General features: G+C 42.7%; 2 protein-coding genes across 3 annotated transcripts; one reads left to right on the top strand and one right to left on the bottom strand.

Annotated features, from left to right (window-relative positions):
• Window positions 1–34,731: 34,731 nt before the first annotated feature.
• fam83fb (family with sequence similarity 83 member Fb) lies at window positions 34,732–54,843 on the top strand. 2 transcript variants are annotated; one of them, XM_084465510.1, is made up of 7 exons: window positions 34,732–34,905; window positions 35,007–35,513; window positions 38,597–38,764; window positions 50,759–50,880; window positions 51,242–51,963; window positions 52,490–52,567; window positions 53,532–54,843. In XM_084465510.1, exons 2-7 carry the CDS (start codon window positions 35,040–35,042, stop codon window positions 53,573–53,575), a joined length of 1,608 nt encoding a protein of 535 aa, XP_084321636.1. In that variant the 5' UTR covers window positions 34,732–34,905; window positions 35,007–35,039; the 3' UTR covers window positions 53,576–54,843. The 2 variants fall into 2 exon arrangements, with proteins under 2 accessions (XP_084321636.1, XP_084321637.1); XM_084465511.1 differs by lacking the exon at window positions 52,490–52,567 and having other exon boundaries at window positions 34,736–34,905.
• Window positions 54,844–63,430: 8,587 nt separating this feature from the next.
• Window positions 63,431–68,968, bottom strand: LOC311341175 (uncharacterized protein). Its single transcript, XM_084466061.1, has 13 exons — window positions 68,873–68,968; window positions 68,589–68,693; window positions 68,452–68,499; window positions 68,265–68,339; window positions 67,181–67,232; window positions 66,999–67,049; window positions 66,798–66,842; window positions 66,654–66,718; window positions 66,359–66,431; window positions 66,024–66,177; window positions 64,164–64,217; window positions 63,869–63,986; window positions 63,431–63,759 (listed from the first exon to the last, which is right to left on the bottom strand). Exons 4-12 carry the CDS (start codon window positions 68,330–68,332, stop codon window positions 63,961–63,963), a joined length of 588 nt encoding a protein of 195 aa, XP_084322187.1. The 5' UTR covers window positions 68,333–68,339; window positions 68,452–68,499; window positions 68,589–68,693; window positions 68,873–68,968; the 3' UTR covers window positions 63,431–63,759; window positions 63,869–63,960.
• Window positions 68,969–72,089: the final 3,121 nt, after the last annotated feature.

Consider the following 72,089-nt stretch of genomic DNA (forward strand, 5'->3'; position numbering starts at 1 on the left):
TCAACATATCGTTGACCATCTGCTAGTGAGCGAGTCGAATGACGACACTGGCTTATAAACCACATTGCCTTCTGCCTCCCTATGCGTGGGTTAAAGATGCCTTGATCAAATATTAAATTAAGGGGATATGAAGGGAGATAAAAGAGAAGATCCATGAATAGAAATAGTCCTAGTCCATAACCATCTGACACTGCGTCAAACCCTACGGATCTGCATTAGTCAGCCTGCATTATATACAATAGTCAGCCATATAGCCAATAATAGGTTCTGTATTCAAAAATACAGTCAGTTCTGAATGAAACAAAACTTAATTCTGCGTCTTGTCAGTCTTGAATTCAACAGTCAGTCAGTTACACAAAGTCATACAGTCAAACACAGTTCTTCATATAGACAAACAGTCTGTGATCCTGCATCAATGGTATATAGCACTACATTAATCCAACCCTGAGTGTCGATAATATATTACTAATACAACTATCCCAATCAATACGAACAGAACTCTACTCAACCTGAAAACACTTGTGATCAATGAAGCCCAATGAAAGGTCATAACGGAGGCCTTTAGCAGCCGCACAACGCAGCTGTGGGTTCACATTATTCACATTACATCACTTAAAATGGAAACGTTTGATTGCTTTTACAGGCCATTGCAATCTATCACAGATTGTTTCAGAGCTGTGTGATCATTATATGGTAATCATTCAAATATAATCCTTTAATGCACACCACCACGGGCGTTCATCATTCTATACAGTCCTGTATGGTATCATGTTTCCCTTTATAAGGGATTGATGATATGCTGATGGTCGATCGCTCTGCAAAAAACATGTTTAAGCTGACAGACTGCTAGGCAGACAGATGGACAGACAGAGATATAACACATCAATGTTTTTTTTTCGAGAGGCCAATCTCATCATGACTACAGCTGATTGACAAACTCTAACACAGCAGGAGGTCAGGGTGTGTGTGTGTGTGTGTGTGTGTGTGTGTGTGGGTGTGTGTGTGTGGGGGGGGGGAGACCCCTTTAGGAGTGTCACCTGTTCATGCTGTATTTGGCCAGTCAGAGGACAAGGAGGTGAAGAGGTCAACCTGCTCCATCTGTCCTGTGACACACTCCTTTCATGCACTCTCCTGTCCTCCCTCACTCCATCCTCTCTCTCACACCCCCTCCCCTCCCCTGTCCCATCCACAGACCTCCAATCCCTCATCCTCCCCCATTCTCACCTCTCCAACCTCTCCCATCTCCCTCTGGTCTTGTGTCTTTGTATGTCATCCACGCTCTACCCAGACTGTATCTCCTCACACCTCTCTGTATCTCTAACGCTCCTCCCTCTCCCCTCTGTTTTCTCCCCTCCCCCTTTCCTCTCTATCACCTCTCTCTCTCTCGCTTCTCTCCCTCTCTCCCCACCCTCGCTCCCTTTCTCTGACAGCCAGTGCCAGGAATGCTTTGTGTATGCGCACATGCGTGTGTGATTGTCTTTGTGTGTGGGCATATGTGTGTACGTGAGCATGCATGTGTGCGTGTGTGTTTTCCAGACACCTTGCACTCAGGGATTCTGTTTCAATACACCACACGCTGCCTCTCTCTGTGCTACAGTGACAGCAGTCTGGCTAATTAGAAAAACAGCAAAATCAAGTCCAACGCTGAATGGATTTTCCCTTTTGTCTATCCTCTCCCTGACGCTTGGTGCCAGAGGGAGGCTAGTCCTCGTCGCTCTGGCTTATAATCCGTTATGCTTTTCACTTAGTAGATTCTGGTGCGTGATGTTTAAAAATAAACACTATACTCTGGTTAACAAAGCTAACCCTGAACCTGACTGAAGTTTAACCCCTACATAATGGACATGATAGTGTAGACATAGTAGGGTGTACGACTTCCAGCCGGAAGGCTCTGGGCTGGTCTCCCAGTGTCTGCAGTCTACCTTTAGGGACCAGACCCTAGCTCATCCTTAATAAAGTGTCAGTATGTTGTTCACTGCAAGTCGCTTTGGAGTAAAATGTCAGCAATCTTTTTTACTAACTGACAAAATTGTACTTGTTATCACTTTTCTTGATAGAATAGCCAATGTAACCAAAACCTAAATTGATGGACATGTTTTTTTATGTGGTTGATTGGTACTGCCACATGTGCAAATATACTGATGCCAATCTCTTAATTAAATATAACTTCAATTAATTGTAACAAATTTATGTTCAAAGTTGGAGTTGAACATTGAGTTCAGTCGCATTATCGCGAGTTAATTCGGTCTGTTCATAATTTTCTTATCTTGCACAAACCTAAACGCTAAAACGCTTTACTCTGAAACAAACATTGATCATACAATGGCTTTTAAGAGTTGGTGAAAACTTAACAGATCCATGATGATTTCCAAATGGAGGAGAGGGTGGTTCACTTCTAAACATTGAAATGGTCTCCTCCCTATATATAAATATGTGTGTTAGCTGAAGACGACGAGAGGGTAATCAGCTGATGTGGTAAACCTGTGCAGGTATGACTTGTTGGCTTCATAAGGTCGACCACATCAGTCAATGGATCCCAGTTCTCCCAGAATTACAGACTTCAGGGTACATTTCAATGCTGCTCATTTCGAGTTAATAAAAATGTATTACTTAATTAATCCAATAAAATAATGCGTGGGCTCCATTGCTGTGGCTGTATGTGATGTAGGCCTACCGGGGGGGAGAGGCAACAGGGGAAAATAAAACGCAGTGAAGTCCAATTACCTGACTCAAAATCAAAAAGGACTGAGGCAAACATTGAAATCGAGTGTGACCGTACTATTATCACAGTGTGTGTATGTGCTTAAATCTGTGTGGTGTGTGTGTGTGTGTGTGTGTGTGTGTGTGTGTTTAAATGTGTGAATTTGCGTCTATCTTTGTCTGTGGCTGTGTGTGTGTATGCATGCGTATGTGCATGTATATGAGTATGCTCGTGTGTGTGTTTGCCTGTGTGTAAATATGTGTGTTTGCAGAGCAGAGGACAGTGAAAGAGGTCTGATGTCACCAACCGGAGTTCCTCATGAGTCTTTGTATTGTCTAATGAGCGCGATGCTAAATACAGAGTGGGTGATGAGGGTGTTAGAAGGAGCTGTGCTACCACCCTGAGCTGGGCAATGGAAAATTGTACAAACTCTGCCAAAGATAACTAGATAGACTCTACAGGTGGATGAGGGACGAGACGAGTTGGTGGTTTGAGTACCAATACAGGTACGGGGGAGAGGGGAAAGAGAGAGGGGGAGAAAGAGAGAGGAACAAGGAAAAAGAGAAAGAAAAGTCCAATGAAAAGGATAGAGATACATAAATATTTTGTTGTTGTTGATTTTGGCGGCTACATTTTTGGCAAACACAGTTTATTTTCTATTATTGCCCAACAAGTACTCAGTTATAAATATAAATAGGTGCTGTAAAGATATTATAGATTAATATTAACCTATGGCCAGACATAATATTGTGGTCTGGGTGAAATGTGTTTAAAAAAATGGGTAAACACACACTGCAAAGTCATTGTAAAATTGTGAAATTGTGTGTGTGTGTTTTGGTTATACATCACTGCCGCTTGTGTGCTAGTGTGTGTGTGTGTGTGTGTGTGTGTGTGTGTGTGTGTGTGTGTGTGTGTGTGTGTGTGTGTGTGTGTGTTGTTTGTGTGTGTGTTTTAGACTAAAATAAGAATAGTTATGTGGGAGTGTGGAAAAAGGATCAAAATTAGAGCTTTCTAAATGGATTATCTCACTGACAGTGAATGAGCTATGATTTGATACTGTATCTCCACTTCTATTCATTCTACTGCCGGCCTCACTTTGTAAGTACTGTGGAAATACTACTGACGTGCACCTGTAGAAGGACACATAGACACATACACAAGTACAAATAGAGAGCACCTTGAAAGCAGCATCAGAACATTAAACATAGAACGTGATTTGGTGGCCCTGCAGTCGAAGGAGAAGGAGAATGAGGGAGGAGCTGAAGGTGAGGGAGGAGTAGAATGGGAAGTAGGGCGGACGAGAAGATGGAGGCATAGGGATATAGGGAAGGGAGGAGGTGGAGGGAGGGCAGAGAAGGAGGAGTCGAGGGAGGAAGCAGAGAGAAACAGAAGGAGGATGAGGAGGGAAGGACGAGGGAGGAGTAGGTGTCGCAGGAATGAGGAGGTGGAGGAGGAATTCTATGGGCGTGTTACTACAGGCAGGAGTAGGAAGGCCCCCATCTGAGCGTCCTCTCTGCTCAACCAGGCGCTAACACATACTTATTCCCCAACAGTGTTTAGACAGAGAGAGAGCGGAAGATAATACAACGAGAGGAAGTGAAAAAGGAAGTGTGGGGAAAGTTGTCGAGAGAGCGAGAGAGAGAGAGATTACAAAAATCTATGTCATTTTAATTGTCTCCATCCCGCTATTGCTCTAGCCATCAAGATAAACACCACCACAAGACCAGCAGGGGGGCTGGGGAGGACACACACACATCATGGGGAGGAGGCTAAAGACAGAGGAATAAAATGGCATCAGAAGAAGAGTGTTTCAAAGGGAGGAACGTGAGTGTGCTTAGGAAGAGATGCTGTACTGTTTACCCCCCAAGGGACGTCTCCACTTCATCTCTCTGCTCTCATCCTTCTGTCACTCTCTACCAATTAGCATGGAGAACACACACCAAATGTTCACACACACACACACACACACACACACACACACACACACACACACACACACACACACACACACACACACACACACACACACACACACACGTATGCCAGGTACTTTCTTTCTCCATATACAGTTTTTGTTCTTCTATCTTTCAAATACACTCTCTAATCTCTAATGTTGTGCATAAGTTCCTAACTCAGAATCAAAAGCAAGCCCTAATTTGACAAGAGCCAAGGTCTTTACTCTGTGTGTGTGCGTGTGCGTGTGCGCGTTCGTACATGCGTGCGTGCGTGCGTGCGTGTGTGTCTTCTTGGCCAGTGGACATTTAGCCAGGGGATATTTAGGTATTCACAGATTCAGCAGATTCCTATTGTATTTCTAGGGATTCGCTATTATCATATCGGATTAGTTTTCCTATAGCTCAGACTCAGTCCCTGTCGACATAACAGTGATTTATAACACTTTTTTGCTTCCTAACTGATTGAAATGACCCGGAAGCATCGAAATTGGCAGCCATGATAAGAGCTATTTGAATTCCCTAAATGCCAAGAAAAGGTGCTTCAATGCTTCCTTTCTTATCTCCTTTAGCGTAAGGTACACTGACATTTGTCCATTAAATATATACTCTTATTGATCCGTTGAGTGGTCCTTGTGGGTCACTGACCTTGAACTTCCTGGCATGGATAGAGTGTGTGTCTCTGTGACAGCTTGGCTGTCATAGAGACATTATTGCATAATTTGAATGCAAATTATGCAGACTTCGTCTGCAGGATGACCTCTGGAATCATACAGGCCCCAATATTTAGGGTGGCAAAGAGGTTGTTTAGGATTGATTTAAAAAACGAATTCATGGAGTGGTTTTTGATATGTATACCTGTCAGAGGTGTAACCCTAACCCTAAGGTGCTGTGTTAAATTCCATCTAACATTTCCTATGTTTTGCATTGATTTACACTTGAAATTTCAGATACATTGCGCTTATTCACTCAATTACACATGAGTTGTAGCAATGAGAAAACAACTTAGCAGGCTTTATGACCTTTGTGCGTGTGCATTCATAAGGTATTATTTAAAAACATGTATTTCTGCTCATGCTACAAACTACAAACTACAAACTCATCCAGATGGAACAGACTCCACCAAGGGGGTTCTTAACTCTCACCCGTGTGTGTGTGTGTGTGTGTGTGTGTGTGTGTGTGTGTTTAAGTTTGGGTGGAAACTTTGAAACCTTATTGAGCCATGTGAGCCTTGAAGTGATTGAGGTCCTTTTTTTTTTTGGAAGCTAGTTGACAGAAAGAGTGCCAAGCTCTCACAGAGACACACACTATATCCATGCCAGGAAGTTCAAGGTCAGGTGTGAAGGAGTACTCTGGACTAGACCAACTGCTTGGTCTTATCGCATCATCTGGTGTGTCTGCTGACAACACACTACAGCATGTACATCTGCTATTCAGTAAAGAAGTGGCTTAATAAGGTCATTAATAAGCATGTAGAGGGGGGCATCTTGCCCAAGTTTGCCCAATTGTTTTTTTAAGATAGAACCTGTAGCAATGTCCATTGCTACACGCTACCTAGGTGCCTGCCACACTCCACCGAGGTGGCTTTACTGGGCTCTTCCAACACTAGCTTTGCTACTTTTTTTTTTTTTCTAGTAAAAGATATGTCACCTTTTTGGGCCATCACGTTTGCACCCCTGTAAATGTCATGTCCCTGCAAGTCACCTTGGATAAAGGCCTCGGCCAAATGTAGCAAAATTTTATTTCACTATAGCTCAGCCCTACAACCCCCACTCTTCTCCATCCTCCTGTCTATTCTCACCTTAGCATGTGGCTGTCAAGTCTGTGCATCATGTCATTTTATCAACTTTCACTTTTGTTTACAAGTGCAATGTCAGTCAATAAGGACAAGTTCATAAATTGGTTGACATAAATGATGGTGCCAGAATTTAAACCAAATAAAACTGCCCCTGAGGTGAACATATGTTAATTTCTTAAGTTAGTATCGATCTTAAATACACACACACACACACACACACACACACACACACACACACACACACACACACACACACACACACACACACACACACACACACACACACACACACACACACACACACACACACACACACAGCCATTAGTAAGCTAATCCTGCGCAAGGTAAGAGAATATTGATCTCCTCACAAACACAAAGCAACCTACGGGTCAACGAGCAATCCCTAGACAAACATGATCACGTTTCCAACAAGCTAGTGTTTACATACAGGTAGGTATACACACACACACACACACACACACACACACACAGATACACACTAGCTTCACGTCCTTCCAGACTAGGAGCCAACTCGCACCACCCACACCTCTACCACCATCAGCACCACCTCCACCAACATCTCCCCTTGCCCCCGATCAGGTTTGTGTGTGTTCATTCAACAAACACACACAAGGAGTAAAAGGAGTGAAACACAGACGAGGGTGGAGAGGATGACCTTGAGATAATCCGGTAGGTTCTCCAGCATCTCTCTCTACTTCTACATCTCTACACCTCTCTCTCTCAATCAGCTACAGATAGCTATGCATCATGTGTGTTCAATTTTGTATGGAAATCAATGGTTTGTCTTTGAGAACCCCCATTGGTGCTTGATGTTGTTTTGAGAAAATAGTGAAATTAAATACATTATAAATTCAGCCGTAAAATCCATAGTATCCAAATACATGTTCTTCACACACAAACACACACATAACCCTCAGGGTTGTCTGTCTGGTAAAGTGGCTTCTGCCACTTAAAGGTTTTACAACATAAAATGGCACAGGAAGCACATCAGTACTCTTGGTTCATCATTTATTCAGGCAGTTCCTAGTGATGAAATCTTTGAGATGCCCCAAGTGGAAGAGAGTTCAGACTCGACTTTGTCAATACATTCTGCTGCCACCCCAGGAGCCGTTTTGTGAGCACACACACAATGTGCTCACAAAATGTGTTTGAGACTTCTAGAAGATAGTGAGTGTGAGGGGAAAAGGGGAACTCTCTCCCTTGGCTTTTTACAAATGTGACAGTACTACTTCATATGTGTTGTGAAATAAATTGTTGTCTGCAACATCCAACATCAGCTGCATTCGCAAAATGATGTGGTTAAACTTTTGTGTGAATCTTTCAAGGAAATGGAGTTCACACTGCAGACCACCTTTTTCCCCCGGCACATTTGAAGCGGTCCTCCCTTATGTTATTTTAAAAAATGGAGCATGTCGGACGGTTCCTCTTTAATGGATTGGGTTGGATATTTCCAACTTGTGTTCCCAGGTTAGGTCACAAGGCTTTGAGCATTTTTGTTCAGGTGATCAGTAGGCACTCTCTGCTAACTACTCAGGTGTGAATGTATGTTATTATATGAACCTCAAGCAAATAACAGAGCATGTAATCAGACACACTCACCATTCCTGAATAAATAAGGCTTACATTTATGGTACACAAATTCTTGTTCAGTCAAGAATTTGATTAAAGATGCAAGATACTAGTAATATGTTGTTCAATTACGACAACCTTGTCCTTTGGCTCAATTGGCATATGACAGTTGGCAAGCCAGTCAGTCGGTCAGCCAAACAGGCAAGGCAGTCAGACAGCCAATAAGCTAAACTAAGCTAAGCTAGCAAGCCAGCAAACCAACCAGCCATGTTTTGCTTTGGAAGGTTTTACCTGATCACATATATTCTAAGTGGCTATTTAGGTATTTCTCTAAAATTGTGATCAAGGAGGCTGATAACCGATGAATTTGCAGTAGAATTGTAGCGTAAAGAATTTGAACCACAAATCTGTTGACAAACCTTTATGCACACATAGTTTTTTTGTGGCTCCATCAAGAGATAGAGAGAGAGAGTGCGCAGTGATGCTTTATTTATTACAGCAAAACAGCTTTAGTATTTTGGAAAGCCTTTAGTTGGATTCAATTACAAAAATGTTATATACTAGAAACATGCAGGAACGTGTCAGTTAAAACAAGGCTACTTCATTACTAATGATTATTATAGCTTAATATGATGTATGTTACCGTTGCAATTATTTTAGTTACATAATGGATATCATTTGTCTACTTTTTCTGACAGCATTGTCATCATAGAAATAGATAATACGATTTTGCTGTTTTTGCAACTTCAGCATATATGGGATGTTGACTGCATCTTCACAATAGCTGCTGCTTTACCTTCGACCTTACCTCCACTCACTAACCAGAGCTGTTCCAGTCTGCACATGCGTTCCTCTGGGTGCCTTTATGATGTATTGAAAGTATACAAGTAGGAACGTATGTGTGGAGAGGAACTCCCGGAGGAGTTGTTTGAATAAAATAAAAACAAGGTACAACCCAGGGGTTTTTAGTCTGTTCGATCTATACAATTCAGGAAAATATCATGTTAGATGGTGTCAGAATCCCGTCACAGATGACGTCGGAGGTCCTGAAGAATGAAGTCAGTCAGTGAAAGCTCAGCAGCACAGTAGCCTTTGCTGTATGTTTAACTTGTGATGTGTGACCGATCAGATATTGCTGTGGGTGGGACATTGCGTGTGTGACTTCAGAGTTGTGACTTCAGACAGGGAGGGGTGGCTGCATCAGAGCCAAAGCAGCAAAATAAATGACTTATAAATTGATCTGCAATTGAATAAAAAATAATAAAGATTCCGATAACTGTAAAAATGCTGAATTTTGGATACGATAATTTGCCATAACGATTCAGGAATGAGTTTCTTTTATGGAACTTCAGATCAGATGATTTTAACTTTCCTATTATACAAGTATGTTGGACACCACCATCTGATTACTGGGTATCCATAACCACAGATGATGAAAGTGTTGGCAAGTTAAAATGTCCCATCACTTTATCTTTGAACAGCTTTGAGTGAAACCTTCCCTGATAGCGATAAAATAAAAAACCCTACGAATTCAAATAACAATTGTAGCTTTTGTCATTCATTCTGTGTTGTGTATCTTTGTGCTCTATTAAAAGTAGAGATTTCTCCACTTAGAGGACAGTTTGTGCTATTTTTAAATAACTAAACGTACACACGAATAAAGAGGAAATGGAAATGGTTTTACTGCTGGATTCGACCAGTTACCCCTAGATTACCCCTATTCTCGCCTCCCTCCACTGGCTACCAATAACTGCCAGATCGGATTTTAAAGGTGCTACCGCTAACCTATAAAGCCTTGCATGGATCAGCACCATCCTACCTGAAGGACCTTATCATTCTTTATAGTCGCTCTCTGTCCCTCCAGTCTTCGGGAGCTGGCCTTCTTTCTCTACCAAAGGTTAAAAAGAAATCAGCAGGATGGAGAGCGTTCGCCTATCAAGCGCCCTATCTATGGAATAGTCTGCCACCTGTAATCAGGGAAGCTGACTCTGTCGAGCTATTCAAAGCAAAGCTGAAAACGTACCTCTACAGCCTTTTGTTTGGAACATAGGGGTGCCAAAACAAGGCTGATGTCGGGAATGATACCAAATGTGTGGTTGATGTGTGTCAGTGTCTGTCTGATCATGATAATGTTTCTGTTTCTGATTGTATCGATGCGTGTTTGCTCTTGATTGTTTGTGCTGCTACTAAATCAGCAGCAGTCTACATTTCCAGAATGCACTTTTCCCCTCTAATTCATTATTCTGTCTGTTGTAGCATGTTGCTGTGACTGTGACTGGATGCCTGGACTCTCCTTATAATTAATCGGCCAGCATCCCATCAACGATTTAAAATGTTTTGCCTGTATATATTTATGTATATGTCAATTATGGCACCCATTGCACTCCTGTGCTGTGTTCCAATATCCATAATATCCACACTCACCATGCTTAGTTTGAGTAGGTAGGGCGTTCCAATTCAGATTGGGCGAAAAGAAGTATACCTAAAGGACCCGGATGGTGTAGTCAAAACGGTCAAACCGCAAAGTGTGGATCGATGCACACTTTTCGTACTCAACGGCAGCCATCTTAGCTACGTAGTGGAAAAGGCGGCGCCGGGCTGAGCCAACGGCACATTTTCCACATAGCCTGCATTCATTTAGTTATTTTGTAGCTTTTATAGCTTTTTATAGCTACTATGCATAAAGAGTTCACCGTTCACAGCGGGATGTTTTTTGCAGGGGAGGAGCCACAGCGGTATGGGGTCAGTTCAGTCTCATTAATAATGAATGCACAGAGAAGGATTCACAAATGTATTTTGTGATTTATATATAAATGACTCTTCTCATAAATACATTTCAATGCACACACAAATGGATATCGGTATGTATAAATGTAAAATAAATCCATAAACAAAAATAAGTTTCACAAACACATTTCTGATCCACACACAAATGTGTCTTGTTTTAAATAAATGTAATATAAATCCATAAATATTTTAATTAAAAAAGTATTTGCAATTTTCATCAAAAATGCAGTTGGATGTTGTTACATTTATATACAAACTGTTAAACTTGAATTTACAAGACGCTTTTCATTTGTGAACTTGTTTGCATTTGTGTGTCAACTGAGGGGTGTTCCAAGAACGGAGGTTTAACAAACACAGAGTTAACGCTGAACTCTAGGTTGTCCGATCCTGTGCCGACTAACCCAGAGCTGTCGGTTCCACAGCACCGGTTATGAATTAGTTCAATCAACACGGGGTTGGTTAACACAGGGTTGTGCGCGTTCACGGCAAACCTATAAAGACGTGATGTATGGATCATGGAAATCCTGATCAAAATGGCGAAACGGGCCGCATATTTTACCGATCAAGGTACTAATTATTATTTTTCCTCCCTCAGCAACTAAAGAATAAAAATGATGGAAGAAAAGTGTTTTTTTTATTTTTTTTTATTTAAATGATTTCTGCAAATGTGGTCTCGCATCCTTTGTCAGCCCTTACAAACATTTGCGAATGTGTTCCTCCTCGAGGAACGGGTGAAGTGGGGAGGCATCTCTTTGCGCAGAGTGGCTATATTGTGGAGGACGGCGCATGCAACAATTACATCGCATGCCCGTTCCGGACAAACTCTTAGTCCACGTAGGCATTGGAATCTGGACTTCAATATCCAGAATGTATTTTCAATCTTAACGCGGGTTCTGCTGTGTGCCAGGTTAAATGTTGTCTGTGGTCCAGGAGCGGGATTAGGGTACGGGGTGATGAGCGTCGGGAGGCATTGATACCCTCGATCTCCTAGGAGATCCCCATCGAATTGCCCTGCGATCAAATACAAACTTTGAGCTATCTTGCACAAGCACAACAATTATATGAGGTCTATGATATGTTCATAATGCAACGCACCCTGTTGAAATGTATTGCTCACATTGGATGTGTGCCATCAATGCACCCAATTACATTAGGAAATCCTGAAATATAACACCCAGATGAAAAGTCAACAAGGATAATTTCGGAGCCATTTGGGAACACTTAAAGTAGATAATGCTGACCTGCAAGTTGGTGAAACTCCATGAAGTTACGCAACAACCGCTTCAGCGCAAGACAGACGCACGGAGCGGCAGACGGTAGCTTTGCCTATGTGCTCAGCATCTCCTACACTGTACAAAAAGCTACCCGTCGCAAAAAAACGGAAAGCTATGCATTGTTTGTAGTGAACTGAGGGCAGATCCACGATTGGTAACATTTGCAATGTAGGGTTGGAGAAGGCTATTTAAATATATCAAAGAATCACGTGAAAAACTATATCTCTCCAGCAAAAAGTCATCCGGAAAAGACAATATGTCGAGCCGTGGTCTAATTAATCTCTGTGAATTGCACAAATTATTTGCGCTCCGATATCAATAGGCGAACACGTAAAAGCTGCGATAAACGTGGGTTTAAATAGCCTACTCTGAGCAAAACCGGGTTATCTTCCAAACTTAACCTGCGCAAAACCTGCTCCGACCAGGTTTGATTGAGAGCATATGTTTCTATAGCAACTTACATAGGCCTACCGTGTTCATTTTGGAACGGAAAACCTAGGGTTGCCGCTAACCCTGGGTTAACTTAGCTGGGTAAGTGATAAAACCGGCCCCTCTGGACAGCGTTTTTCCACCTCGATGATCAACGATTCATCATCCATATTTCAGCTGTTGACTACTGACTGAACTCGTAACGTTAATGTATCAATCGGCGGGAGGAGCCGCATACGACAACAATCCCTTTCTCCTCCTGTCGCTGTTCAGAGTCGAAGCCAAAGTTCCTTTCCCCCAATTCTTTCTTCCCCATGGCCGAGATAATCCCCACTACGAGTCTTCACTTGTTATGGAAGTACCAGAGAGTCGGAGACTCGACGCAGTCTTTATTCATAATATCAGAGAATACCCCCGTCAGTTCGGCCGGCTGGATTGGCTGGATTGTCTGAAAACGAGGGAGGCATCTGATTGACTACAGGGAGTTCCTTGTTGAAAAAAGTGCATTCATGAATCCAGCCACGTTAGCCTAGTCCTAACTAGACATTCGTACTCATTTCATTCATACCGATGGTCTAGAACTGCTATAGAGACAAACGATTTCTCACTTGAAGGCGGGTGCTGTTTAAAACCTATTGGCTCTGCCCAGTCCCACTCCAGATCTGCCTTAACCAATCGCTAACGTTTGGTCGTGACGTATTTCATGCTTAGCAAACTCATTCACCACTAACGGAGCCAGCTGGAAAATTTAACTTTTCCCGAATCCCGTGGGAAGAAGTGCCACAACATCTTGACCACCAACAAAAAGAAAAACCGGCTTTAATTTATCTATATTCGGATATATAGAGTTTCCACAACAGACCGAATAGCTTTCTCCATGGTCTTCCTGCTGCTTCCTGGTATTCGTTTGACTACAACTGAAACTCGCGCACGACCTGTACGTCACTGTTCTCAGGCCGCGCCTCCTGTTCGCTGATTGGAGGGACAAACTTGAGGGAAAAGAAATTGTTCGAACATACAGCACTCCCAGACCTAATACTGAAGTGAAATGAAAATTGAGCTGAAGTACGGAGACGGACGGAACCAGGCTACAGCCACGTCAGGAGAGCTGACCAGTTGACACACAAATGCAAACAAGTTCACAAATGAAAAGCGTCTTGTAAATTCAAGTTTAACAGTTTGTATATAAATGTAACAACATCCAAATACATTTTTGATGAAAATTGCAAATATATTTTTAATTAATATATTTATGGATTTATATTAAATTTATTTAAAACAAGACATATTTGTGTGCGGATCAGAAATGTGTTTGTGAAACTTATTTTTGTTTATGGATTTATTTTACATTTATAGGCCTACATACCGATATCCATTTGTGTGTGCATTGAAATGTATTTGTGAGAAGAGAGTCATTTATATATAAATCACAAAATACATTTGTGAATCCTTCTCTGTGCATTCATTATTAATGAGACTAAACTGACCACATACGGCGGCAGTCGCGATCGTAATTTTCGGGTAGTGCACCATGGAGTAGCCTATTCGATTTGGAACGACACTGACATCTGAAAATCGATAGATAGTGTACTATGTGCAAGTGTACTCATGGAAGTATGGATATTGGAACACAGCACGGATCATCCCTGGAAGGAGTGATCCCCCACTGTGCTTTCCTCCTCAAGATTTCTTCGATCCTAATTAAGGGAGTTTTTTCTTGCCCTCTTTGGGACTAGGGTCATGGGGGTGTGATAAATATATGCCCTGTTAAGCCCTTTGAGACTGTACCAGTGATTAAGGGCTATATACAAATGCAATTGAAGTAGTATGGTCAGGGACAGCTCTGGACTTGGGGGCCTGTCAGGTGCAAGTAATAAAATAAAGGTGTCTAATTTTTCTAAGCAGCAGACCACAATAGAGGCTGATTGAAGTGGCCAGCAAAAAAGGTCCCGAAAAGTCCAGACATTCACACCCAATGACGCATGTGTACGCAAGCATGCATGTGCGCGGCAAAACGTCTACAAACGGACGTCTCTACAATGTGCAAAGACAGACACACACGCAAACGCACACGCGCACGCGCGCACACACACACACACACACACACACACACACACACACACACACACACACACACACACACACACACACACACACACACACACACACAAAAATACCTGGTCCTAGATCTATATCGTTTTCCTTTAAACCGTTCGAATACGCAGTCTTATAGGGCTTATTTTTATGTTTAGGCCTGGTAATTGTTTTCGGAGATGGATCGAGAGGCAGGTATGTTACACGTGCCCGCCCCCGGACCTGGTGACCACAAGCAGAATCACTCCTTTTTATAGCCTATCTCCAAACTGGCAGCAGCTACCGCACCAGCTTCTATGCGCACCTTGTTCATAAATTAATGTAGCCTATTCAAAATAATTTGAAAAAATAAATAATACTTTCCAATCGCATTAAGAAATTTAGTGTAGCATACAAGAACGTGAACATGAACTGAACATTAGGCTATGAGTGATTTAACCACTTATAAATATAGCCTACCATCTTATACCTGGCAATTGACCGTATAAGAGCGCAGCAACAAGACAATACGCCACAAAGTATTTTTTTTTGTCCAAACTTAAAGGCGTAGGTCCTACACTATTGGACGAGGTGTTTCATAACTTGCACCAGGCAATTCCAATAGTCCCTTATATCCAACAAAACAAAGAGTGTGAAATAATGTGTATTTACCTTTTCTGTCATCAAAGAACAGTGGGTCTGAATGGTTCGCCAGAAGAAGAGCAGCTAGTTATCCAAGCGAGACCTGTGGGAAACCTTCCTCTACTCCGACGCCTCGTATGTTTCCTTTAAAGATTGGCTCCTGAGCGGCTTCTTCTCCTCGAACCCGAACATATCCAGAGAGGGGAGACCTGCCGCGTCAGAGCAGCCGAGGTGTGCGGGTCGGGAGCGAGCGGAGAGCAGCCATAACATATCTCACCGAAATAGGATAATAGCGTGTCACGCGGCCGCGGAGACCGAATGATAATTGAACACCTGTGCGCTTCAAACACGCCGCCGAATCAAAGCGCTCGCGGTGCCCATCTGACGGTAGCCCTGGCAACTCCCGGGCTGGTGGTGTGCGCGCGAGTCATGGCGAAGGAATCCACGTGTGTCGTCTTTTATCTGTCGCCAGTCTTTTACTCTTGTTTTATTTCGTCGGAGAAAAAAAAAACTAGGAAAACTGTGATAAATCCAGGTGGACGGGAGGGATCAGCTCCAGAGGAGGATTTTTCCTCTCTCACCGGTTGATCGGCTGCGCCAGGTGAGAGGAGGTGAGAGGCTCTGGGTTCCCCGATCGATATGGAGGATGGGAGAATGTCAAGATCCTTTTGGAGGCTTTACTAATAATCAATCATCAGTGGGGAGACGGTGCTGGCCCCTCGCAGGTCTCATTGACCGGTCCAAATGTTCCCCCGGTGGATGAAGCTCCTGCTCGGTGCAGCCTGATCCAACCCCTGTGTCTATTGAAATTCGCCATTCACGTCAATTGAACCTTCAGACGTGAGATGAGAGCGTTTTTTGGTAATGCTTTTTAAAGTATTTATAATCATTGCTAAAACCCTCGCTCACCTCGGTAATTAATTAAACTCGAGTCCCGAGTTTAATTAGAAAAAAAACTAAATCGAAGACATCCCATCGGAGTCGCGCCTCTCACAGCCTATCAGCTTGTCGACAACTCGGTTATTAAAACATCGGTGTGTGTGTGTGTGTGTGTGTGTGTGTGTGTGTGTGTGTGTGTGTGTGTGTGTGTGTGTGTGTGTGTGTGTGTGTGTGTGTGTGTGTGTGTGTGTGCGGTGTCTTCCCAGCTTGAGTATCACGGTAACAATAAACTTTCCATTTGCACGAAGCGAAATTGTAAAGTGAACCGCTGGGACCTTTTCCAGGGAGCCACCACCACCACCAGCACCACCTCCACCACCACGCATCACCGCGTTATCAGGCAAGTCGTGCGCCTCCCAGTTGGCAGGCAAGCCGCCGGTCACCAGTGCAGACCGGGGGGACTTCTACTGAGATCCCCGTGGAGGAAATAATCATCTGGAGCTATCATCACTTGGATGGCTTTCCCTTGCGCTTTGTTGGCAGCCGCTAGTGTTTTCACCCCCCGAAAGCCGTCGAACCGTGCATAGGAAGGAGAAATGTGATTTAAAACGGAATGGGATAGAAGCTATTTTTTGTAACATGATGAAGCTAATCTTTCTCTCCTTGAATGATACAGGTGGGAAGATAAACCGAAAACCAGACATGCTGGAGGAAGGTGGGTTGAGACGAAGATAAAGGAAATCCAAAAGGAAACGATAGAATAAGCCAAATAGGCTACAAAAGGACAATTATTAAATACAGGCCTATTTCTGAGGGGACCTAACGCAGAAAGAGGGGACCTTTTTGTTAACTCTAGTTATCTCTAAAAGTATGCCTACTGCAGTGTTTTTTTAATGCATTAATTTATTGCACATTTGTTATGTGGTCGATGTTAAGATCGCTTTGTTAACACATTTTGGTTAACATTTGTCGAGTAAAGCTCATTTAATATAATTGAGTTATCTAGGAAAATGGATGAGAGCTCTTGTCTAGTACATCGATCAGCAGCACAAACACAGACAGCGGAAGGTAAGCTGCTAAGGTACCGCGGAGAGGGACCGGCCATCTACGGTGGTTTAACCTCCCACCTTTTTCCCAACAGAGAAACAAATCAATCATGTTTTGATTAAAAACTAAAAAGAAATATGAAAAAATAAACGCATTTCACTGCCCTTTTTATAAGTGAGCTCTGTTCAACTAAGCATTACAACCTTTTAAATAAATAATAAATAAATAAGTCATTTATGGTGAGTTATTTCAAATATAAACTTCACGTCTATGACTACAAATGATGCTGTAATGACGTTGACTAGTCGGCACAATCTCCACCAATGGAATTGTGCTAAGGTGACACCGTTGTAGCAATGGTGCAAAAGAGTACAGTCACAATGCAAAAGTTTAAACCGTTATCGTGGGAAAACTGATTTATTTAACAGCAGAAATATACAAATATAATAAAGATAGAGATGATTAGACTATTCATTCCTGTGGAGAGATTCAGTTGTAACAGCAGCGCACATTCCAAAACACAATAGCAACATGAAAAGGTCATGATACAAATATTAATAATGACTGCGTTTACATGCTGGAGCATAATCGTGTAATGAACGTATTGAATAAAGATTGGATTCATGTAAACAGGTTTATTCAATCTGCTTTGCCAAAAGGATCGTCTCAGGACCGGATTTGCGAAGTCGATAGGATAGCTGGGCTTGAGCCGGTCATAGGCGGCTATCTACCTGCATGTGTACACGATCGTATCGTATTGCCGGGAGTTGGCGTCCTGCGCATGCTCGAGAATTTCGGCCGGGGATTTCACCAGGAAGTTCTATCGCCGCCGCCGCAGCAAAAAGCTCAATTTGTTCCCTCATATGCATTTGTATTAGGGGTGCACGATAATTATCGGGCCGATAACAGAAATGATTACGTCATTCCTATAAGATATCATGACGAATTGCCCCGATAACATAGCCTATATAATTTCAGTGCCCCGCTCCCACTAACGCTAAATGAAAGCTCTTATCATAACCCTAAAAGTACACATCATACAAACTGCACGCAGATATAGAAAATGTTTTTTATTATTATTGTGTTACACCTTTCCTGCTGTCGGCTCCCAGACCGTAGTCGAGGAGCACAGCGTCGATGTTCTCTCGGGGGTAGCACCCTTCACTTTGACCAGCAGTGGGTCTGCTTATACGTTGGAATATGGTCGGAATGAACCGGCTCTCCTTGCTCGTCCACTCACTCACACATGCACTGCCATTCCCGCACACACACATAAGCTACTCTCGTAACACTTATTATTGACAACAGTTAGCTGAACATTATAGGGTCCCGGCCTTCCACTCCGTTTTCTCAGTTAAACACAGATATGAACTACATTTGTCCCAGTGTTTGTTAGATGTGTGTTCGCAACGCCTTTCTTATTCGTCGTTTCTTCTATTTGTCTGTAACTCATGCTCCAATCTTTCGAATCGATTGATGCGGATGTTGTGGATGCAACAGAATATATGATGCATCGCTGCAGCAACATTTAAGATGATCGCGATGAGTTCTGCCCATTCTGCCTCCGTTGCTGTCTGCGGTCAGACCAAAACACACCTGAGTGACAGGGGCCGCCAGATAGTTTGTTGTTGCTTTTACGTTGCCGTGAACTGGAAGTGGCTCTAGTACCACTTGATGAAAGGGCTACAGCGCCAGAAATGGGAATCGAGAACCGGTTCCTACTCAGAACCGGTTCCAACTAACCAATTCCATCGGAATTGTACGCCTCCAACGTTATCGATTCTTCTTAACGATCCCGGCGCGACGTTTTCTGGTTTTCTCGTCGAGTGCCATGTGTTCAAAAGCCTGCGTACAAGTCAAGTGCGCTAATCAAGCAAATAATATATCCTGATTCGAAAATGGATAACGCACGGAGCAGCCAGCCTGAGCGGTAAACTGCGACTCCAAGTCATCCCTGGGGCCTCGTAGATATTCAAATATATTCGAATACATTGCTTGATATCCGTTCAAACTTGATTTTTTTCAAAAGTGACAGCCCTATATAGTAGTAGTATAGTCATCTTTATTAATAAGGCAGAGCGAGCTGCATACAAATATCTTCCGGTTTCATGCTGATGATGACACCGATAGCTCTCAGGCAGCTGTAGGAGAATTTATAAGGAATTGGATCGATAGGCAGAATCGACAATGGCATTGATATTGATAAAAACATCAATTCCCACCCCTAGTAAGCGGAGTCAGTCAGGTCTCCGACCATTATTGCAATCTGATCCGATGTATGCATAATCAAGTGGCAACATCGTTATATGGCTTAATCCATGGTAAGTCGATCTGGTCCGACCATGTAACCGCAGTCAATAAGACAGAATAGGATAAAGTAACAATAATTCAAAGAGCCAATTCACACTGCTCAGGGAACACGCACACTCACACACAGCTCTGGAAAAGGGGGTTCATAGCCACCGATGCCTGGGGGGCTGCTCCGGTGTTGTGTTGAACCCACACCTGTCACATTCATCGCCTGGCAATTCACGGTTTGTGTGTGTGTGTGTGTGCGCGTTTGAATGGATATGACATGCTGTTGACATGGAAACTCCCAGGATGTTGGATGCAGTCTTTAGGTCGAAGCCACTATACCCATGTTAAGTTAAGTTAAGTTAAGTTACCCTTTATTGTCCCTTTTTGGGGGAAATTCTTTCTCTGCTTTTGACCCATCCGGGAGCCGGTGAACACCCGGAGCAGTGGGCAGCCGCAGTGCAGCGCCGGGGAGCAGGTGGGGGTTTCCAGGTGCCTTGCTCAAGGGCACCTCATCCGTGGATAAGGACGTAGGAGAGTGTTGCACAACCACTCCCCCCTTCCATATTATTGCTTACCAGTCGGGATTCGAACCACCCTCCGGTTACCGGTCCAACTCTTTAACCAGTAGGCCACGGATGCCCACCATGTGACCTGCAACAACCTTATTTGACAGTCCATTTTGTTTCTTAAGCTCATTGTGTACAATAATATCTCAAATAGCTTTCCATGTTGAGTACTTATTTGTATATCAATTATGAAATATTTTTATTTTATTTATTAAAAAACACAATTTAACTATATATTGAAATAGAGACACAGTATCAACAAGTGACTAGGATTATAAACAGCAAGGCATTATCCAGCTACGAAAGGGAAGCTGTTTAGTTTGTGTATCATTTCAGACTTCTTCAATGTTTGCACATTTGTGTCATGATGAATGAAAGAAAGACAAAGGAAGAGAGAGAGAGAGAGAGAGAACATGGAATACCTGTGCATGTGCTTGTGTGTCCTCGTGTTTGTGTGTGTGTGTGTGTGTGTGTGTGTGTGTGTGTGTGTGACAGAGAGCAAAAGAGATCACAGAGATCACAAGGGAATGTGTGTCTGTGTAAGAGAGAAAGAGAATGTGTGTGTGTGTGTGTGTGTGTGTGTGTGTGTGTGTGTGTGTGTGTGTGTGTGTGAATAAGAGTGAGAGAGAGAATGTGTGTGTGTGTGTGTGTGTGTGTGTGTGTGTGTGTGTGTGTGTGTGTGTGTGTGTGTGTGAATAAGAGCGAGAGAGAGAGAATGTGAGTGTGTGTGCGTGTAAGCGAGGGAGAGAGACTCTTTGGAGTGGTATTAATGGAGAAAGGAAACAGTTGTAATGAGTCACGCATTAGCTGACCTTTTACATTCCCCCACTGGATGCTATCTCACACTAGTCATTTGGAAACTATACCTGGCATAAGTAACTACTGCACATTTATATGATTTTCTTTATTAAATAGCTATCCAGGCCCTTCAGAAGTAAACGCATACATGCATCGCATACAGACAGAGGCAGGATTCACCAACCAACATAAAATAATTATGAAGAATGGCACACATTATTACTAGGATATTTTATTATTCATTATTACTAGACAGCAGCTATAAAAGCTTTGCATGCACACAGGCTAATAAAATATCAGAAAGGCCATTGAAAAGGAGCCAAAACTCACACTTCGCCCATTATGTGGCCTAATGAATCAATAATATGGCAAATCATAGAAAGTACTAAATTATATTGTAAAGTTAAACAGGGACAACTTTCAAATGTTTTTACTGGTCTTGCTGTAACCTCTGTCAGAACTATGTATTGAACCCTACAACATTTCACGGCAAACTGTCTGGAAGCCACTGCAACAGCATCTTGTCGTGTCTGAAGAAACGCTCAAATACCCAGCTGTTTTATTTGGTCAAACCGTTCAACCATTGGAAAAACAATCCAGTGGGTCTGGAGTATTTATCAGACAGAGTGTGCCGATTGGCTCCCCCAGAGGTCTCAGCCAATGTTCCCCACCACACCCTGACAGACGTCGGGAGCGCCCGGATCCAGTGAACCATTAGTCTGGTGAAAATCGGTCTGTTTCTGCTCTGCTGAGCCTGTGCTTTCAGGGGCCGCCACCTTGACCTTGAGCTAGCATAACACTGTGAACCATGACACGGACCCCTACCGCAATGTCAATACTGAATAGTGTATTGTCTATTTCTATTTTTGAGGGGAATGGAAACAAAATAAAAAGCAGAAAATTACTACAACCATCGTAGCCGCCGAAAACAGAAGACACATTGAAGACTTTAGATTAGACTTAGACTGTTTCTTTGTTGCTCAGAGCATTGATACTAATAATACCTTTATACTGATATTAACATAAACAATTAAGTACAGTTATCCATCCACAATGATAACATCATGCAGCAATACTACTCATCAATATTTTTGAAAGATAATATATGATCAAAAATTTTAATGATTTGAGAAGGAAGAGAAAGTGTCAGAAATTTTTTTTTACAAACTCAGTCCTGATAATAGAGGTTTTAGTTCAGTAAGCTGCCCCAACACAAGGTTCTCTAAGGCTTGTGAAGAAGATAAAGAAGGAGCCAGTCATTAAAATGAAATCCGGGGTGACAGAGGGCTGGTGTTACAGCACAACAACAAACACAATATATACATTAGTCACACAGAAACTACATTCTCTCTCATACACTGGTCTCTGGTTTCCCTAGGCTATATTTAACCTTGTCTGCTCGTGACAACAATCATGGCAAGTCATTGAAGAATGTTATTAACCAAAAGCACCAAAAGAGCCATGTCTGCCCAAGCTCCGGAGAACATTCCTATCTCTTCTTGCCCAGTAAAGACCCTTGGCAGAATGTCAGCCGTCCTAATGATATCTTTCCGATTGAAAATCACTCTTTTGCTCAAAACAACCAACCCATGGCCCTTTAAAAAAAAAAAAAAAAGTTTATGAACACACCCCTGCGCTTTAGGGGTGTGTGCGCTTTAGGGGGGGGGGGGCGAACGCGATTGTCGACGGGGGGGGAGGGGGTGAACGCGATTGTCAATGGGGGGGGGGGGGGGCGATTGCGCTTTCATCGGAACATACGGTGAACTGACTAGGGGTGGCACCTCCGCCACTGGCGAAAGGTCAGCATCACTCTCAAACTCTCGGATTGGAACATTCAGTGAGTTTAAAGCATTATTATGCTGCTATTCTGAGTGTTAGCTCCCTTAAAAAATCCCTCCTCCATCGTCATGATCAAGGAACTTCGGGGTCAGGCTACCATTCATGAATTCTCCGTTCCGATCGACTAGCTCGGTAATTATAGCAAGATAGACAGCCAGGGTTCATATAATCACCATGCACACTTTGCCAAGTCTGTGCCTTTCCCTTCCACGCAAGTACTGGGAAAAAACTAATACAGAGGGGGCTAAACAAGTGAAAAGAGGAAGGGAGGAAGGAGACAAGTGAACACAAGCAAATGGAGGAAACTAAAGAAAAAGCAGAATGAAGGGAGTAAGGATAGAAGAGAAATGGGGAAATAATGGGAGAGAGTGGGGTTGAAAAAAGAGGGCGCTATAGACAATTGAACAGAGGAAGGGAGAGAGAAAACAAAAGGGAAGAAGGAGACAAAGGAAGAAGGAGACAAGTGAAGCCAGGCGAAGGGAGGAAAGAAAAGCGGAGATATAGCGAGATTGTGTGCTATGTTTAATAATCCCACAGGGTTTGAGTCAGACTGCTCGGTTAACTGACGTGAATATACACACACGAAAGGATATCCTCAGGAAACACACACGCACACGCACACAACACATCTAACAATATACATACATATATAAAACTCAATAGAAAGATTTCCGGTTGGCCGACTTGCCGGATCACAGCTATAACTTCACTAATGTAACCAATTAGTTGTGTTGTTGTATTTCACAGGATTTAGTGGATCTCGTCTCTTCATCATGAAGACACATCGCTGCTGCTGTGGAACCCAATTTATTTTGAACCAACCTTCCTTGGTTACCAGAAAACTTTGCATAGCAACCTTAAAAGAAAGTGACAGAACGCAGATTGATGCGACTGCCAGCTTTGGGCAGAGTTTCTCTGACACTCAGATCATCATGACAGGACGGGAAATCACAAAGGGCGACACATCGTGTCTGTTTACCTGGGGTTGTTGTACACGTCTTGGCTTCTGGCTCTAATGCATTTTGCTCAGCAGTGCGCTGTCATGTGTAAGTACTCCTGCCACCCTGCATCAGAACCCACCCATAGTGCTTCTCCATAGCCGGAGGAGTTCACCAAATAATCAATGACTCCATCGAAAGCAATTGACCACCATGACCTTATTGGCACCGTTCGAAACAAGTAAAGATAAGGGACCATACGGTCAGAGGACTTTCCTCTCACGTTCTCTATCAGGCCCTCTTTGTTCTCATTGGTTTACAGCCAAGACCGCGCACGTAGGAGGGGAAGAAAGGAGGGGGAGCCGAACGGAGAACATCGTGTTTTCTGGGCTGGGCTGCACGACGATGGCCACGCTAAACACGGCCATATGCTGAAGTGTCTGGTTTATGGGCGGTTTGCAGCGTTCCCAATCTCTTTCTGCTTCAAATGAGGCTGAAGAGACGCTTAGAGGGTTGCTAATTAACGTGATGTGCCCCGCAGACTCTGTGTGCACAAGTGTGTGTGTGTGTGTGTGTGTGTGTGTGTGTGTGTGTGTGTGTGTGGGGGGGGGGCGGGGACCTCTGGAGCAGCCTGGCTGCCATGGTGAATCCTTGCATCACTGCAAACACCATGGCAGCAGCTCCAAGACATCCCACCTGTAACACAAGATGGAGGAGTGCACTCGTTAAGGAGAATGTATGCATGTGCGGATAAAATATTGTGTGGTTACAAGCCAAGGTGGGGGGGGGGGGGTCTGCAGACAGCTGTATTATTCTGAATAGCACTGGAACCACAATATATATTCAGAGACAGAGAGAGAGAGTGTGTGTGTATGTGTGTGTGTTTGGACCCCAGGTTTATACAGTGGAACTGGCAATCCTACCTTCATTATTTACCAAAGACTTAATTTGAATGTAACTCACACACCAGACTTATTATGTAATCAATACAGAGAGAGAGAGAGAGAGAGAGAGAGAGAGAGAGAGAGAGAGAGACAGAGAGACAGAGAGAGAGAGAGAGAGAGAGAGAGAGAGAGAGAGAGACAGAGAGACAGAGAGAGAGAGAGAGAGAGAGAGAGAGAGAGAGAGACCAAGGAGAAAGAAAGAGATGACCGCTGTGACCATGTCATCGACAAAGACGGTGAGGCGGAGCAGAACAACAAAACCTGAAACACAACAGAAAACATCCAAATCGTTTCGTAAGAAGTAATTATATGCAAACCACCCAGGCGTGTGTGCATGGTGGTACTGCCAGACTTCTTCATTGTGTTTGTTTTGTTGTGGATCTCTGCGTGGTTGAAAGGTGGGTCGGCTGGCTTGGTTCTGGTTCAGTGAGTGAGCGGATGTGTTGAATAGAGCTAGACTGGTTAATGGTGCATTTCTGGGACAAAATCTAATCTGATGTACTTTTGCTGTAGGGAGTGCTCAGAGTTACACTCTGAGCACAATATATAGTCAATAATACTTGTATACTGCCGCTTACTACCATTAACACTTTTATACTGTTACCACTACCATTAACACTTTCATATGGTTACATTTACCATTAACACTTTCATACCATTACTTGTACCAGTTTTGAGTACTTATTTACTACTATTGATACAGCTTACAAATGATTCAAACACACGATCAAAGTATCTAGTTCTTCACATTTTCAAAATAAGAATATGCAAAGAACTATAAAATATATAGTAAAAGAAAATGGAATGGGCAGGGTGACCAACGAGAACCCATCTCCATCCATCAGTTGGAGATTTATAGAGGAAGATAGACAAACAGAGAAGGGAAGTGTTTAAAAATATGAATTCAGCCAAACTGTGTGCTAGGTAATACAACATCCAGCCAACCACTGACTCATCAACACCAACAAAGCTAGTGTAACTGAAACCACACACACACATACAAACACACACAAACACACATACAAGCTGACCGTAGGGTCCGCTTGTATAATCAGCAGCAATGATGTTTACAGTCAAGATTAGCAACACTCTGTGTGTGTGTGTGTGTGTGTGTGTGTGTGTGTGTGTGTGTGTGTGTGTGTGTGTGTGTGTGTGTGTGTGTGTGTGCGCACATGATGCAAGTTGATGTCTCTATTTCATACTATTTAAGTGATGTAAACATAACTTGGATTTAGTCTTCCATTGAAAACTATAATAATGATGACGCATATATCAAAATGTCAGCATCTATTATATAAATTCAAGTTTGGTAGACTGAACTGAACTGCTATATGCTAATTATTTATGCAACGTTTCTAAATGTATCCCAGATGGTGATAGGCTCTGCCATGAGCGCTGATCGCTATCTCACCGTGTGAGTCACGGTCAAAGACTAGAAGTGCTGTATGACTAAATTAGGTTTGTGACAATAATAGCTTAGATGTGGCTAACCGTTAGAACTACACAACCACCTGCATGTTGGTTGAGAATCACAATTTAGGAGTTAATCATGTTTGTTTGGCAGTTCTGGGACATTGGTGGCTTGAATCACATTTATTATTTAAGAAACAAAACGAAAAACAAACATTAATCCTGGTCAGTTACAGGATAAGCATTTGTTTTTTGTTTGTTTTAAATAATGTACTGCAGTAAGAAAACAGCAACAAACCAAAAACCCAACACTGTGTGTATTATTCAGTAGGCCTGCCAGTGCATGTTAACGGTTCCAGAGGATTCACACAACTGTTCAGCATTCACAATGCAATTCACTGTAATGTATCCTTCCATTGGTTGCTTCTGTGAGATGTTATCATCTGAATATGCTGTCCTTAAAGAGAACTAGACAACAGGACATAAACACAGAAACAAATGTAGCCAGTGGTGCCCATTGCAGTGTAAATATATGTTGGTTGCCATCATCATCAAAGGGAAAATCTTAATCAAGTTATTAATTTTCTTGTTTATTAATGGATAGTTAATCGAATCAAGTTATTTATCTGTGTATTACATTGGAATGCAAACCAACTCAACTCCTTTGTGATTCATTGTCAATGAAGTTGACATTAAAGGAACATTCATCAACAGGGATGGTACACAACACCTCCATCCCTCCATGTTAAGCTTTCATCGAAAGTGTTCCTCGATCTATTCTAAAGCAACAGTGAACCACAATCCACACCTCTCACATTGCACCTCCTACATACTGGCTGCGTCGTTGCCCAGCCGTTCACAGGGAGGTAGCGTAGGGTTTGCAACCTTGCGTTGCAGAATGTCATGGAATGCATTTCAAGCTCCTCACACATCAATCACACCAAATCAAACGCCTGCACCAAAACACATGCAGTAGACCACACAATGCCCACTTTCTGAAACCAGTGTGTACAAGGTGTTATTACTTCTGCACAATGTAATCCACCACTACTCACAGCTGGATGATCACAAACACACACACACACACACACACACACACACACACACACACACACACACACATAGACTGTGATGTTGAGACCAGCCAATTCTCTCATGCAAGCCCACCATGGAACCATTTAATGTCAGGACGTTGACTGGATGTTGAATGAAACATAGACTCTGGTAAGAAATGGACCCCCCCACTGGGCTACATCTAATTATATTAATGTTAGGCTCTTTCTCATGTGTGAAATCGATTAACAAGTATGCCGATTTCTGTATGCCGAAGAACATGCTCTGGGCACGACTCTTTAGGGTGATAAATGTTCTGTGATGCAATCAGACCAGCCTTCAGCCCATCAGCAGATATTTCTTTCCTCTCTCCTGCAGTGTGTATTTCTTACTGCATGTTGCTCCTCACCTCAATTCACTGGCAGTACTGGCCCATAAAGAACCCAGACTCTCTCTCTCTCTGCCTGTGCTATCCTTTGTAGCTCTATCCCCCTTGTGTTCTGTCTCTCCCTTCTCCTCCTTTATTCTCGCCGGTTCTCGCAGCCCTCAGGGACCTGACGGGGAGTCCATACAGGAGAGTAATAATCTCGCCCCAGCTCAAATGTCAAGCACTCCTGCCTGTGTCTAGCCTCACACACACACACACACACACACACACACACACATGCACACACGTGCACTACGCGCTCACAAGAGCACAAACAAATACCAACACGTATCCTTAAAGACATTCACACATAATCGTATTCCCCTCCTTCCCTCTTATCCAATTCTCTCTCCATCGACACCCCCCACCTGCTCTTTTTTCACTTTTTCCATTCTGGGCCACTGCCTCATCTTGTCCTCCACCCCCTTGTCTTCTCTTTTCTAATTCTTTCTGCTGGCTCTCAAATCACTTTTCGCTACCTGTCCCTTCCTCTTCTCACCCCTCGCCAAAGCCTTTGAAAAAGGCATCACTTTCTTTTCTATCCTTGACATTTCAATGGACCAGACAAGGGCACACTTAGTTGTTCTGTAGCATCCCATTAACCCAGGAAACCTTGTAATCCCAATTCGGAGACGTTTGGGCTGCAAGTTGCAAGTTTCACACTTGCAACTTGGAATCTACAGGGCAACAGGGGCCAGGGTGAGCTTCATGCATGCAGGGTTCTGGTTCATTGCCCAAGGAAAAAGTCTGGTATGATGCAGCTTGTCAGAGCTACAGGAGGAATCCACAGCAGAATTGATGGGTAGATGCAGTGTGAGGTTGGAGTGGTGCAGTGTGGAGGCAGTGTGTGGTTGGAGTGGTGGCGTTGTTGGCGGCGTTGGTGGCATTGGTTCCCTGGAAAGAAGGTCCCTTTTCTCTATTTCTCCTCAAGGTTTCTCCCTTGATAACTAGAGGAAATTCTCCTTGACCTTCAGAGGGCTGAGGGTTGGGGGGGCAGGGGGGGCGTTGTATGATGTGGGGCCTTTGATGCCCTTTGAGACTGATGCTGTAATTCAGAGAGATTCAGGGAGAAAACTAAAATGGACTTCACTTCTTATATATTATGCTAACAGGATGCTTATGGGACAAAATCGTCTCCCAAATGATGTAGTCCATCACCAAAACTCAAAAAACTGTCAAGACCAAACTTTGCTGTGAAAACTGTAACACTTTAAAGCTGTTAATTTGTTAAAACTCAAAACCGACTCTTGCAAAAAGAAAAGAGATACCCACACTGTGATTGCATGCTTTGGTTTTTCCTCAACCCCCCCCCCCCCCCCCCCCTAATTTGCTTTGAATAAAAGTGTCTTCTGAATGAAAAATAACCTTTCCTCCTACTTGCCTCTGGGCAGGCATGATGCAGCAGGTGCGGGTAAATGTTAGCCACCCTGCTTCAGCAGCAGCCAGACATGCTGTGCCCTGTCGCCCAGTGGGCCAGGACTGGTCCTGCACATGTGCACCAGGACCCCTGCGGCCTGGCCATCTGGTGTCCGTGGCAACGCAAGGGCCAGGAAACCATTGTAAACTGAAGAAACAAACACACACACGCAACTTGGGGGTGGAGTGGAAAAAAGTGGAAATTAGTCTCTACAATTAGTCTCTACATGGCTGTTTAGTTCCACCCAACCATAATGCCCTCTTCCCCCACACAGAGAGATGGAAGATTGGATGCACCCGTTTCAGGAGCTCCAATTACTGCTTGGTGTTCACCTCAACAGAATACTGAAAACCCTATGGATGACTGTTTTAGTACTTTTTGTGGTGTGCGATGATAACACAGAGCTACTATATACAGTATATAGGCCTATAATATATATATATATATATATATATCAGTCAATGATGGGTGTCACAAATCTGTCTGTGTGTGCCAAGAGAGTGTGAAAGAAGACCAGAAAAAGTCTGGGCCATTAGCGATGCACATGGACAGTCAAGCCCACGGCGACGACTTCTACCCACATCCTAAGATCATCACCCTGTCACACAGACATTTTCAGTGATGTGCTGCGTCTGATACTGAATGTGTGCAATGACTGTATCTCCACTGTTTATGCCCATGTTGTCCCTCCAAGCCGTGGCAACCCGTTAAGTTGATCCTGTAGTCCTCTGCTGACCTCTGGTGGGAAAACGCTCTATTGTTAGTTATAACTATAGTTGTTATAACTATTGTTATTCTTTCTTTCTCTATTATTCTTTACAATTGTTGGGACGCTACTCCTTCCACAATTCTTCACCTAGAGACTCCATTCCACCAATTGTTCATATTAGCTACCATTTAAATGTTCCAAATATTTTTAACTTTAAAAAATATTCTACTTTAAAAATATTATTTTTATAATGGAAGTCAATGGGAGGACAATTCAATTACTATTACTTAGACCTCGCAACTTAGTCAATATTGAACATTTACAAAGTAAAAAATGAGCACACTTTAATCTTAAAATATATCTAAACTGATTTTTTCGATATTATTCATACTTACAACTGTTAATTCATACGAATCAACAGTTTGAAATTTGTCAATCTATTTTCAGTTTTCAACAACGTCAATGTTTAACATAGAAACCCAATGCTAAATTTAAATTGTTACAATATTTCTTGTTTTACTGGCGCTAAAATTATTAATCGATTGGAAATATGATTGTTTTATATCGGGCGTTTGTCTGTGGCGACCATAGATATATATAGAACACTAGATGTCTTACGGCAGAGTCTAAAACGTCATCACAGGCGGCCATCTTGTCACAGGCAAGCTTTCTGGTGGAATCTGTGGTATCTGAGGTAAGGTCAGTGATCTGCACAAGCTAATACTATAGGTACAAGGGAAATCTTGTACCTATTAGGGGTGTGAACGGTTACAAAAAATTGTAAACGGTTACACGACCCCTTTTTATTCGTGTACACGGTTAACTGTTTTTTTTTTGTTTTTTTTTTTAAGTGGACCGCAGTCGCGCTATACGACCAATGGAGGGTGCAGCCACTTTTCAGAAAGATTCCTCCACGTCACTGCCGCCACTCAAATGCCAGACATATACAATTATGATAAAGTAGGCTAGACTAAATAAGTCGCACAGAAAACCTGCCGTAGAATTTGTAAAAACAAATAGGCCTACAAGTATTTATTTTAGGCCTATATAGGCATACAACAAGGCTATGATAACAACTAACACGATGAGAATGAAATCTCTATTTTTAAGGGACGAGAAACAGGATTTTTCAATACCAGTTTATTATGCACTGATAATATCAACATGTCTAACGGAAACAACACACACACACACACACACACACACACACACACACACAAAATGGTGTGTGCCGGTAGTTGAATGATGCTGATTCTCTCAGCGTGTCTTCTTTTCGTTATCGTTGCATGGTCTGGAAAACAAATAATAAACTTTTAACTCGAGGTTGCGCGCATCCGCGGGTTTGGTGACAGAGCGGTTTCACAGCACAGCGCAGACAGCCCACCGTTGCTCTGTCAGCCGCTCAAACATTCCTTATATGGAATTCCATCGGGTCTTGCAGCACTGTATAAGTGCATGTTCTTTGACGGACATCTGCTTTTGCTTCACAGCGAGTGCTTGCGTAGCAGTTGTGCTGTGGTGAAAATGCGCAACCAGTTTGCTGCACACAAGGGCCACCATTTCAGCAATTAAGTTGGTGATTGAGTCGCTCCGTCCCTTCTCACACTTCTTGCTTGCAAAATGCCACATGGTTGTCTGTCGTGGCCCAGAACCGCTAGCACCGCCACCGACGTTAGCCCCATCCCCCTCCGTTTCAGACCACCTTGTCGGATGTTTCCAGCGCAGGTGATTGTTCATCGACCCTGTGCTGTTTAGTTCTTAAAAGCCAAATGTACACCGCACAGTGTACATTTCACTTGGTCTCCTTTCTCGTTTTTTTCAAAAAACTTCCACGCCGCACTTCGCTGTTTGGTGTCAGCTGCCATCGCAAGTCCAAAGTGAAACTTAAGTGTTACATGACGTAATGCCCGGTGGTCAATTACCCAACATTTATCACGTGCATTTCTTAGCGCATTAACGTTGTCAAAGTGGAACATTTGTAGCTTGTCTAAATAAATACTATGTGTTAATTTTGATTGATTTTTCCTAAACGGTTATGATTTACTAACCAGTTACACGTGTACACGTTCACACCCCTAGTACCTATTTTAGATTATTCTATTTTTTTAGAACATAACATAATTATTCATAAGTATGCAGTGTCATAACTGTGATGTAGGGATCTATTCCATCATCTATTCCATCAGTTATACTACAGGAGATCTATGTCTTGCGTATGTGTTATCTGTATCATTCCGCTGAGCCAAGCCGAGCTAAGTGCAAGTGCTGTATGTGTATTCTATGAAGTTCAGTAAACCAGTAAAATAAATATATCTTCCACGTTTTCATTAACTTCACAATAACTACATCTCTGACGTTTATAACAAACCAAACCGTTTGAAAATCGGTTGAAAATTTAGCAAGTTACGGTAATTTAAAAAGTACATGTACCACTACCAACACAATGTTATGGGTGAGCGAGCTGACTGTGGCAAGATGGCTGCCAGTGCGGACGTTCGACTCCATTGGCCAGCAGCGCGCATAGATATATATACTGACTAGATATCGCCTGCGCTGTTCAGTGGAACATATATGTCAATGCCGCCGCCATCTTGCCACGGCGTAACCACCCACCTGAATGAATGAATGTCGATGGGACAGAAGTCCTTTCCCAGTCAAAATCACTCTAAAATGCCTTTTTTTAAGGAAATCTTCAATTGGGTCGGGTCAAACGTGTGTTTGTGGTAATGCTAGTAAAAAATACTATCATTACACGTCTGACCTATGTCAGAAACCAACCCGCTTGAATATTGCCTTAAAATAAGGTGTTTTAGAGTGATTTAGGTGATTTAGACTGGGAAAGGACCTCTGCCCCATCGACGTTCATTCATTCAGGTGGGTGTTACCCCGCGGCAAGATGGCGGCATTGTTGACGCATGCTTAGAAGTCAAATGCGATATCTAGTCAGTATATAATAACTGAGCAGCACGGACGAGACATCTAGTGTTCCATATATATCTATGGTGGGGACCCCCGTTTATATGACGAGAGGCAAGGTGCTTCCTAGATATCCGGTGTACTTCCGGTAGAACCTAAATGCTAACATGCTTGATTGCTAACATGCATGATTGCAAGGAGTCCAAGTACAAGCCTTATCTTTTTGTGAGTTTATCTCTATTAATCATGATGACCCTCCCCTTCTACCCACACACACACACACACACACACACACAGTAACACTGATTTGATTTAACCATTTAAAACCTTATCAGAACAACTCAGCTATTCTATATTTTATCTATATAATGAGTTAATGTTTTCTCTTACTCATCCGCCCACTGAATATCTCTTAAACACCTCACTAACTTCTCCTGCCAGGTAGAGTCCTCTGTGTGTTGTGGTTTGTTGTGGTTCAGGGTTGTGTTTTGTTTTGGTGTATTGTGGCATTGCATTTAATATAGGTGACCTTTCACTCAACATCAAATGAATTGTTATGGCCACTGTTTGTACGTCTTGTTTTCCCTGTTGTCATTTGCAGGTGCCAAATGATGAACCACTTTGATTAAAATTCCGCCCCAACCAGCTCATCCGATTCACCCGACCTTATCACCTCAGCAGCCTGCTAGACATTTAAAAGCCAGACACCAATCTTTTTACCCAGTAGGCTTACTAGACATTTTCCAGTTCGTTTTTAGCTCCATTAACTTAGAAATGGTCCATTAGTACACAAATAACATTGCTTCCTCTCTTGATGAGTGTATATTTCGATTTTTGCATATGAAATAAATCTAATTGTACCCCTATGGAAGAAAATTTACCTTACATTATTATGCTAACATATACTTTTCATCTGGCCTATATGCTATATAAATTTAATAATGGTGAAGAAAAGCTTAAGAAGACAAGTCACCACTCCTCTCTAACTGGGGCCTGGAGGGGTGCCATAAGGTCTGTTGATTAACTTATCTGTGTTTACCCACTGACATAGAGGTCAAGGATCAGGGTGACCTGAGGCTAGTCTAGGGGCATGGACAAGCCAGACACCCCATTCTAGTGTCGTAAAACTGTTGCTGAATCATTCACAAAAATTCCTGGGAGGCAGGATGCGGGCCAGGAGGGATACTAGAAAAACAACAGATTGTGAAACTAGTTAAACATGGTGTGTGCAGGAGATATCGTAAATAACAACATCCTTGATGGACAGAAAGGGAGATATAAGGAGGGGCCCGTGAATAGCTCTCCAGTTCTTTGTCAAACCAACTCGGCTTTGCTTTTACTTGTTCGCGAGTAAAAATAAAGTCTTTTGTCATTCTTGCTCCGGTCTCCTCAAACTCTCTTATTTAAGTTATAGTGTTAAATGCGGTTTATTTACCACACCCCACAGTAGTGTACAGCTCATTATTGATGGCAGCGTGAGATGCTGCAACCACTACTCATTTGAAGTTTGTCTTTGGGTCAGACGTACTGTAGACTTCATCTTCTTGCTGCTGTGACAGTGAAATATTTCTCTTCATCTGCTTATGGCAGCTGACATGAGAATATACTCTTGTAAGGAGTAGCGTAGGCAGAGATTGGTTTCAGGGTCTTTATGTAGATTCAGGTACAAACAGGATTTGGGATGTCAAATGTGTGTGGGTGTGTGGTATCTGCAATGTAACCAAAATGCAACCAAATATAAGTACATAAATGAACTGGCTACAACAATGAAATAATAAATGATTTACAATGCTCCGAATGAGCACACGTGCAATGGCCGTGATACGAATGCAATCGCGGCTGCGACGTGAATGCACTCACTTGGTCAAGAACACATACGCACACTTGCTCCATGTTACGTGGTGGAACGAACTAGATTAATGCGCGACTGCACGTCAATGTTTACCAAAAGGAAAAGGACCCCACCTAGTGGTAAGGGCGCTTTACTATCTGCCTGACAGAATTACCAGGTCAGACGAATACATAGGGGAATTCAGAACAAATAGCCCTGTATACGAAAATACGAATTATAAGTAAATAGCCCCGAGAGAGAGAGAGAGAGAGAGAGAGAGAGAGAGAGAGAGAGAGAGAGAGAGAGAGAGAGAGAGAGAGACACCAAATTGAGATACAACAGGAATACTTTGTTTTTATTTATTTTTTTACTTTTGTCTAAACTACAGGATAGGAGAATGGCCCTAACAAGTCTTGAGCCTAGATCAACAGCACAGCCTTCAGGGACTAGTGAGGTTTTCCGGGTCTACCTGGGGAATCTCCACATTAATAAGAACATCGGTATGATTAACGACTATAAAACTATCTGAAATTAATGAGTGTTTGGAAACTCCCTCTGGGTGTCTCACCGCCCCGGCGCTGCACCAGGTAGGCTACACGTTAAGGCTTTCACTTTCGACGCGACGTCATTCGGATCACAGATGTGACCGCGGCTTTATGACCCTAACAAACCGTGTTTGTCCTTTCAGCCCGAGGACACCCGCATTGGGCTGGTGGCAGCCATGGCCGAGTCCCAGCTCATGTGTATGGAAGACGGCCAGATCCACCCGGCGGTCCCGGAGAACAAGCCGGAGTTTTACTACAGCGAGGCTCAACGCGCCGCGGTTGAAGAGCTCCTGAAGAACGGGGACGGGGCTTTTAAAACTCGACTGAAAGAGGACAAGACCAATGACTTTTTGTCCGCGCGGGAGATAAAGTATTTGCTCAACAATTTTAAAGACAACACTTTAGAAAATGCCGACGCTCAAAGTACAGCGTCCCCCCCAAAGGCGGAGGGTACCAGCGGGGATTCGGGGGTGCACTCCACGTATTGGCCCCAGATGTCTGACACCGACGTGCCGCCGTTGGACATTGGCTGGCCCAGCGGTGGGTTCTTCCGAGGTGTGACTCGAGTAGCGGTGCACACGCACCCACCCAAAGACAATGGACCGCACATCAAGGAGGTGGTACGCCGATTGATCCAGGAAGCCAGCAAGGTGCAGGCACATTTGATAATATCACCCAAAAATGATCGGGATGTGGCAATGTCTGTGTGAGTGTGGGAGTTTTGTTATGATGTGTGAAATGCAAAAGTGTAAACACAATTCCTGTTTAACAGTCATTTGAGTAGGCCTGATGGATTGTTTCCTTATCACCTGAACTTAAATCATCTGGATGCCTTATTTCAGACGTGTGTGTGTGTGTGTGTGTGTGTGTGTGTGTGTGTGTGTGTGTGTGTGTGTGTGTGTGTGTGTGTGTGTGTGTGTGTGTGTGTGTGTGTGTGTGTGTGTGTGTGTGTGTGTGGGGGTGTTGGCTATAACCTGTCCTTATCGACCCTGATCGGTTGAATTAGTCACAGGTACCTTCAACAAAGTTTACAGGTGCACCGCGCGTGACATCACGTGAGTGCTGTCGACGTGTCGTGATTTTTGTGTGCAGTGACGCTTCAAAAGCTGCTGAAAGCAGTTACTAAAGAAAAGTAGGTCACCGGTTTAAAACACAGTCAGTTGATGGCATTCACTTAAATTAAAATCAAGCAGTTGTATCTAATATACGTTATATCATGCAAGTCATTAATTAAGTGGCTTTGAAGGAACCCCCCAGGCCTAAAATGAATCCTGTTGAACCACCTTCACTTCAGTGGAGCTATGATTGTGCCTGGGACGGTGGGGGAAACATGCCTTAACACAGCAGTGACATTACACAGAGTAAAGGAGAGGGCTGCTGGCCAGCCGTTGTCCTTGGCAACCCATGCTCACAGACCAGTAGGGTCCCGTCCAGCTGACTCACTTGTTCCTGCTTAATCACTGGTAGATGTTGAAGGAGTCTGCGCCGCCCTCTTTCCAAACGTGGCACAGTTTTCCAAAAGGTCAAACACTCACTTGTTCCCCTCTCTAATCCCTTCACAGCCGCTCATTTGTCCTTTGGGTCTTTTGCTTGACTCACTATATCCCTTTTTGGTAATCTTATAAAAATAGCCTACTATTCTAAGAATCTATTATTAGTAATAATACATTCAATTTTTATAACCCCTTGCTTAAGACACCTTACATAATAAGATATTTAGTAAAAACATAAAGATAAATATCAATAAACAAAGTTCAATTAAAAACTGTGTTTAAAAGCAGTTGAGGGGCAAAAAGGGGCAGGGTGCGCAGGAGAGTTTAATGTTGAAAACAAAAAAAAGCATTTATTTTTTACATTAATTGCTCCCTTCTTTTCCCAAATTAATTCCATTTCTGATACCCTCTTAATGGTTTGTTTATTCCTCTCCGTTATTCAACCAGGGCACGCCCAACTCACGCTGGCAGGTTAAAAATGCTTATCTATTTTATTGTTGATTCTGGGCTAATCCTGTGCTTTACTATGGGGCTATTAATCCCCATGTGCATTCTCAGCTATTTCCATATCCAGAGCTTGCACTAGCTGTGTGTGTTCGTCAAGATAACTTATTTCCGACGTGTGTGTGTGTGTGTGTGTGTGTGTGTGTTTTTGTCAGATGTGTGTCTGTCTGTGTGAGTGTCATATAAGTTTGTGTATGTGTCCTTTACAAGTGTGTATTTATTGCTTAACACACACACACACACACACACACACACACACGTCTGAAATAAGGCATCCAGATAAATCAGTTCCGTGGCTGCTTTCCTTGTGTGCATATCAGGATTGTTTTATGAACTGTTTTGTCGCGGTAGGTATAGCAACCAGGTTCCGTGAATGTGTGCAGTTGCACATGTATTTGTGCGTCTCAATATAGGTTGGTAGGTAAATGTTATGTCAAAGTCACTCCACAAATTAAGCAATATAAAACACCATTAGATACATGAAACAAGCATGTTGTGGACCACTCTTATAGAGTTGTTAGACCCACTTTAAGTGTGTGTGTGTTTGAGTTGAGGCAGCAAAAGAGGCAGGCAGTGTGATACTTAAACTAAACTTCTGTATCTGACTCAAGTCACATCTTGTATTTGGCTGGTACAAAACAGCAGAAGTTGCATTCAGCACATTCCTAGCTCAGGCTTCTGGGAAGATTCAAACAATGGGCCTAGTTTGTATGCTAAACTACAAGCACACTTTTTTCCTTCAGTTTATTGATCAGACCCTTTTGGACTGTGTTGGGGTATTTTCTCTGCCACTGAATGTACCTTTTGTTGTTACGAGGAAACACTTCTCGTAACTTTTCTCTTTCCTAAGAGTCTAGGTATTTAGTCGTACAAACCTCTGTTGTATTTAGCCTTTTGTTGTTCATGTTTCAGTTCAGCGTTGTCTGCTATCCTAACTCACAGCAAAAGGATAAACACATCCGTGTGTTTACTTTGTTGAAACGGAGCCTCCTCTGCTTTGAATCTTTCGGGCTAATGGTGTCTTTGTGGTGCTGTCAGTACTGTGAGTTAAGGCTTGTTCTGCTGTGGTTGCTGGACAGTGAGTCTGGAAAATATCTTAGATAAACACTATTGGTAGTGTTTGCCTACCAGCTAACATTCAAGAAAGTTAATTCTGCTATGGAACCATTGTTAATACGGTGAAGAAAGTTGGCATTCCCTCCACTGACGGGAACTTTGTTTTGTGATTTGTTCTTCCTTCAGGACAGTGTGTTGACTGAGGCTATGAGAGAGAGACAAACAATTGAGTTGTTTGACTGCATTCTCTGTTTGCATGTGTGGGGTCCGTTAAAGACGCAGTGTGTAACATTTAGACTAGCTTGTTGCTTTAAATAACCTGGACTTTTTAATAGAAACATATCCTATAACTTATTTTCTACAAATAAAAACGGATGGCTAGCCCGTACTTCTTCTACAATAATGTTACCATGGAGACTCGCATAACCCCTCCCACTCATGCCACCCAGCCAGCCAAGCTAACGCCACGCCATACAGTGATGAACATTGTTACTGGGTTTATTGAATTCTGAAAATGTCTCCCATTTGCATGGTGGTGGCTATCTCTACATTCAAGTCATTCAAAGTCCATGTGAGTTCATATCCCACGGCCTTTAAGCCAGCTTGCATGAAGCGTGAATACATTTTTGCCTGCGTCTTTTATGAACCCTAGTCTGTACCTGTGTAATGTTCATTGACAGGTGGTTGCCATAGTGATGGACCTGCTGACCGACCTGCACATCCTGCAGGACCTGATGGAGGCGGCGTCTCGACGCTCCGTCCCTGTCTACATCCTGCTGGATGCTAGCGGCATGCCTCACTTCCTGGACATGTGCTGCAGGCTGCAGATGGGATCACAGCACCTGCGGGTGGGTGCACTCTTACACTCGTACTCCCTATACGTGACGGGTTACATTACCTATAGATTACATATACATTACCTATACTGCCCATACGTGACCTGTTACATTACCTAGACATTACCTATACTGCCCATACGGGACCTGTTACATTACCTATAGATTACATATTCATTACCTATACTGCCCATATGTGACCTGTTACATTACCTAGACATTACCTATACTGCCCATACGTGACCTGTTACATTACCTAGACATTACCTATACTGCCCATACGGGACCTGTTACATTACCTATAGATTACATATACATTACCTATACTGCCCATATGTGACCTGGTCAATTATCTATACATGACATATTCATTAGCTATACTACCTATACATTGCCTATACATTATATAAATATTACCAATACTACAATACATCACCTATATACATTATTTATTTATTTACAACTAATATATATATTATACTAGATATGCATTACCTATTATATTTGTCTGGGGGGGAGGATTATGACACCTCCATTACCAGTCTGTAGCACCCACCTAGGTCATGACAGGACTACTTCCCAGACTCCGTCCTCAGGTATTGTGGTAATGAGATGGCGGTGGTAATGAGAGGCCAGAGCAATGAGCACCCCCTACTGGCCCACCAACACCACTAATGTCGCTTTTCCACCGACAGTATCAGCTTGACTCGACTCCACTCGCCTCGACTCGGTTTGGTTCCAGGCACGTCGCGTTTCCTTCTAAAAAAGTACCTCTTCAATGTGGGCGGGTCGTAGAAAAGAACCTCTCCACCATGGGCGGGTCATCATTAGGTTTTAATCACGGGAGACGCGATTCCTGGGAAATCTGAATCTGATCAAGATTATTTCCTGATTCCCGGGAAAGGTTATGATGGGAAATAAAATAAAAAGCGCAATGCGCGTCTATTGTTGTCATATGGTAACGTTGATGGAGGCGAAACTCGAGCCCTGGGAAAGGAAAAACAAAACAGAGAAATGCTGATCCTTGGGAGCGGGTCTGTGTACTCCAGCCACGCCGGACACACACAACCACGCCGGACACACACAACCACGCACAGCCTAACTCTAGCCCCGGGAAAGGAGCGACACACACGGCGAAACGCTGATCAGTGTCCCCATCGGGAGCAGGTCCGTGGACTCGCCGGATTCGCCACGCCGGACACAACTTAAGGCAAGGCAAGGCAAGGCAACTTTATTTATATAGCACTTTTCATACACAAGGCACACTCAAAGTGCTTCACATATAAACATTGTCATACAATAAAATAAAATAATAGATAAGTAAAAAGTAAAATAGATAGAAAATAAAGGCAAAGTTAAAAAAAAAAACATTTTAGAAAGGCAGAGTTAAAAAAATGCATTTTAGAAAGTGAGAAAATAAAGGCAAAGTTACTAATAAAATAAAAAATAGAAGCATTGTAGATTTAGATTTAGATTTAGCAGAAAGCTAAAGCAAACATAAAAGTCTTCAGTCTTGTTTTAAAAGCTGTCAGAGTTGGGGCAAGTCTTAAATCCTCAGGGAGTTTATTCCAGCTATTTGTTGCATAGTAACTAAATCCTGCTTCCCCATGTTTCGTGTTGACTCTGGGGATAATTAACAGATTGGTCTCAGAGGATCTTAGTGGCCTAGAAGGCTTATGTAGTGGAAGCATATCAGTTAAATATTTTAGCCCTAAACCATGTAGGGATTTATAGGTTAGCAACATGATTTTAAAATCAATTCTCTGACATACAGGGAGCCAATGTAATGATTTAAGAATTGGTGTAATATGTTCAAATTTTTTGGTCTTTGTTAGAACTCTAGCAGCAGCATTCTGAACAAGCTGTAGTTGCCTTAGAGTTTTTTTTGGGGAGACCTGTAAGGAGACCATTGCAGTAATCAAGCTTGCTAGTGATAAAGGCATGTACAAGTGTTTGTAAGTCTTCGGTAGACATGAGCCCTCTAAGTCTTGCTGTAACTGATTTGATGTGACTGTCGAAATGTAAATCTGAATCCATGATAACCCCTAGATTTCTGGCTTTGATTGAGGTTTTCAGGGACAGAGAGTGAAGATGTTGGGTTACTTTAAGCCTTTCGGTTTTATCACCAAATACAATTATCTCGGTTTTGTCCTCATTTAGTTGAAGGCAATTTTGGCACATCCAGTCTTTGACTTGCTCAATGCACTGGCTAAATAGTTCCTATTTTGTAGGTAGGACCTAAACCAATTTAAGACTGTGCCTGAAAGCCCCACCCAGTTTTCTAATCTGTCCAAAAGTATTGTATGGTCTACAGTGTCGAATGCAGCACTGAGGTCTAGTAGCATTAGTATTGACATTTTGCCAGAGTCTGTGTTAAGACGGATGTCGTTTACAACTTTAATAAGAGCGGTCTCGGTGCTGTGAAGGGGTCGAAATCCGGATTGGAAGGTGTCATAGCAACCAGTTGATGCCAGGAAGTCACTAAGTTGCTGGAGGACAACTTTCTCAATGATTTTACTTATGAAGGGTAGATTTGATTTGGTCTGTAGTTGTTAATAATAGAGGCATCTAGGCTCCGCTTTTTTAAAAGGGGTTTGATAACTGCAGTTTTTAAGGCTTTTGGGAAAGTGCCTGATTGGAGAGAGTTGTTAACTATTTGCAATATGTCTATTGCTAGGCAGTCAAAAACATTCTTAAAGTGGTTGGTAGGTAAAGTATCAAGGCAACAGGTGGATGGCTTCAGTTGTGTCACAGTTTCCACAAGAGTTTTAGAGTCTATGACATTAAAGCATGTCATTGCCACGTTACTTTTGCCTGAATAGGGTGGTAGTCCAACATTTTTGTTTAAAGTGGAGACATTGATGGCGCGTCTGATGCCTTCAATTTTATCAGTATAAAATGCTGCAAACTCATTGCATTTCTGAGTGGAATGAAGGTCAGGTGGAATTTGTGTTGGGGGCTTGGTCAGTCTGTCAACAGTTGCAAATAGGGTTTTGGCATTATTAGTATTGGTTTTAATGATATTGGAGAAAAATGTTTCTCTAGCACTTTTTAAGTCTAAATTGTAGGCACGGAGGCTCTCTTTATAGATGTCATGGTGAATATGAAGTTTTGTTTTACGCCATATGCGTTCAGCCTTCCTGCATTCTTTTTTCTGGGCTGTTACAAAAGCAGCTTTTCTCCAAAGTGCCTTTTGCTTTCCAGAAATCGTTTTAACCTTATAAGGTGCAATGACATCTATGACTTTCAAAATTTTCTAATTAAAGTTTTCTAAAAGATCATCAGCAGAACATGGGTTGAGAGGTGGTAGCAAGGAGTTGGCCTTTTTAAAAAGTACATTAGAATGTTCATTGATATACCGTTTTTTGACTATTTGATTTTGTCTGTATCTCGGGAATAAAAGATATATTAAAGAAAACACAGAAATGGTCAGACAGTGAAGGATCAGTCACCGAGAGATCTGAAACATTGAGACCCTTTGTGATAACCAGGTCTAGAGTGTGCCCCTTACAATGAGTAGCCTCTCACATGTTGAGACATTTCAAATGTGTCCAAAATGGTAAAAAGTTTTTTTGCACACTTATCATTAAAATCATCAGTATGAAAATTGAAGTCACCAGTTATAACTAGAGAGTCAAAGTCTGTGGAGATGCTAGACAATAATTCTGTAAAGTCATCGAAGAAATTTGCAGCGTATGTGGGTGGCCTGTAAATAATTAATAGGAGAACTCTAAGGTATTTGAATGATGGAAAAACACCAAATAGCATCTGTTTCCCCTGAAATACATTTTTAAATATAGCAGCAACCCCTCCACCTCTTTTTCCAGATCTACATACATCAAAAAAGTTATAGTTGGGAGGAGCTGTCTCTATCAGAACGGTTGCACTGTTATTTTGTTCTAGCCATGTTTCAGTTAAAAACATAAAATCCAGTTGAGAAGTGGTAATAAAATCATTAACTAAAAAAGATTTGTTATTAAGAGACCTAACATTAAGTAGACCCATCCTGATGGTGTTATTGATAGGCTTTAAGGTTGATTTTGGTTTGGAGGGAATAGGTATGAGATTTGAGAGGTTAGCAGTGCGTCTAAGTTTCCCTTTGTTTACTCTCTTAGTGATTACAGCAGGAATGCAAAGGTTGCCATGTTTTGATGTAGGCAACCTTGGGTTCAACAGATTATGCAAAACTTCCTTTGTGCTGTGTCTACGGCTGAACCCTTTTTTGTCTCAGTAATAATCAGGACTACTATCAGTACAGGGAAGGGGGGGCTGGGGCGCCTTCCGCTTGGGTGTTATCAGACTGGTCATGACGTGGGGATGGTATCATTGACACAGATGCAAGTTTGATGCCAACATTTCTCAGTTTCTTAAATTAATCTGGAAAATCATAAAGGGAGCAGACAGTGGAACTGGAGTTGTCGTTGTGGCTATGGGAGAGATGAGGCTGGTGGTCATCATCAACGGGGGACAGCTGGAGGTCATCATCGATGGGGGAGTGCTGGAGGTCATCGTCGATGGGGGAGTGCAGAGGAGGGGGGTGGCCGTTCCTCGCCAAGCCAGCATCAGCAAAGGGGGGAGGCATGGTGTCGATGGTGTCGGGCAGGCTGTTGTCTCTCTTCAAGGTCATTGGTATGTCTGCTATCTGTGTGTCAGATAGTGGGACAGTAGATGTGTGGGGGAGGCTGTAGTCTCGCTTCTTCTCATGGCATGGCAGGATAGATTTGTGGGAGAGTGAGAAGAGAAGATTGTCCCTTAACAGTTTTGAGCCTAACCTGTTTGGGTGTAGACCATCTGCTCTGAAAAAGATATTTGCGCCCCCAGAACAAGTTGAAATTGTCAATAAAGCCTCTTCCTCTTTCATTGCAGACTCTTGAAAGCCATGTATTCAGTGCAAGTAGACGACTGAATCTGTTTATTCCCCTGTCAACTGCTGGTATGGGTCCACTGATGAATGACCTAACGTGTAATTTGTCCAGTGTGTCCAATAGTTCAGTGAAATCCCTCTTCAGAAGTTCTGACTGTTCTCTTCGAATATCATTAAGTCCTGCATGCACAATAACCTGTGAGATTTTGGGGTTTTCCAATATAATTGTGGTTAGTTTCTGGTTGACATCACTAACCATCACATCTGGGAAGTAGCATGTTTTGATCTTCTTACTGGTTATATCCTTTATGGTTGAGTCTCCTACAATAAGAGTGTCTGGTTCATCTGCTTTCTGTGAGATGGGCCCTTGTTGGCTCAGGGGTGCACGGGTGGCAGATGCATGTGTAACGGGTGTGGCCTTGCTGCTTCTATTCTCATAAGAATGGGCGCACATCCGTTATCTAATAGTGGTCTGCGTTGTGTTCTGGGTGAATGTGCAGGAGAAGAAGGACTGCTGGACCACAACGGAGGCTGGCTGTTGACATTTATTGCGATCTGACATTTATTGCGATCTGCACAAGTCAAAAGAAACGAATGTCTCTGAGCACATTGTAGACAGGTCTGCATTCCCCTCCTCCACTCAATTAGGTTAGCGCAGACTGAATGTATTCATCACAACGTACTAAAATAATAAAATAAATAAAATAACAAACGTAAATATGACCAGCATTGACATTACACAATATATAAGACAGATAAAACATTCATACCTGCACAAGTCAAAAGAAACGAATGTCTCTGAGCACATTGTAGACGGGTCCGCATTCCCCTCCTGACAAACGAACACACGGGGAAACCCTGTAGCACTCGGACGCACATGTATACAATAAAACTGGAAAAGTGCTCCTACAAAGTGTGAGTTGAACTAACAACGCTATAACATGTTCACAGCCCTGACTCCAACCCATTAAGTTGCACATTTTACATTTTCATTGTCCACAAAACAACTTTCTTGCTCCAACATGACGACAAATACAACAACGTACCTCCACTCAATTAGGATAGCGCAGACTGAGCTGCACGCTGCATTGACGTCACTAGGCAGACTTTTCTTAAAGCGACAGTACAGGTATGATAAACACCTTTTAACAGGTTAGAAAATGTACCTTGAACATAACTTACAACACATGAATCAGAATTTGGTGAAGTTTCAACACAATTAAAATAAAATAATAATGATAAGAAGAAGAAAATTCAATACAATTAAAACATGTCATTTCACCTTGGTTACACATGCGCAGCTGGCCTCTCTGGCGACAGGGTCATGGTCGGTCTCTGTCCACACCATCCGTCTGGACGCATCTCGGGGCTTAGGGGTGCATGGGTGGCAGGCGCGTTCGTGGACTCCTGGAGTGGCAGGAAGCGGTTCTTCAGCAGCATGGAAAACTTCAGCGATTGGCTAATCCGGCTGATTTTAGCTTTGGGAAGCTTAGCATTTGGCATTGAGCGAACTTGTTGATTCACTTTGGAATGCTGTTTGGGCTTAGCGCCGACTCTGTGCCAATGAGAGGCAGTTGGAATTGTCTCTCTCTTGTCCAGCTTCGGGAAGGATACAGTGTAGCTTTGATCATCCTGTTGTGTATTTGTCTGAGCTAGCTCAGCAAACTCACCCATCGGCACTGTATCCTGGAGGAGTCCTTTGCATTTTTCTAATGCTGCTAGCCTCGTTTCAAATAAAGCCACTGTCTGTTGCAGTTTGGTGCAGTCTGTGCATTTCCCAGTCTCTGTGCCTGAGACATCCGAGTACAGAGGCATGCTGCGGTCTGATCCGGTAGTCAAAGTGCCAAAATGTATTGTTGAATCGAGCAATGGAGGTTGACGGAAACAAACTATATATTCTTAAGTATTATGATCATGAAATAAAATAAAATAAAGTAGACCTGAACGATGAATTAAGTAGTTTTTGCCACTGCCTAGCGGGGCCACTGCCTAGCGGGGAAACACGACCTCTCTCTCTGCTGTCTCTTATCTCCCTCTTATCAACTTAACTTTGAGTGATTATTCCCATTTACAGCCGCTGGCCAATCAGTTGCCAGCAGCCTGTTTACGTCACACAAAAGTACCTACTCCGCTCGCTTGGAACCTTGACGGAGGTAGTACTAAAAAAAAGTACCCGGTACTAGGTACCGGGTACTTTTTTTGCCAATGGAAACGCAAAAAAAGGCGGGGCGAGTCGAGTCGAGTCGAGCTGGTACTGTCGGTGGAAAAGCGGCATAACGGCACAACGGCACTCCCTTCCAAGGGTGGGCTAGGACCAGCCCTGCTTAACTTACAGTATTGCTACTCAGGAGGTTACGGAGCTGGCATTACCTGTTCGATACCTGTAGATTACATACATTACCTGTATATTTCCTACAGATTAAATATACATTACCTATAATACATACCGTAGCAATATGTGACCAGTTTCATTTCCTGTACATGACCTTAAGATTACATAGACATTACATATAATACATACAGTATACATCACCTACACATGAGCTGTGCTACATTACATGACCCATACTTTGCATTATTACCTGTTGCATTACCTGTTCTACATATACATTACATGTAAATTATCTATAATATCTTCTTCTTCAACATATACTTGACCTATATACTATATACATTAAATAATCACAAAACATTTACATTGCCTGTATTTATTTACTATTAATCTATTATTAATTGACCCTACATAACCTATACAGTATCAAAACAATTAAGTACTCTACATTACTTATACATTACATTTACATGACATAAAATAATATAATGCTTATGTTTACATTACCTCTACATTAAATCATTCAGAAAACTAAATGAACAATGTTAAATAGGATATTTTGCCAAATTATTTGTACAAATAGTAAAAGTTTGATATAATAGATAATCTTTATTACGGACTCAGGTCCATTATGGGGAGACAATACAAAAACACATACAATACAAGATAAAAAAAAAAAAGCACCATCATAAATTTAAAAAACATACAGACACCTGTTCCAGTGTCTCCAGAGACCTGACAAGTATTTTGTATCACTGTGTGTAACTAGTGCAACTATGATGCTATTGCTTGACTGGTTAAGTCGACACCTGAACCTGTACATGTAGTTTCTTAAAAGAGCATGAAAGGTAGATACATTGCAAGATACAAACATATGACTCGCGCTTGTCCATCTTGGGCGCCTAAGTAATATTCTAAATGCATCGTTGTAAGCTACCAACAGTTTTCTCATTTTTGCAGCACTGTACTTGCACCACAAGTGTGCTGTGTACAGTGTAGTACAATATGATCTAAACAAGGCTATCTTTACATCCTCTGTACACTTATTGAATTTCCTTTTAAGCATATTGGCCTGCGCATAGAGTTTACAACACTGACGTTGAACGTCATCATCATCACATAGATCTTCTCTGATTATGTGGCCCAGATATTTAACTTTTTTCACAACACCAAGTGCTTGACCAGCTAAGAAAAAGGAGGGGAATTGTGTATTCCTATCCTCCTTTGTTTTTACAATCATAATCACACTTTTTGCTGAATTAAACACAATATCAAACTGCATACTATAACAAGAACAGATTCTCAGCAGTTGCTGTAGCCCAACACTAGAGGGCGATATAATGACCAAGTCATCAGCATAAACCAAGTGATTAATGAGTCTATCTCCCACTATACATCCAGTCCTCCACTTGTTCAACTGTCTAGACAGATCATCCAAATACAGATTGAAGAGGACAGGTGATAGGATTCCTCCTTGTCTCACACCATTAGCTACAAGGAAGGGTGCAGATAAACTTGTACCCCATCTAACATGCATATTTTGATGTACATACCAATAGTGCAATATTCTAATCATGTACGGTGGAACACCGCGCTCCTGCAATTTGACAAACATTTTTCCATGATTGACTTTGTCAAAGGCTTTGGATGCATCCAGGAAACATAAAAACATTGTACTATTTTTTGTTCTATACACACTAACCATCTCTTTCAATGCATAAATGCACAAATCTGTGCTGTGTTTACTTTTGAAACCAAACTGGTTATCTGTGGTAATTACATATTGTTGGAGTCTATCCAGGAGAACTTGTTCCAGTACTTTGGAAAGTACACTGGCCAGCGCGATGGGTCTATAGTTTTCTATGCTAGATATCTTTCCAGTTTTGTCTTTGATGACAGGAACTAAGACTACAGCCATCATGGAATCTGGTAGTACACCATGCATTAGCAGTCCAGTGAGACATAGAGCAATTAACACTGATACTCTGCTGCTAGCGTATTTTAGATGTTCTGCTGCTATTTGGTCAAGGCCACATGCTTTATTCAATGACAATTTCTCTATGGCATAACACACATCATCTGGTCTGATTGTCACACCATCATGATGGGGAACATCTCCAACAGTAAAAGTATCGCTCTTAACACAATTAAAAATGTCACAATAATGCTTCCTCCACAGTTCAACAATATTCTCAGATCCAGTGATACCAGAGATACTAGATGGTAAAGGCATCTTGCTGTTATTAATTGCTTTAACTTCTTTCCAGAATTCATATGTCTTATTTTGTTGCAGCTTTTTGGCCATTGAATTAGCCCTCATTGCTTCCTCATTTCTTTTTATAAATCGCACAGCATATTTGAATCTGGCATTTGCTATTTTCTTTCTTTCACACTCTGGGCCGTGCCTTACTTTTCCTGATGTTACCCAGTTACTGAAAGCTTCTTTGGCTTCTGCATGTAATTCACGTACATATTCATTCCACCCAGGCCTTATATTATGTTTAACCTTTTTTTGGCGGAAACATTTACTGTCATTGACAAGACAATTCACAATTGTGTCATACATAGTACACAACTCCTTATTGTGCTTTTGGCTCTTACAGTTAATATTACCACATAGTATAGCCTCAACAGGTAGATCAATATTACTAAGGCTATAGTCAGTCAGTGACCTATAATGTGTGAGGTCAGCGTCTGTGAGGCTCATCCAGTCTAATCTCTCACTCCGCTCAGAGTTATTAATACTGTTACATACAGGTAAATTTCCAACATTTAACATCATGGAGACGGGAATGTGGTCTGTTGTCGCTAGCCCATACAATATTTCAACATTCTCCAGACTGTCATGAGCATCGGCTGTACACACAATGTGATCGAGCCAGGATGTACTATGCCATGCTTCACTGACGTATGTGTAGCTTTCTACAGGCAAGAGTATTTTGCTGGAGAGAACCAGTTTATTGTCTTGACAGAACTGTATTAATCGCTGACCAAAAATAGACTTGTCATCAGCAACATCAGCATTCATGTCCCCCATCACGTATATATTTGTATAAGCACTTTCCTCAATGAATGAGCCTATAAATGCTAATCTATCTAAGTATTCCTCCTCATTTTTGTGACAGTCATATGGAGTGTATACATTTAAAATAATAAAAACATTCATGTTATGTACAACTTTAATTGCTACACACCAGTCCACCTCAAGGCTGATCACACTGATCAGTGGGTCATAGTTTTTGCGCCACAAGATGGCCACCCCTCCGGGTATTCTTCCCCGCACTATTCCCGCACTTAGGTCCGTTGTGGACTCTCCTGCCCCGTGGAAGTCATTATGAACAGAGTTCAGTTTATCCAAATCTTGTTTGGCTAAAAAAGTCTCTTGTAAACAGAGAATGTCAGTGCTCTCCAGGAGCTGGTCAATAACAACACGACGCGCTCTATCTCCAGCACTCTGTCCCAGGCGCAAGCCTCGTGGATTATATGACACAACTCTGATAGCCATGGCTGAGGCTTCTACACGGCATCTGATGACCCAGCCTCCGGTACAGGCACACTACCTGCCGGTGCTGACCCCACAGTAGCCACATTTGGTCTGCGCGCCTCATAGAAGCGCCGCACAAACACACCTTCTGGCCAAATATTAGGATCGTACATTTCAGCGACCTCCGTGCACTCAGCTGTTACTTTAAATGAGCTGAATCGGGTCTGCACAGTATCTAACTTTTGACAGGTTACCTCACGGCCAAGTTTGTCTTTCATGTAGCTGACCAGAGTCTCAGGGTCTAAAGTGGGGGAAAATTTTGTCGCAAAGACACTCACCAATCTGGTCTTTATTACCCGAATGTTTCCACCAGTACTGGTTCCAACAATGCCACCTGCCTTCTTTTCCCTGGGGGGCTTTCTCTGGGGCTTGGGCTTTGTCGTGGTGTCTCCAGTAACATGTTTCAGTCGGTGGCCCACCTTGACCACGCAGGACCAGTTTGGGGTGTTTGTCGCGTCACTCCATGCTGCATGCGGGGCTCCGGTTGCTGCGTTGTTTGGTCCATCCCGGCTTGAGGCTGAGCTCTCCACCCTCCGGCTCGAGTCTTCCTCGCTGGTCTGGACCTCCACGCTGCCCCGGGGTTCCTCAGTGGTTCGGGAAGTCGGTGATCTCCCTCCGCTTACACCAAACTGTTCAATGGCACCCAGCCTTTGGGTTATATCCGCGGTCACAGCGCGCAGGTCGTTACAGGTGCTTGTCTGCATAGACAAAGCCCGAGTCATGGCGTGGACGTCTGCTCCTAGCCGCTCGATCTTCCCCAAAAGGCAGGAGACATCGAGGCTATTAAAAGTCACTGGTGGTAGTTCATCAAGAAAGTGTGAAACAAAACGAGGAGCGTCCTCGCCGACCTCGTTGAGTAGTTTAATACACGTCTTGACGTTTTTTACATCTTTTTGCGCCCCCGTGTGCGCTACAAGCTTGCGAGTGGAGCTTGGGCAGAGTTCAAAGAGCACTTTGGTGGAATTCACAATCCACTCCGAACCAAAGTGGTCTACTGTCATGGCCACGATGTCATCTTGGCTCAAAGTTTTCATTTTGACAGCTAGGAAGTTTAGAAGTTCGTCTTCCACAATAATCTTCCCTGTGTCCGTTCGGTATATTTCAGGTTTTATTCGAGTTTTACTCACACCAGCAGCACCTCTATTCTCCCCGTCCGCCATGGCCGTCCTGGCGCGGAGTGATACTGAACTCTGTAAACCCAGGTGTTGCAAACTAAAAAATAATAGCTATAGTTGAGCTAATAACTTACCAGTCACTTGGTTCCAGAACATCCGTTGCAGAACTCTGCATGGGTGGGGGCTGACCATGTCCTGCGGTACGCTCCCTGGCACGCTGTCTAACAAGTACATGCTAGTGGACGGAGACAAGGTGGTGTTCGGCTCCTACAGGTAACACATGGGAGTGGCCAGGTGCATGTATGACTGTGTGTAGTTGTCTGAATGTGTGCATGTATGACTGTGTGTGTGTGTGTGTGTGTGCGTGGGCGTGGGTGTGCGTGTGCGTGTGCGTGTGTGTGTGTGTGTGAATATGTGTGGGTTCGACTGTGAGGTTGTGTGTGAATGTTTGACTGCTTGTGACGGTTTATTGGTTGAGTGTGTGAGTGGTTGTGTGTGCATGCGCAAATGTGTGTATGGTAGTGTGTGTGCATGACTGTGTGTGTGTGTGTGTGTGTGTGTGTGTGTGTGTGTGTGCATATCCTCCTGTGTGCTTGCCTGTTCTTCTCCCAGAACTCTGTGTTCACCCCTCCAGCTACGCCTGGAGTTGCTCCCGGATCGACCGCAACATGATCACGGTGATGACGGGTCAGGTGGTGGAGGCCTTCGACCGGGACTTCCGTGAGCTCTACGCGGTCTCGGCCCTGCTGGACCTCTACAAGGAGCTCAACGCTGCCCGGCCCTCCGACAAGGTGCCGCCCCCTAGGCCCAAGATGCCCCCCAAGCGCCCGGCCATCCCCGCCACCACCTCCCGCTTCCAGATGAGCCTGGACCGCTCGCGCAACAACGCGCTCCAGGTGCCCGCACACAAATACCACAACCCCAAGTACCTGCTGGCGCTGGGAGGCGCGGCGCCGCCAGCACGCTCCCTCCATGACTTCCTGGCCACCAGCGAGATGGCCCAGAACATGGAGACGGACCCGGGCCGACCCCGGACGACCAGCAGCGAGCGGTTGGACCACCTGTCCCCGCTGCCCTCGGAGGGGCCCTTGGAGGTCTTCGGGGGGGCGGGGGGCGAGGACGAGCCCGGCCGGAAGCCCACCCTGAAGCAGAGGTGGAGGAGCAGGTGGTCCAGCGGCAACAAGGACGAGGGAGGGGCCCGTGACGGAGGTAGCCGGGGGCAGTCGCCGACGCCGACGGAGGATCAGTGGGGCGGGGCTGAGGCCAGGGCCAAACCGACGTGGAGGTGGAGGAAGAAGAAGCCCCCCAAGAGTGAGTCCACGCAGACCATCAACGCCACCACGCCGGATAATCAAAGTAAGCCCCCGGCCCTCTGAAGGGATTCAGGTCGAGGCCCTCTGAAGGGATTCAGGTCGAGGCCCTCTGAAGGGATTCAGGTCGAGGCCCTCTGAAGGGATTCAGGGCGAGGCCTGAAAGAAGGGGTGTTGTATTAGGGGAATAAGTGGGACTGGGTACCCAGGGCCCCAATCGTGGGAGAGCCCTCGAAAAGCCTGGGATGCAACAAAATAAATATATCAATTTTTTTATTTCTAAGTAATTAATGTATTCCCCAGAAGTATTCCCCAAAACAGTAACGTAGCTAAACGCGAGTGGAGGGAGTGCTAATGCTGGTGTGCTAATTTGCACCACGATGGTCATGTCTCAGGACTCTTGGACGCTAACGCTTGGAGCAAAATTGCATTATATAACATTAAACAACATCATAAATGAATCAGCATTATACCTACAACGTCATATGACATATCTATCAAATAAATAAATGACCTAGCAAATAACTAAAATACCAAGCAAAGCTTAACATTATGACACACATGGCCCTTAGTTTCAGAGACAGCCACAGGGAGTGGAGCAGCGGCAAGTCCCTCCTCATCTCCTGATGTTACTGAGGAGGGGAGACGAGGTGAGCTCATATGGTGGCTGGTGGCAACTAGTAGTTATTTTAAGCAATCATTTGTTGCACTCTAAACTGAAAGGACCTTAACAACACTAACATCAAGTAGCCTGCTTTATTGTATGTTAGGCTATAAGCTGGTTTAGAGGCTGATATCAATCCTGTATGTGTCATGGTTGTAGAGGGGTCTGTTCTTGTAGTAGATAGTGAGCTAGAAGATGTGATGGAGGATGATGGAGGTGAAGAGGGTGAGGGTAATGGAGGCTGCTCTCAGGGTGAGGAGAAGGATGATGATGAAATGACAGAAGAGGAAGAAAGTGAGAGCACTGCAGAACAGCGTTTGCCAGAGGACCCAAGGCTATGGCCAGAGAAGCTTGTTGATCATCAGAGAGACACAATTGTTTGCAGATTGGCTATTAAACTTGCAGAAAAAAACAGACATAACCAAAATGGCACCCAAAGATGGAAGGCAATTGAAGGCAAACCATTCCCAAATGATCTTCAGTATATAAAGTCAGCCAATGTGTGTGGAGGAATTTCAATTTAAAAAAAAGTAAGGCGTGTGACATTCATGGATCAAGAGAGGATGAGGGCTACTTTGGTATAGGGCCCAGATGTTTGTGCTACACCCCTGGCTTTATCTATTTCACAAACTACTGTTGAATCTTGCGATTAGAACATCGTAGAGAGGGACAGACAAGTTTGGCATGTATGTTTGATACACGGATACTATGTTTAAAGGCTTTGAACTTTGTCAAATTGTAAAGATAAAACAACGCAACAAACAATGATGAAGAAAACTCACCTTTGAGGGACTTGGATCTTGAAAGAACTTCTAGTCTGCCTTTTCTTCTACCCTAACCCTAACATTGCAAATGAGTACTTTCAGACAACCTTTCTCAGGTTTGATTCCCTCGCTCCCTTCACGTGTTTGATTATTCATTCGTTCTGTTCTCTGTTCCTTTTGTTCCAGGTCGGAAGAGCCGAAAGTCTAAAATGTCCTGTGCCCAGTCTTGACCCGGCGCTACACAGTCCTAGCCTGTCACAAAGGGGACCACTTGGATATGTACGGTCATCTTCTGAACACACCTCCTCACCCTCGGAAATGTGGAACGCTGTGAGTTCTTTGATGAACAAAGGAAAAATAGCTCCAACATATTGACATTGTTTTTTAAATCCAAAGCACACATTTGTTGTGTGATCTATAAAAAAACAGAATAGAATCATGTTGTTTTAAGATTACAAAGGACACGGAGAGTCAAAGGCAGTTGTGAATGATTTTCTTGTTGCTTGCATGGAATTCGCCTCAAGTCTATTTGGGACGTATTACGTTTTACCTGACAATCTGACCTACCGCACACCATTAGCTACTCCAGCAAATGATAACCCACACTCTATGTGCCTGTATCTTGGCACATAGAGATGAGTTTCCCGTAGCTTGGACCAACAGACTGCACTGTCACAATGGCGGTACACCGACAGACAGACCCATCACATTGGTTCAGTCTGCTGAAATGAACCACATTTCAGAGCCCAATAAAGCTTGATTAACCAATGAAAGTTGCCTATAGTGACACTAGGTTTCCTAAAACTGGTACAACTAGCAGCCTGCAGAAATACCCATGAAATACTTGCTCACTGAAATGGCACTAATGATTTTTTCATTTGTTTACATGCATGTCATTACTGAGCAGGTAGGAAATAGGATACCTACAGGTACAAATTATATATTGGCTAACCTTTCAGCTCAGAGTCAAATACCCTAACCACAAGACTATCCTCCTAACTGTTATCTTTATTGGATGCGACAGTATCCATTTTGTAACATATCTTGTCCTGTTGCATGAAAGTAGGCTGCTTCAGAACATACTAGGACTAGATAGAACTATAACCTAGCAGACCACAGATCATTTACTATGTAGTACAACAACGAGGGGTTTAGATTGCTAATCCTGTGTGGTAGGTCATCTTTCTGTTTTGTGTGTGTGTGTGTGTGTGTGTGTGTGTGTGTGTGTCTGACATTTATTTGGAAGATAATTACTTTATTTTTTTATTTTGTTGGATTTTTAATTCTCATTGCATATTTTGACTAAAAGTTTTGAATAAAAGACTAACAACATTTTACATTTTCACAAGCAGGTGCTGCTCCATTATTAATGTCATACCCTTTGAGTCAAACCCTTTTAAGGAAAAGAAACGTTGAGCGCTTGAGAGAATAATATTTGCATTTGACTAGATTTAACTGGGCATATTATACATCTGGACCAAACTAACAGTGTCTAGCATCTCCACCAGTGGCGGTTCTAGGGGGGGGCCAGTGCCCCCGTAACTCTGAGTCCGGCCCCCCCTGTGCCCCCCCCCCCAAACGATCCAACCGATCGTTTGTTATTTTCTCACTTTCTAAAATGTTTTTTTTTAACTTTGCCTTTATTTGCCTTTATATCTATTTTACTTTTTTACTTATCTATCTGGCTTGTGTATGAAAAGTGCTCTATAAATAAAGTTATCTTGCCTTGCCTTGCCTTGCCTTGGGGGTAACGAGTTACAAAGTAACAGATTACAGTAATGATATAAGGTTTTTGGGTAAAAAAGAAAAAAGAAAAAACCTTTTGTGCGAAGGAGAGAGGGAAATGGACATAGAGACGGAGACAGGGGGTTTCGTCCAGTGGCGATTACTTTCAGTTTATAACTTGAAAGGACAAAAATATTCAAAATACTAGATAAAATACCCGCGACGCGCAAGCCAATATCCGACAGGAGAACATTATCCCATTACCTGGACAAGTGTTATTCCGACATGGAATCGAAGCTCAAAATAACTTTTGAGTCCCTGGATCATGTGTCCACCACTGCGGACATTTGGTCCACCAACAACAAAAGTTACTAGGAATGACGGTGCACTGGTAAGTAGTGAAGTTACTTTTCAAATGCAGTAACAAACAAAGTAATCTCATTACAATTTACAAGTAACTAGTAATAAGTAACTAATTATAACTTTTTTGGAGTAACTACCCCAACACTGCAAACTAAATGTATGAATAGACATGAGCTCACATTTCTCGAGACTGAAGCATAATCTACAGGGTGCAGAAAACATGAATCAAATCTCTGGATCTCTAGATCTAGATCTTCCAATATAATTGTTTTTTCACTCGTCAGTTGGCTGATAACGTATCTCTGAAGTTTTAATGGTTCATGGTTATATAATATAATATGTAGTATCATATGCAGTGATTGCTTTTCTTGGGAAAATCACTTTGCCTGAGTAAATCCCAGCACCAGCTGGTTGGGCCAATGACACTTTTATTACATTTTTTATTAAATTTATTAAATCATAATGTCATCATTTGTCAAGTTCTACTGAAAAATGTAGTATTATTTCAAATCCTACATGATGTTCCTGCTTATCTACTTTGACACGCATGTTTCCTGTCTGGGATTTATGAAATGCATCTTTACTTATCTAACATCAAAGGTCTTTCCAACCTGAAAACCAATCAAAGCCATCGTGGTCCACTGAGACCGCTACGTCTTGTATTTCCGGACATTGTTATACTTATATGTTATAAGTTTCACTGGTAACCTGCTGCAAACCTTTATAGGGACAAGAGGTGTAGGCCTATACTGTATATATGATCCAACATCTTATAGTCAGGATTTAACAGTGTGAATGGCCTGATCTAGGAGTTGTTGTTTTTTTTAGGAAAAGGGTGATTAAGCCTTGGTTTGACATCTAGGATTTAATTTTTTTAACTGAACAACAAATGTATGTCTTTTTACATCCTGTATGGAGGCGTGGTCTACTTTTTTAAGGTTTCCATACGTTTTCGTAGACGTAGAAGAATGCATTCATAGCTATTACATTGGGGCCATCTAGTGGCGAGAATTAGTAACACACTAGACGTCAATCAATCTGAATTTATTGTACGGGCGGTTATTGCTAGCCTGATGCATCAGCCGCTTACTTCATTACATTTCATATAGCGTCTGAACACGAGCCGTAGAGATTCGTTTGCTTCCGGGAGGCGGTTGCTTCCGTTTGCTTCGACTAATCGCTGCTGCTTGGCGGTGACGTGGTGACGCGGTGACAATAGGGTTAGCATTAGCGTTTGGCTTGCATAATGTCTTCGCCACTAACGGGGCCAGCTGGTAAATTAAACTTTTCCCAAACCCGGTAGGAAGAAGTCCAAAAACGTCTTTGCCCTCCAAAAAATTCGTCAAACATGCTTCTTGTTCTGGCTTTAAGTCTTCAATATCCGGAATAGTTTCAAGCACAGAGCGTATAGCTTCGCCGACATCCATCTCGTCAACTGTTTACCGCAGCTTGGGAACTACACCGGTATTTCAGTTTGGGCGCTTCAGTTCGACGTCATCGCCCGTCATCGCCACATCTGCTCGCTGATTGGTCCGTCCGCTCTGGCGGACGGAGCAAACCGAAACGCATTGCTAGTTCCCTGACTATATGGTTGAGGCAAATTAAATTTGCCGGAACCAGTAGGCGGCGCTAGCCTGGCTAGGTTATTGCAGCTGTACGGGCTGCACTCCAGGGTGTTGCTCCCCCGGTCCGTTCGATGTCTAGGACTTTAGAGAACCGGCCATGCCCGCCTGCCTTTCACCACAAGTCCGGGGGAGGGGGGCGGGGCCGTGCGATCGTTGCCGCGCGATTTGAAGCCACTGCAGTGGGCGTGGTTTCCTTGGGGATTTGAATATTTTCTAAACATTTAGCTTTACACTTGGCGACCCATTTAGATTTAACATTTAGATTTAACATTTAACATTTAGATTTAACATTTAACATTTAGATTTAGATTTAACATTTATATTTAGATTTAACATTTAGATTTAGATTTAACATTTAGATTTAACATTTAACATTTAGATATAGATTTAACATTTAGATTTAGATTTAACATTTAGATATAAATGTAACATTTAGATTTAGATTTAACATTTACATTTAGATTTAACATTTAGATTTAGATATAACATTTAGATTTAGATATAACTTTTATATATAATTTTTAACATGGATTTTGTACATTTGAACATATTGTTGAAAATTACATATAACGTGTTGTTTTACATGAATTTCTGTCTCAAATGTGAGGAAAATGCGCTAAATGTGACGAAAGTGAGCTAAATGTTGAAAATGTATCAGCTAAAAAATTGTAACCGAATTTTTACAAACGGCACCCCATAAGTCTGGGTCAAGAACATATGTGTTTGCTGTACGGTGTTTGCAGATGCATTGATTTAAAAGTACAACTTACCGCTGTATCAGCTGTTCTTTCCCAAATAACTTAACCAATCATTTACCCTAAAACTAGATTTTGTTTTGGAAGCCTGGAATATACTTTGCTCGAATGTATTATTGTTATTATTATTATTATTTTAACGGATGGCATAGCCTACTATACTTCATTCATGTTCATCCATGCAGGGAAAAAAATGTTTCCACAATCCACACGCTATTTCTATGCAGTTTCACACGTATGAATAATTATTGACATGCAAGTGTAGTGGTGCCTGGTTGCTGCGGGGGAAAATCAGCTTTGCGCCGGGTGCAGACTAGCAATGACACATGCGTCGGTGTAGAAAGTCAATTGCGCCGGGCGCAAGATAGGGCCTTTCTTCTGTTTGGCGCACATGGCTAATTTGCATACGCGCACAGGACTGTCGGAATGGGAACACGTCGGACTGGCAGCATTACGGGGGCGCGATTACGGGCTGGCGGAGTTACATTTAAAAATAGCGTTCAAGTAAAAATAAATAAGAAAAGCGGAATCAATTTGTGGCGCTCGTTGTTCAGTATTGGCCTATATGTGGGAAACACTGGAGTGGGCTTATCTTATCAACAGGCGGCACTGCTTTTTTAAGGATACTAAAATCATTTAATACATTTTAATTGAGTCAAATAGATTGCTGAAGGTGGCGCAGGGCGCATTGAGGAAAGGGGGCTGAGTGAACTACTTTGCTCTCCGTTATGATACAGAAAGTCTAGGGTGATCAGACGTCCCGGTTTCAGACGTCTGGTCGCGTTATGCTGCAGTATGGCTAAAATATTAAACTCTTCATTTGCAGAATGAGAGAATTTGATGAGAGTGCGGCACTTACTGTGCAACAAGTGGATAAAGGATGTAAAACCAGTTGGAAGTGGCCTTGGCTAAAAGTTGAATTGAGGTCAAGGCAGTCAACGCAATTTCAAACTATCAGACTTTTTTTTAAAAATTGAAAAAAAGGGATACGTGCTAAATGCACTCTCTGCGTTAAAGAGATAAATTATGGTTCCAGAGGGCTTCATGGCCTGTTGGAACATTGCCAGAGCACAATACACACACATAGAGTGGCCTCCATATATCTACCCAAAGTGTGGCCCAGCTCCTCTGTAAGGACAATCCTTTACCAGTTACCAGCCAGAATCAGGCCTCAGCAGCCGAAAAGATCAGGGAAAGTGTAGTAGGCCCTACTCCCGATTCCAATGTGCAATCGGATTGCCAATGGAGAGGTGTGTGTGTGTGTGTGTGTGTGTGTGTGTGTGTGTGTGTGTGTGTGTGTGTGTGTGTGTGTGTGTGTGTGTGTGTGTGTGTGTGTGTGTGTGTTGAAGACTAGTTAAACAAAATTAACGTTTTGTGGATTTTCATTTTAAGAATTTCAGTTTGCACTTTGTCTGTGTATAGGGTGGGCCGGGGATGGCAGAGGTTGGTGGAAATGTCATTATTTGATTTGCTGCGGGGGCGCGGGCTTCAAAAATCTCTCTCTTTTTTGACCATCTGTTTGCATCCCTGTATAATATCATAATTATATACAAACATGTACAGGAGATATAACATTTGTATACAGAAACATATAGTCACATTTTAATAGTGATACCATATTTAAATTTAAATAAAAATAAAATATATATATATATATAAAACATAACAATATTTAGAAAAAGGTACACATCACCCTTATCAAAAGCAATATCATCACAGCACGTTATCTTGCGTCCATGTTGGCCTAGTCCATTATTCAACCAACTATTCTAATTACAACAGTTACAGCGAACATGTTAAGGTAAATTCATCATTGATACCACATAGACGGTCTCCTAAGACCAGTTCAGACCAAAGATTCGCGACGCAACGAGACTCTTTTGGGACGTCGCAGGGGAAAAGTTGCAGCAGTGTGAACTGGTCGTCGCAAGGCGGCTGATGCCGTTGCAAGGAGTCCCCAAAGATTGAACATGTGAAATCGCCAGGTCCAGTTTTAGAGCGCAACGATGTGGCTATTTCTCTTCAGCTAATCAGGACACAGCACAACAATTTAGGCTTATTAAATACAAGTTGTAGGCCTAGATGCTAACGGTATTATCTTTGGTTTTACACCGCACTTATTTAACATGCCCTGCAAATGTATAAATCAGTGTTCGAATTACGTGGGAGCCAGAGGGAACCGAGCTTCCAAAAAGGCAAAGTCAAAAAACTGAGGGGTCTCATATCTGAAGGTGTCTGCCATATTTGGCATTGTAATTTCATCTTAAACAACACTCATCCATCCCCGTGCAGTCTCTTACCATTAAAGATGTTAGATTAAAATATAGGCTAGCCTACTATACGTCACGTAGACTGACTCATTTCACGGATTCCTGTGACTGTGTGTTCACACCGCACTTCGCCCCGCGACACGTTTCAATGTTAAGTGAACGTGGAGACGCGAATCGGGCGAATTTTTTTTTCGCCGATACGCGCGACAAGATTTGATTGACAGCGCGAAATTTTTCCACGTGAACGGCGAGCGCGTTCACGTGGATTCGCGCCGCGAATAATTCGCCCCGCGAATAAAGTTAAAATATTTCAACTTCTTCGCGGCATTCGCGTTGAAACAGCCAATCAGCGTTCACTCCCTGTGGGTAACGTGGGTGAAGTAACGTAAAACAGCCAATCAGCGTTCACTCCCTGGGTGACGTCACGTAACAGCCAATCAGTTCACTCCCTGGGTGAAGTAACGTAAAACAGCCAATCACCGTTCAACCGTTCAGTGAACCGCAGCTTGGAGGAGAAAGTGATTGTTGCCGTTTGCGACTCCCGCTCTATATCTACATATAATATATAAATATCTATATCATATAATATATACGATATATATAATATCACGGCACAAAGCGGTGTGCGCCTCCGGATTATATTATTAACCCATAAACGACGGGCTCTCCCTCTTCCACAACAGGTACAGACACACATCTCGGCCATGGTTGATGAGAATGAATTGGCATGAATGACCGTTGCCAGGCAAAAAAAAAATTCGCCCCGCGAATAATTCGCCCCGCGAATGCACACAAAAATGCACAGCGACAGATTATGATTTGTCGCGCGGCAACATTCGCCTATTCGCGCGAATAGGCGAAATGGGACAAAGTGCGGTGTGAACACACCATCAGACCGGGTTGCCTTAATTACATCGGTCGCATTTGTCAGGTGAAAACTAAATGTCAAGGGAAACAGGCGGTGGTTGAAAAAAGTATTTCGATCGCTTATTAAGTTCACTCGTGGCGTGTAATGATTTATTCGTTTCCCTGTATCATTTCCTTAATTTAGAAGACAGTTAAAATATAATAATAAAAAAATAATAATTATAAAAAAAAAATGATATAAAAAAATTTATATTAAAAAAAATTCTGAAAAAAAATTATATAAAAAAATAATAAAAAAAATTATTTTAAAAAAAAAGATAAATAAAAAATAATAATAAAAAAAAAATAGGACCTGCGCACAAATGTTTTTTTTTTGGACCTGCGCGCGCATCTTTTTTTTGGACATGCGCACGCGCATCTTTTTTTGGACCTGCGCGCGGATCTTTTTTTGGACCTGCGCACGCATCTTTTTTTTGGATCTGCGCGCGCATCTTTTTTTTGGACATGCGCACGCGCATCTTTTTTTGGATCTGCGCGCGCATCTTTTTTTTGGACATGCGCACGAGCATCCAATTTTTTTTTAAATTTATAATTTTTTTTTAATTATTTTTTTTTATATAATTTTTTTTAAAATTTATAATTTTTTTTTAATTATTTTTTTTATATAATTTTTTAAATTATTTTTTTATATACTTTTTTTTAATATAATTTTTTTTTCATAATTTTTTTTCAGATTTTTTTTATATCTATATTATATCTTTATATCTATCTTATCTTTTTTTAAATCTGTTTTTATATATATTTATATATATTACGTAATTCGATTTATACATTTCAGGGTTACGATCGCCCCCCCCCCCCCCACAGTCAACATTTACACCCGCGGACCCTGCTATAAGGTATGCATTACAAGATTCTACAGAATCTCACGCCAGTAATGTAATGCATTACTGAACTGGTCGTAGGAGACCATTCGGGAACCATGCCTATGTAGGTAAACAAATGATACGTCTAAACGTAGGAGTCTTTGTAGCGCGTTAAGACTGGACGTTATCGGGAAACCGGGCCCAAAGCTCTTCTGACTGCGCAGATTCCACAAGATGGATCATATCTGAAGCTGACTGGTTCCACGTTGCTTAGCAAAGTAAACATTCGTTGAAAAACACAACATAAAGCATGGCAAATGTAAGTAACATAATTAATATACCTTTCCCATTTCTGACCCAACTCTGTCTCTGGGACTTGCTGGTGGTTGACTGGTGTGCATTTACAGTTATGGTCAACATTATGACAGCCTCTAAACTCGCTTCAGTAAAGATATAAGACTATACGAGCTATAGTAGGCACACAAAATATTACATATGCGTGTCCAGAAAAACGTGAGATTTCAAGACAGTTGACAGATAAACGGCCATCATTGGATCAAATCAATATTTAATATCACGTCCATCAATCATGAAAAACAAATTTAAAAGCTAGAGTTTGGTGAGTTGAAGAGATTACTTCCAACGTGAATGATTCCTCTGCTTGGTCCTCGAGAACTTGATTAGCAGAATAACCACAAGGTGTTGCAGTAGACTGTTTTATAGGCCTATTACAAGAATGAGCAGACTGTAAAGCACTGAAAACTACCAGCTTATATCAGAGGCACAATGGTAGTCTCCTATACTATATTCAATCTCCAAGTTGGAACTTGCAAACGCACAGCATGAAAGTAAATGAGAGCAAAGTCTATAGGCTTGACAGATTTACAAGCCAAAAACCTTTTTATTTGAACAGAGGTTGAGCAGACTCATAAGGAAATTAAGGTAAAACATTAACAATCGGTTCCTTTGACAGCCACTTATCAATATCAATTTTGGTTACTCGCCTTCACTTGACTTAACATCATGGAAGTACATAAACCAACCCACTTAGAAGACCATGAAGAAACATCTCCACATTTATTCTGAACCTGCCTTCCATTCATCTTTGAGGTTTCTGCCACTACAGTGTTTCAACCGGTTGTGTTGTGTGTGTTCATATAAACCAACAGAATTCAGGCTGACAAGACCAACAGCTCAGCTCTGTAGCGGTAACCGTGTCGCTCTACTGCTTGCATTTCCCTTTCCTCTGTTTGATGGTGAAGAGGTTTTCGTCGGCGGGGTACATGTCTGCGCCACCGCCTTTAGATGACCTCTTCTTCTTCCCACCGGCCCTCTTCCCCTTCCCCGCCCCACAGCCGCCGTACAGCTGCTGCGGGGTGTAGGACTCGCGCTTGAAGGGAGACGTGCGCGGCTCCGTCGTCGCCGCTCCCCAGTTCAGCCGTTTGGGGTTCTTCTTGTTCCTGCTCTTCTCCGCCGCCTTCTCTTCCCCGCCCCGGAAGCACTCCTCCTCGTAGAATGTGCGTTTCTGTGGTGTGGTGTGGCGGCGCCGGCGGAGGAGGAGGAGGAGGAGGAGGAGGAGGAGGAGGAGGAGGAGGAGGAGGAGGAGGAGGAGGAGGAGGAGGAGGAGGAGGAGGAGGAGGCGGGGACGTCACGCTTGGGCTTCCACTGGTTGGCGGCGCCGCTGACGGGCGTCGGCTTCAGCTTGGCGGACATCTTGGTCTTGAAGACGATGGCCGGCCAGCGGGGCGTGGGTGTGTGCGGAGCTGGAGCCGGGCGTGGGGACCCTGGCGGAGGAGGGGCGGGTGTTGGCGTTCTCCTGCTGCCGGTGGTGGTTCTTCTTCTTGTAGTCGTGGTAGTGGCTGGTCCTCTGCCCCTTCTTCGGTGGTCCCGGGGCGGTCGGGGGGGTTTGGGTGTGGTGCCGAGCAGGCCGGCTTCCTCAAGTTCTGGACGGGGGGGAATAGTAAATAAAATCACAACGTTATTCAGTGGCATTCTGAAACTAGTGGGGTCAGGGTGCTGTGTGTCAGAGGAGAAGAGAGAGACCGAGCTTACCTTTGACCTTCCACTTCACCCTGTGCTCCCTCTGGTTGAAGTTGACGGGAGTGTCATAGTGATTGATGAAGGGCGTGCTGGGGTAGGTCCCATTACACATCCAACGCTGTGTACATGCCTTTTCTTGCAAAAAGGGCACACGCTCGCTATATTTTTTGATAATATTCATCTTTAGATCATAAATTTGATTCATTATTTGCTTTGGAGAAAATGAAGAAAGGGAGAGCAGGGTAAAGAGATAGAGGGAGGGACAAGAGGAGAGGATGCTGCGGTGCAAACTGAAGCGGCGACTCACGTGGCCAAAGTGGCCCTTTCTGGAGCAGTTGTAGTAGTAGGCGTGCGTCCTGCCCTGGTCCAGGGGAGAGAGACAGAGAGCAGGGGAGAGAGACAGAGAGCAGGGGAGAGAGAAGACGCACATGAATAATCACAAAAAAAAGGAAAGCCTATCAGAACGACACCACACTGCCTGTCAGAACACCCCTCCAGCGTCAGCGTGTTTAAAAGTGACATGTTATACCACTAGGTGTGAATGCGATTAGCCGTTGCAAGCAGTTTGAACAAGTGGGCGTGTCCACCTAGATGTGCGCTGGATAGAGCGTACATCTAGGTGGACACGCCCACTTGTGATTTTAAAAAAACGGCTCGTAAGGGCTAATCCCACTCCCACCTGGTGGTATAATATGTCACCTTTAAGAGCAGGATGCTGGGAGTCCCACAGCAGGTTAGCCCTCTGCCGCTGTCACCCGATAGCCTCCATTAATATTTCACATCAATGACATCGTGTGACGAACATCTGCTTTCTGAAAAAAAGGCCTACTAGTAAACTAGGCCTAGGCTATTCACATGAAATAAAACAAAACATTGAGACCATTCCACAAAGCACACTGGGTAATAACAAATTCAACCCAATGGACTTGTGGTAAAACCACTCGTGGTGTCCACAAGTAACTGTAAACTGTTGTAAATTGCAACTTACGTAACTTAGGGACTGTTGGTTATTTATCCCGGAGGGATTTGGACCTCTGATCACTTTATGCATAACCCCCCCCCCCCCGGCGATATAATTTTATTTTGACATGACCCTGCAATCGACCCTGCATGACCCCCCCCCGCGTCACATCAGAAATATTGAGTGACATATGAAAGGATAAATCTAGTGATATATTTTGTCAACAAATTCCATGAGAAGACAAAAACCAATAGATAATTGATCCTACTAACAAGTATTAGTTGTGTATCCAAATCCCGATGTGGCATAAACATGGACACAAAGCATTTTCATATATATTTTGGAGTTGCCCCTCTGTAGATCCTATTTCGACCAACATTCACAGCATCCTGGAAACTTTTCAACCAAATAAAATCATAAATAAAAATAAATGAATGTTCACCCACCAACCCATAGCCCATTTATTGTGTGTGAGAGCAGAAGCCAGCGAGTTCTCGGAGTAGATGCCCTGCAGCCCCCCTCTTTCCCCCTTTCCTGTAGCCTGTCGCTAAATAAAAACAGTCCTTGTTAGAGGGCCCCCCTTTATTTTCTATGGATTATCACATTGAAGAAACCCTTGGTGTCTAGAAGTCTCTGGTCAGTATTCTACCCATAGAGATACCCACTGTAAGGTTCTATTTTTGTGTCTCTTGGGTTTTATTACTTGTAATTGCAATGTTTACTTGTGTCCGTTTTAAACGGCTACAATTATTAGTTATTAAATTATTTATATCCATATTTATTATTCTTTTACTACTGCATGAGACCATCATTACTGCCTTATGGATGCCCATGGAATAGGAATAAATTTGTCTTCAAGTACTTGGTCAACACACTACAGTCTTTGCAACAACTTCTACAAAAGTTTTAAAAACAAGTTTTCACTGCCATCTTTAGGTAGCAATAACTGAAAGAAGTACTCATTACATTTCCATGCATAATTTTCATACATGGTATGCAGTTTTTGAAAGTCACCCTGCACTCTCCACACATATCCAGAGTGTACATTTTGTAAAAGTCTGCCCTGTATTGTGCCGAGAACATGGTCCAGTTTGCAACACCTGTTGTTACAACAATTTTGAGAATAAGATGATTTCTCAAATTGATTTAACATGGAAAACATGCAGTATGCAACCAGTATAGCTACTACCGTTTTTGTAATCTTACTGTCAAGCCACAGAAAATGCAATTTTCTCTTGAAGTATTCCCTCTCCACCACTTCTCTGAAGCAGGAAGGCACCAGGGACAGGGTCATTAGAGCTCTGTCTCCATCATGAAGAACGACCTCAGCAAAGATGATCTTCAACAGGCAAGATGGCAACTGAAACAAATAAGATTATTCTATTGAATACATCATCTCCAGTTAGTATTAAGCCAAACAGCATTAATAGAAATACTGAAAGCATGAGCACTGAATGTATTCAATAAATATTATATTCCCCCAAAAAAGAAACAGATGCAAACAAACAAAATCAAAAATAAATTATTAATAAATAAAAGACCTGCTCAATACATGTTGCCAACTCCTGCTCCTGCTCTCTTCCATGTGTCATGGGCTCTAGCCGTCTTCTCTTCCTACGTAGAAATGTCAAAGGGGTGACATTAGCAAGATGCTTTTCATGTAGGGGGGTTTGACGGTACACATGGTTTGGTTCATATTTCGGTTTAAGAGTCCATTTGGTACAGGAAAACAAAGTGTTATTATTGTTGACAAAATCCTCTTGCTGGGGACTAATTCAAACCCCCCCCCCCCCCACAGAAACACATCGTAGTTATCAAGTAAGAAGTTGTTCATACCTTTGGTGTTCAATGTTGTCTAACAGAAGCTGGCACCACCATCTCCTTATATGTGGCATATCATGCTAGTAGATGAAGAAAGATGTCATTGTAGTTTCAATCCTAAAATCTGTACATTAACAATTTCAGATTTAAATTGCTGACCTGAGTGAAGTCGAAGGTCCAGTCCAGTGCCATGTACAGTGTGTACTGTAATCCATATTATAAACAAAGGTTAACATTCTTTTCATGATAGAACAGTTGATAGTTGTTACTGTACATATAAACCATGTCAATGATCCTTTTCTCTTGGCACCTGCTTATGTTATTATGTTTGATGCCGAGGTGCACAATCCCATCACTTACCATTAGCATGAACACGCCACAGTCCGCGCTGCCTGCTTGTTCTGGAATATTCTGATAAAAAAGCCAGAAGTTATTGACAACTCAATTATATTTAAATATATTTAATACAATTACATTTCTTAGCACTATTCCAATGCATAGCACATTTCACAAGGCATATATAAATCCGAAATTTCCATCACCTTGTTTGAAACAAATGCCCAGGATCCTGGCACTATCTTTGCTGCAATGGTGCTATAAAAGACAAAAGGATAGCATGGTGAAATACACTATTAAAGACCTCACATGATTTTGATGTGACATGACATTTGTGGTCAACATTTTAAGCCATTTAAGCTTGCTTAATTAATTGGCTTCCATTATTGGTTTAAGCAACAGTGGAGCAGGTGTGCATAGTATGACTCCAGATTGTGCTACCTTGATCACCACAAATGTAATGAACACATCACCAAAAGGCTTTTTTTAACACAGCAGAACCAACATTGAACGGTTGATAACATTCTTAACTCTACAGGCTTCTTTAGAACACAGCAAAAGCAACATTGAACGGTTGCCAACATTCTTAACTCTACTAGGAACGGTTCCTAAACATAATATGAATAATAACAATATAACACCATGCAAAACACAAAAACGAACCAAACATTAATTTACGGGAACATTGAACGGTTCCTCAATATTAGACTGAAACATGAACATGGATAAATAATGCCAGTCTCCATAGCAACTAAGCTTGGAGGAATCAAGAAGACGTATCCTCTTAAATTTAGGCTTCAGGACCTGTAAAATATACAATTTTCAAGTAAAGGTTGAATCTGCATTGTACTACTGCAAATGTACATTACAGCTTCACTGTAATGCCTTTTTCATAACTTTTAAGTGAACATATATGTGACAAAGCAGATTATTTTACATGACATAGATTACACTTCTCATGACAATGTGTGGCTGGAATTTAAAATCTAAAAGTAGATGCAATATTTGAAAAGTATGTCATGTGACCAAATAATAATAAAATGGTGACATTCTTATAAAAAACTCTGACATGATGCCTGTTAAACTTACACCTAGTATCCAGTGTCCTGGTTTCCATACAGGAAAAAGGATGCAGTCTCTAAATCTACCTGCATCATTCGAATGACAACAATAAGAGCTTGTAGTTTCAACATGAAGATATTTGTAGATACGCAACCATAGTACGAGATACTGTCACTATGTACAGGGTTAACAAACTTAAGCCATACACAACACATGCATAGAACTTACTGGCAGTGAGAGAAATGGGTCGACATTGAGAGGTCTCCAAGTGGGGATAACATCCACAGCATGAACATCCTTTCCCTGTAAATCACAGAACACCAGTTTAAATTATTTGGGTTTACACAAAATAATTAAGCACTATCAATGATAGAAAGTTGTACCTTGAAATGATACAAAAAATATCCATACACACCTTTTGCCTGGCAATCTTGATGACCAGTGATAAACAACAGTTGCCGATCTGTAATAAAACAACAGAATGTTTTATGGATTGCAAAGACATTTTACTAAACAATTTTCAAATATTTGTGTGATTAAAAGTGTACTTACTGTTGCCTCCACTTCTCTGTCCAATCCCAGGGACAGGAAGTCCAGCCTTTTTAAAACTGTGGTGCCCACTTGAAATCGCCACGCCTCATCCAACACATCATCGAGCTTTAAAATGACAGTCAGTTAAGTACTTACTACTATATCATACTTGACAGCAAAACACAAACGACAATAGAAAACCTCTTTAGAACTAAATTATATGAAGAAAATACTTCACTTTGTTTAATGTGGGCCATATTAGGCCTATTAGAACTAAATCAAGAAAAATAAAAAAATACATTTACCCATGTCAATTGTCCTTCGTCCATCTCATGCTCCGTTACTTCCCTTCCTGCACATATGTGGTATATGTGCTTCATTCCACAAGTGTTCATTGCAAACCTCCCGCAATATGGTCAGAGAAGCCCAATTTCAGAAATGACAGAAACATAATAAGCAATGTGTGGAATTTGTACCATAGCATGTCTTTCTAGCAACTGACTTAGTAAATAATGTTACAAGTTGTACAACATTATATTTTAGTGCATTAGATAGTGTAGTATTAGGTGCTACATTTTTGTACTTTGATGATCTCTGGAATACCTGTTGTGGTTGTAGCTGGAGCTTCCACTGCTATTGTCCCACTCATGCCAGAAGCTTCTACGTTAATTGTAGGGGCTACGTTGACAGCAGGGGTCGGTGGTGGGATGATGGCAGCGGCCTGGTTCGTACCGGTGGTCGGTGGTGGGATGATGGCAGCGGCCTGGTTCGTACCGGTGGTCAGTGGTGGGATGATGGCAGCGGCCTGGTTCACAGGGGGTGCCACGGATTGTGTCACAACAGAGGCTGCTGCAGTGTTTACAGACTGGGCAGCTGTGCAAAATGCAGCAGTGGCTGCTGATGCTGTCAGCAGGCAAGGGAAACAATTAAGATTAGGACCTTTGACATTCTAAAAAGTATGTGTTAACCAAAACAAACAATTACTGCTAGGAATTTCCACACATTGGATTAATAAAGCCTTTTTATTGCAGGAGATGGCTTTACAAAGACAATACCAGTTTGACATCCGAATGTCACAACTATACTGTGCACGTAGATACCTAAAACCGCCTGCCCACTGGAGTTCAACTGGATTTGCAGTGCACTCCCCAATGTTTTCTTCATGTTCTCTATTGTTTTGGCATTGCGTCCATTGTTGTAGTGCTGCAAAATGTTCCTCATTAAAAAAAAATATGGGACGATGGACTCATCATGTCTAAGAAGTGGTTGTTCTTCCTCAATCCACTGAAGAGCTGCTCGGCACACTGGCTATTGGCCCAGCCACGTAACTCAGGCACAAGCTCTACCTTGCGCAGAACATCCTTTGGGTCTTTGGTGTTCCTCATGAAAGCGGTCACAAAGAGCATAATGCTCTGATGACCCTGTAATAGGGTGGCCATTTTCATCAGGTACTGGCTTCTTTGTAGTTAGCCAAGGCAAGCTGACTTTCACTTTCTTTGCAGAGGCCAATCTGATGTTGTCATCAGTAGGATCCAGCAGTCTCCCCTCATGAGGGCTTAAGGGCGAGGACTATGGCTCTCTTATGTTTGTATGTATGTGTTGCCAGTCCCCTTGCAAAATCATACAAGGTCACATTGGGGAAATGCTTCATTGATAGCAGCAGATCAGCACAATCTCTTGGGCTCTCAGCCCTTAGGTTGAGTTTAACTCCATAAACAACAGCACAAGGGCATGTGACCACAACACATCCACCTGGTAAAATAAAGTTATCGTACCCGCTATGAGTAACCATTACAGTGAAATGTAGTGAAGTCTGAAAGTTATTCCTGATGCAAACACTTTTGAATATAAATCAACTCACCAGAAGCCCCCCAGTCCTTTGCAAACACTGTCATATGCTGACCGGTTCTGCATTTCTTTGCGGAGCCTCATAATAAGGTCCAGCCTGGAGCCCTTGGAGTCTATGCCACACCCCTTGCAGAGACTTAGCACAGCTTCCATATATGATGTTAAATAGCAAATATTACAGCCCTGATAGATTTAACAATGAGAAAAACCATACAAATACTCCACAGTGTGCAAATACCTTCAGTTTCAGAATCTCGTCAGTGAGCCGGTCCTCTGTAATTAAGAGGTCGGATTCTTCATCTGGGTTCCTTGGTGTGTGGATTTTGCAGTGTTCTGTGTTTGACACCATACTGGAGCCTCTTGTGTGGGGACCAATCCATGGTGCCCAGTTATGGTAACTGGGCCGTACCACAAACGGATTCTGCTTGTAACCTGCAGGAACATTTCAGAAGAAGAGTACAGAATATGTTACTCTCATTGCAGCACCTGTAGGATTTTCATTCATGTCACTCAAAACATATTTTGGATGTTGACAAATTCTGGTTCTGGATGTAGTTCATACCAGTGGTTGCTGGTGGTTTTTTAAGTGAGGAAGGAAGGACTGCGCGCTTGGTTGCCATTGGCCTGCTTGCACTGTTTGTGGCGTATGGTGGCATAAGAATGTGTGACTCAAATTGTTTCAGGGTGTTTTGGTGAACTACAAAATAGCAGGGAGGGATAATTATGTGAATAAAATTGATACAAAGCCACTAGTGGCAGCATTGTAATTTGAAAGCTGGTGGGCAGCATGTCTTGGACTACAAGGGCAGAAGGAAAGGATGCAAAGCCAATTAGTCAAATCAGGCCTACTCTTGATTTGTAAAACTAAATAAAAAAGATCTGCCCTCAATGACTGAAGCTATTGGTTGTAATTTGGTTCATCAAATGTTTATTTTCAGTTACAATTGTTGCACGAACATCCTTTCTACTAGGGCTGAACGATTAATTGCATTTGCGATAATATCACAAAACAAGATTTTCTAACCACAAAGGCTGCGATTTGATTGGTCACGTGACTTGCGAGTGAGCCGAGCGGAGCAAAGCAGTGCAGGCAGGGAGAGACGCTGCGCTTTAACCTGCTGCACAATGGCCTCAGGCTCGTCAGAAGAGCGCACAGCTGAAAGGTACCAAAGAGGGGCGGCACATCAGTTGTGTGGAATTATTTTGGCTATAAAAAAGACGATGCTGCGCAACTGTCCCGCATTTCGATCACAGCCTCGTCGGCTTGAAAAAAACCCCACCTCAGCGCACCAAATCAGCCGGCCAAGACCTCGCTAAAGAGGTGGTCTCAGTTCGCTTGAGATGTGAAAGCGAACGCACCTCGGTCCGATCCAGTTCCAAAAAGCATACGCCTCTTTGGACGTAACAGGCACCCGCTCAGCCGCGCGCATTATGTGAATTATTGTTTGATTAGCGGTAACAGCCAGGGACGTGCACAGGAGTTTTGAGGGGCAGGTGCCGAATTGTTGACGGGGGGGGGGGGGGGGGGGGGGAATTGCGGACGAGCGCTATTGTTGACGTGGGGGTTGGATCGCGGACGAGCGCTGTTGCGGGCGTGATTGTTGAAGAACACTCAGAGGGCATTTTTTAATATCAGGCAAAAAGGGCAGGGGCTCAAGCACCCCTAGGGCCCTA

The sequence above is a fragment of the Micromesistius poutassou genome (assembly GCF_964030765.1).
Source record: "Micromesistius poutassou genome assembly, chromosome: 3".
Classification (NCBI taxonomy): Eukaryota; Metazoa; Chordata; class Actinopteri; order Gadiformes; family Gadidae; genus Micromesistius; species Micromesistius poutassou.

Bases quoted from the DNA above. Each gene is read 5' to 3' on its own strand.
- fam83fb (XM_084465510.1), top strand. From the start codon at position 35,040: ATGGCCGAGTCCCAGCTCATGTGTATGGAAGACGGCCAGATCCACCCG. The intron at 38,765-50,758 runs GTGGGTGCACTC...ACTTGGTTCCAG, and splicing joins TGGGATCACAGCACCTGCGG to AACATCCGTTGCAGAACTCT. The intron at 52,568-53,531 runs GTGAGCTCATAT...CTTTTGTTCCAG, and splicing joins TACTGAGGAGGGGAGACGAG to GTCGGAAGAGCCGAAAGTCT.
- LOC311341175 (XM_084466061.1), bottom strand. From the start codon at position 68,332: ATGTTCATGCTGTGGATGTTATCCCCACTTGGAGACCTCTCAATGTCG. The intron at 67,050-67,180 runs GTGATGGAAATT...CTTTTTTATCAG, and splicing joins GGGCATTTGTTTCAAACAAG to AATATTCCAGAACAAGCAGG. The intron at 66,432-66,653 runs GTATGAACAACT...ATTTCTACGTAG, and splicing joins GACAACATTGAACACCAAAG to GAAGAGAAGACGGCTAGAGC.